Source organism: Pyrgilauda ruficollis, unplaced genomic scaffold, assembly GCF_017590135.1.
Source record: "Pyrgilauda ruficollis isolate IOZ18807 unplaced genomic scaffold, ASM1759013v1 scaffold10, whole genome shotgun sequence".
NCBI lineage: Eukaryota > Metazoa > Chordata > Aves > Passeriformes > Passeridae > Pyrgilauda > Pyrgilauda ruficollis.
The window spans coordinates 14,903,375-14,964,322 of NW_024508101.1; the positions used below are offsets into that span (position 1 = coordinate 14,903,375).

Genomic DNA, 60,948 nt, shown 5'->3' on the forward strand with positions numbered 1-60,948 from the left:
ATCTGCAAGCCGGAACGCCCTGGCAGAGCGCGATCCCATGGCAGCCAGCGCACCCCACGCACCGCGTGCGGCGGGACGGGGATGCGCTGCCGGGGATGCTGCGGGGAGGATAAAACCGAGCTCTGCTGCCATCTCATTGCTATTTAAATCGGGCTCTGTGTGGTTCCCAGCACTGTGCCATCCTGCCTCCATAAAAGCTCATGGTTTCCCCTGGTGCCGCTCTCTTAAATATTTAATGACAGGAGGAAGAGCTGTTTTAAGAAACACTTCAGTGCTTCCACCCAAACAGAAGGTTGTTTCAGGTGGCCAGAGCAGGCAAGAAAAAACCTTTAGCTGTTAATTTTTCAGGATTCTGCAGCAATTGAAGGGGTGGCAGCATGATGACGCAGACTAGGGGGGAAAAGAGAGAACTTCTACGTGTCTGGAGAGAGTAAGGACTCCTGAGGTCTGTCCTGCATCCTCTTCCTGACTACATGTCAGTGTGGCTTGATGTCTTATCCTAAAACACTTGAACGAGGCTACAGTTTTGGAGCTCTAGTGAAAAATACTGGAAGTTCACCTGCCTCCAGATCTTAGACAGGCACTCTGCCCTCCCCATTCCCTCTGGATGTATCAGATTTGCTGAGTGCCAAGGATATTTGAAGGTGTCCACCTGCCAGAGACTTCCTAAGGATTTATTTGGTTTCATGAAGTGTTTGAAAAGCCTGAGTAAAACTGCTCTGGAAGGAAATGTGTTTTAATGCAAGCCAAATCATAAATCAGGCCATCCCTAAGACAAGTGATGTGAGGCTGATATGAGAGGGGAGGGCTGTGCTTTCTCCTTCTCCTGTGTCCCAGTGCATCACCCCTGTGTGGACCAGCTCAGTTATTCTGGTACTCAGCTGTCAGGGGGTAGGACAGCAGCAGGGCTAATGGAAGTGTTGCCACAGCCCATACTATTTTCCTTATAAAGCCCATTTTGTCATAGGAATGCTGGTAGCAGGCTGAAATCAGTGCCCCTGAGCACCATCTCCAGAACAGGTTGGGCACAATCACTCTTTAAAGCAGTCAGGTGTCCCAGGCACAGCCCCTGTGGTGGCTGCACCTCACTGTTCCTTGGTGGGAACAGAAAACTCTGCACCAAACCTGTTTGCCAGTCCCAGTCCCTTCCCCTGCAGCCGTGGTGCAATTAGGTTTTCATTTGAATTATGTAAAAAGGATGGTGTCAGTCATTTCTCTGCACTGATTTTGTGGAAGGGTAGTTCAGTAATTTATGTCTTTAATATCCAAGGACAGGGTTTGTGGAACCTTCTGTTGCTGCCACCTAGAATGAGAAGCAGCCTTCCAAGAGAGACAGGGTGGCTGCAGTGGGCTCAAAAAGGCGCAGGGAGCACACCAACAGGTGTTTGCATTAGTGGTTTCAGTGGGGACAGGATTTCTTAATTAGCAAGACCTTCTGAAAAGATCCTGGTACAGAACCACGGCTAAAATCAATCAGCAGATAAAGCCAAGTGGATTTCTGCATATCTAAAGGCAGGAAAAGAAATAGCACAAGATCCTCTCAGTGCTGCAGAGAGGAGGATTTTACTGCTGCCTGTGTGGAGCATCTCAGCATCCCGGGAAAGGTGGGATGACCCAGTGGCTGGAGCAGGTAATGCATCCAAAAGAAAGCGGGCAGGGCTGGGAAAGGGCAGCCCTAGTTTTGTGGAGGGTCATTAATTCCCTCCCAACGAAGGACTTTGAGATGTGCTACAAGAGTGATGAGGATTACAGGTTTGTGTCTCTTGCCACCAGGTCCCTGGGTTAGAGAGGCAGGAACTGAAGGCAAGGCTGGGAGCCCCATGCTCTGCATCCAGCCCTGCCTCTGCAGCACGGCAAGCCTTTCCCTAAAGGTTTGGAAAGGGATTGTGTGCAAGTTTTTTCCAAAACCCCCAAATCAGACTCTAGCCAGAGTTTTAACCCTGCTCAGAGGGCAGAACACACAGAACCTGGCAGGATCAGGCCCCGCTTGTCTCTTTATCCCTCCCCAGGTCTGCTTGAGCAATAACCTGCTTTTTTTTTTTTGCTTTGCAGAAAGAACATCTTGGATTAGGTTGCTGCAAATGAGAGGTTTCAGTCATGGTATCGGATGAACTGCAGGTAAGCAGTGGGTTTAATGTCAGCTTTCTTGGCAGCTTCTTTATTCTCTCTCCACTTTGCACAAACAAACCATCTCTGTGAGGAAGTTCATTTTCCTTTTTAGCCACAGCATTTGTCAACATGGCTTCCCAATAATCCTCCCTGTGCAGATAAAGGCAAGCTGGCAGCCACACTGGAGCCCTCACCTCAAGCCTGCTGCCCATTCTGGTTCATTAAGGGATTTTCCCTCCTCTTGCAGGGCAGAAGCTGTGCCCATGACGGATCCTAAATCCCAGCATGACACTCAGCTACCCTTAACTCCATCCTAATCAGCCCTGTGCAATTAAGGTGCCAGGGAATGAAATCCCAGGTCCCAGAGGGTGTGGGATGTAGGGCCCTTCTGCCCTCATTAGGCAATCTGGGGCATCATCCACCAGAATCCAGTCCAGGGTATAGGGAAGGAAAGAGAAACTTCAAATCACTTGTCTTTTCTCTGTCCTTTCCACGTTCATTCTTTTTGGCCTTGAAAGGCTCTCGGACAAAAGTCTCACTTTATATTAAAAACAAGTACCACAAAACCCTTCAGATCAAAGCCTGACATGGGCCAGGCTGCACACCCTGTGGGTTGCCAGCACAGGACCCTGCCCAGGATTCACACTGCCCCAGTTTGACCAGTGAAGGCAGGAGAAGGAGCTGATTGTACCAGGGAAGCAGCACCTACTTTCCCAGCCCCACGCCCAACTGTTCCCCTTCATTGCCTGCTGGTTTGGAAGACTTTAACTTGCAGCCTCCTTAACTGCTTCATTTCTGCTATTTTGCACTATCCCACTCCCAGCAACATCACCAAACTCTCCAGCAGTGTGAAGGCGGGTGGGCTGAGATGCCCCTGCTGCCAAGCTAAACAGCATCAGGGCTCATTTTACTGCTTAGAAATCTGTAAAGAATCAAGCAGGTCGCTGAATAATCCAGTTTAAAAATCATAACAGAGGGGCTGGGTAACTGTATACAACACTGGCCTAAATTCATACATCAAGTGACAAAGTGTAATGAAAAATTAAAGGGTTGCTACAAGTTGGGTGCTGTATGATTTGAATCCTGGGAAGCTTCACAAGAAGCAGCTCTGCCCGTGTCCCTTGTGCCTGCGCAGAAATGGTGCAGGGGTTCACACAACCTGCACAGGCATCAATTTTTTCCCCCCCAGCTTGTGGCTGTTCAAGCTCAGCAGTGCTAAAACGTGACGTGGGCTCGCAGAGGACACGTGCAGCCCGTGGAGTGAACTGCAACCTGAACAGCTCTCCCAGCAGCTGGGGCTCCGAGTCCTTCTAGCAATAAATTCCTCCTGGACAGTGGTTCAGGATATTGCTAGGATTTGAGGAGAGAGGAGGCTGGCTGGAAGCAAGACAGGCTCCAGGTTTATCCTTGGAAGCCCCTGCGCTGCAGAGCCTGGGGCTGCCTTTGGCAGCCTGCCTGCAGGAAGATGTCAGTGGAGGCTGAAGGCTGCCTCCTGCTGTGTGAACCCACCAATCCCCTCCTCGGCCAGCTAAGCTGGAGATAAATCTCCCTATTAGCAATGCATAAAGCAGGCCAAAATTCGAACAGCTTCTTAAGCAGGAGGTGAATCAAAAGCTCAAAATAACTTAAAATAAGTCCTTTCTATGCTCCGGGCTAGAAAGTGGTTGTTTTGGAGCTTTCCCATAGTGTGCCTGGCCTGCCTGCCGGGAGAGAGGGGTGCTGAGCAAGACAGCAAAATCAGGTAAAAAATAACCCCATCCCCAACGTCAGCAGCAGAGCTGAGAGGAACCAGAAGTCCTGAGCTGCTTCGAAGTTGTGTTAAATAATAAAGCAGGGAAATGAATAAATTAGCTGAGCATCTATTTAGGTCAGCCCTCTCCGTTTCTCCCAGCCGCCTCCGTGCGCCTCCTCCCCGCAGCGATCAGCTGCTCGGTGCGCGCTGTGCCTGCGGCTCCGCTCCCTCCCTGCCAACAGCCGGGCTCTCGGCAACTGCGGGTTCAGCAGGTGTCACGTCGCCTGCACACGTTCACCCCAGCCTTCGGAAGCGGCAGGCGAGCTTCCCTTTCCGTTACTGGGGCAGAAAGTGTTCTGGAAAATCCCGTTAAAGCACCAGGCGTGGGCTGCGCGCACACGGCTGCTCCCCGCCTGGCGCTGTCCCCGCTCGGAGCTGCAGGTCCTGCTCCTCGCCATGCAGCTGCCCAGGAGCTGCGTGTCCCTGCTCCGTGCTGCCAGCCTGGTCATCACCCAGCTGCTTCCCGTTCCCAGCTTCCAACCACGGCAGCACGTCCACCTTTGCAGGCCATCGTTCCCCACCTTGCAGGTGCCCCAGGCTCGGTTATGTGATTGCAGTTGTCATCTTTTGATTTGGGGACATCCAGCCAGATGGACCAGGCTGATTGACACAGATGGAGATTCAGCTTTTAAACCCCTAAGCTCCCCTCAAATCATTCAAATGCTTCCAGAAAACTGGAACGACTGTGCAGTCCTGTATATATGTCCTAATTTACGTTTCCCAAGCATGAAAAGCCAGAACATCTCGTGGGTTTCAGCTATAAGCAAGCTGGATAAACACTGACCAAGATGAAATTGTCTACATCAAGGGCTGCTCCATCTCAGCCCAACTCCTGCTGGTCCTCCCAAACCCCACAGGTAGCTGGAGAAGGTCTCCAGATGAACCCAGCCAGAAGCAGCATCCAGGGTGTAGGCAATGGAAAATGAGATGTTTCTAAGTTTGGCTGGGCTTAGCTGGCTCCTCGCAGGTCCCAGCCTGTGAGTCACCGTACGTGGGCCACCAGCACGGCCTCCCCTCTGGAGGAAGGAGTGGAGGTGGAAAAATAACAAGAGGAAACCAGTTGTTAGTAGTGCCAGCTCCAGGGAGAGTGGGAGGAGGTGGCAGTCCTGGAGGGAAAGGTCAGGGCTGCACTGCAGGCTGCTGCCTGATTTTAAATCCTGCCCTCTTGATAGGAAGCTGCTTACAGGAACACGCTTGTGCAATATCTATGGAGGGTCTGGGCTGATCTGAGGGGAGAATGAAAGCCTCCAACAGCAGCCAGGGGTGATGGAGGATTTGTTTCTGGTCCCTGCTCACTCATCTCCTTTGATTTCTACTGAGCTGAGCCTGAGTACTCTGTAAAAAGCAAATTTTGGCCCCTTGCAAACATTGTAAAAGAAAATTCACTTTTCAGACCTATTGGGAACAGATACATCCAATAATAAAATAAAAGAATGCAGGTGTCCAGCCTCTTCTGGTGCCTCAGCTCTCCTAACTGGTGCTGACTGGAATGCACCAGTGGGGGACACAAACCTCAGCTACTGTTCCCTTGTCCCTGCCATCAGTCCAGGAACACTTGGCAAGGCTGTGCTGTGACACCTCCCCTTCCCACAGGGATATCTGCAGCTGTGGATCAGCACTTCTGCTCTCCATTGCCTTGCAAGAATTCCTTTTTTCCTGAACCCTCCCATCTGACAATTGCCACCAGTTGCCAGTGATTTTTCTCACCTCCTATCCCAAATGCTCAGAGCCAGCTGTCTCTCTGCTGGTAGACTGGCACTTTCCATCAATGAAACCATTTCTTTATGCCCACAAGGAAATTATAACAGCTGTCAGGAGGAAAAAAAAAGGTACAGCCAGGTAGGATGCCAGGTCAACGTGGAAACTGCTGTGTGAGACTTGCTGTGACTCGCTGGTGATGCCCCTTCGCCCCAAGCGGGACTAATTCTTCCTCTCGGAGCCGGAGCGGGATCTGTTATGCTCAGGCTCCCTCTAGTGCCTCCGAGCCCCCTTGTTCCTGCCTTCCCTGGATGTATCGGCCATTCCTCCCCGGCGACTGCCCATGGCCCCGCTCCCCTCCGGCATCGCTCGGCTTCAGCACAGCCAAGCCCTGTTTGCTCACAGGCTGGGAACAGCCCTAACATCGCCCCAAAGCCACCGGCACCTGCCAGGGCAGGCATCTCTTGGGGAGACAGCCCAGTCCTGGCTCTGCTTGCTGGGCTGAGGGAGGCTGTGAGCGTGGCCGTATCCCACAGGTGCTCCCACTGACAAGGCACAGCCCTGCACGCTGCAGCCGCACTCCGGTGGTGTCTGCAGAGCGACTGGGAATGGGTGGGGATGGGTGAAGTGCCCGAGCAGCCTTGGGAGCAGCCCAGGGTGGGAATCCTCCGTGTGAGCCATCAGGATAGCCAGAAGCATCCCTGCACTCTCCCCACTGCTCAATACCTCCCCACGAGGCAGCAGTTTGTAGAGTCTGTGCCAAGCAAAGTCAGCCTGATCAACACTGAAAGTGCTCACCGCTGGTTTTGTGCTCACTGGGGAGCTGTGCTGTCACACTGTGCCCAGCATCCTCCATGAACATGGCCTTTCCTTGTCTTCCTTCTATGGAAATGGGGAGGAAATTTCTCCATGTCTTGGGAAATGACCAGAGGCAGCCTCTGCTGAAGCCCCTGTAAACCCCAGCCTGGCTCGGCTCTGGCACTGGCACCATGCTGGACAATGGACAGTCCCTGGCACTGCTGAATGGGGGCAGCCCCAGCAATTCCTTACCCCAGGGCAAAGTCACCTCACAGGGAGGGAGGAGGCAAGCTGGGGGAGGCTGCTGAAGTGGGGTGTCAGCATGAAAACCGTGACAGACCTGACAGAGATCGAACAGCAGGAGTGTGCATGATGCAAGGACAGTGGCCAACATACAGCTGTCAAAGGCACTGTGGGATTTTTATGTTATGATTTTTTCATAATTGTTTTGCAGCTGGAGTAATTACCATCCTATTTAATGAGCACAGCGCCTTTAATAGAGGACACTTGGGCTAACGTGCACTAATTAAGTCTGTAATCACTAGAAGCATGACTAAAGGTTTTGAACTGGCCAATCGTTCTCAGTACCACCATAATTAGAGGCACAGCAGCTCATCAGGGCACGGGACAAATTCAAGGGGGCTTGATCACCCAGCAGTGCACACAGGCCCTGGCCCTGCCTTGGATCATCCTCTTCACCTCGTTCTCTGCTTTGGTTTGCAGTGATTTATAAACTGCCCTGCATATGTGACACTCAGCCCCATGAATATTCTTCCACAGTTTTATTTTATTAATTTGGCTTATGGATCTTGTCATCACCTGGGCATTAAGCACAGCTTCTCTAATCCCCACTTGTCTGGCTGCCCATCTGAGTGGCCCCAGCAGCAGCTGGGAACGACTCCCAGAGAGATCCAACAGCAATAATTGCAGTGAGACCCTGAAAAAACTTGGAAAAGGTGGATGGAACCCTAAAGTAAACCCTTCTGTTTCTTCCTATGGAGGAAGGCTCAGAAATCAGTTAAAAAGATCAAGAGTCTTCATAATCTGATGGCCAAGCTCAGGGGGCTGGCAGCCTTTTGAAATGCAGTGGAACACCTCTGGGATTCAGTTCTGTTTTCCACTGAGTTTGGCTCTCTGTTATCAGGAAAGGTTTCTCCCTACTGTTGCCTGCAATTAGCTGACCACAGTGATGTACAAATATTTTAAGACTGGAGCTCACTACAGTGGAAAGAATTTTAAAAAACAACAGTTTAAAAAATCAGATGTTTGCATATCAAGGAGGATTTTGAGCAGACCTTCATATTCCAGCTGCAAAATGCCAGTAAAAGAATATTGCTATTTTCATCTATTTTTACAAAACAACGGCCCAGAATGGGGGTGGGGCTGGGAAATGAAGCCAAATACATTTTGCATCTTAGGTCTTGCTTGAAATAAGAGAAATACTGAAATTGAATTGCATTATCTTTCTTTTTCCTGCCTATATTCATTTCACTCTCATCAGCGTTACCCAGCTACCAAGGACAATCTATTTCCCCCTGTTTTTATAATAGGAAGAGCTTGTTTATAGCTATCTGAACTTGAGGCAGAGTAGCAATTGCTCTGCAAGCAATCAGCCACTGAAACAATGTCCAGTTCCCTCTCTGCACTGGCCGTGGGTGCTTGGTCTCTGGGCAATTTTTTTCAGTCTGGGTTACTTTAAGCAATTCACTTGTGCCTCTCACTGTAAAATAAAGGCAACGCCATCAAAAGGTGGCAGTCTGTTCCCACGCCACAGAAGAGCCTGGGCCTTTTCTGCTCGTTTTTCAGAGGTTTCATTTGAAATCACAGCAGCCTTGGCCAGAAATGCCGCAATTGGCCAAGAGATACAACGCCAGGGGCTTGGGCAAGCTTGGCCTTCAGTTCCCCTCATTCCTGTGCCACTTCCCCACGGGAAATGCCCCAATCCATGACCACAAATCTTTCCTTGCACACCTCCAGGGACGGTGGCTCCACCACACGCTGGGCAAACCACTGCAATGTCTATCCTTTCCATGAAGAAATTTCCCATCATAGTCGCCATTTCAGTCTTTCACATACTGAAATAGCAAACTTCAGTCCTTGTCTTCTGCACGAGTGGAACTTTAACCTCGCAGCACGGCCAGAACACGGCACAAACCCCTGCACTGTGCCACGTCTTTGCTGGGCATGGGGGTTTTTGGGGTCACCGAGGTGGCACAGCTTTGTGTCTGAAAGCAAACAGAGCTGCTCGGGCCGCTGGTGCTTCACACAAACATTGAGTGAACGCGCCCTGAGGAGCGCTGTCTGTGCGTGACTGCATTGCCCGGGCGCGGTGAACGCGCAGACAAACCGAGCCCGGACTCGGACGGGGCCGAGGGCCCCAGGCTCCCGCGGGGATCGGCAGGGCCGGGCCCAGGGCGGCCTCGGATCCCGGCTCGCTCGCCCCGGCCGGCGGACGCCATGGTCGGGGGCACTTAGTGCGGGGACCGCGTTGCTGGGGGAACAGCGTAGCTGAGGGACCGGGTCCGCCACGTCGCTGGGTGTTGCTGTCTCGCCGCGGCGGGGCCTTCCCGGGGCGGGAGCGGCCTCAGGTCCCTCAGGAAGCGGGAGCGGCGGCGGGGGGAGCCGGGGCGGTGCGGGCAAAGAGCAGCGGTGCGGGAAAGCAACGGGGAAACTGCCGGGCGGAACTACAGGACACGGGGTTCCGGCCCGACCCTGATTCCCGGCAGCCCCCGCGGTGCTCCCTCTCTTCCGGTCCGGCGGCGGCGGCGAGCGCGGCTCCGGTGAGGGCGGCCCCGGCACCATCCGCGCCCATCCGGCACCATCCGCGCCCATCCGGCACCATCCGCGGGCCGGGCGGAGGGGCTGGCTCGGGGCTGGCGGAGCGGGGCCATAGCCGGGGCTCGGGGCCGGGCGCGCTCTCTGCGGGAGCCGGGCGCCCCTCGGCAGCCCGGCCCGGCTGAGCCGTGTGTGTTTCTCCCGCAGGTGCGACCATGGCCAAGTCCAAGAACCACACCACGCACAACCAGTGTGAGCGGGGCGGGGATCCCGGCGGGGGTAGCCGCGCTGGGGCCGGTGCAGCTGCGGTGGTGGCAGCACGGCCTGCCCGGGGGTTTGTGGCGAGATGAGGCGGTGCTGCGCGGAGATCGAATGGGGGTTTGAGGGAGTGTGATGAGAGTCGGGGCTTGTTTGGGCTCAACGTAGAATTAATACGTAGGTAACAAAATAGGAGCTTTTACCTTGGAAAACTGGGGTCGGCCTGTTGTCCCAGGTAACCAGCAGTGGGATGACAGGATGCAGGCTCAAGCTGTGCCAGGGGAGGTTTGGGTTGGGCTTTAGGAAGAATTTCTTCACAGGGAGGGTGCTTGGACATTGGAATGGGCTGCCGGGAGGGGTGGTGGTGTCACCGTACCTGCAGGTGTTCAGGGCAAGGCTGAACGTGGCCCGGTGCCCTGGGCTGGCCAGGTGGTGGTGGGCTCCAAGGTCTCGGAGGCCTTTTCCAACCTGAGTGATTCCATGGTGGTCACCACCAGCCGAGCAGGCAGAGGGACCTTTCACAAGAGCAGGCAGTGGCAGGACACAGGGGAATGGCTTCACACTGGCAGAGCAGGCTTAGATTGGATATTAGAAAGAAATGCTTCCCTGTGAGGATGGCACAAGTTGCCCAGAGAAGCTGTGGCTGCTCCATCCCTGGAAGTGTCCAAGGACAGGTTGGATGGGGCTTGGAGCAGCCTGGTCTGGTGAGAGAGGTCCTTGCTCTTGGCAGGGGGTGGAATAGGATGGTCTTTAAAGTTATTTCCAGCCCAAGCCATCCTGTCATTCTGTGGTGTTCCTGAAAAGCTTCCTCCCTGGGATCCTGTGCAATCCAGAGATGGCCACAGCGATGGAATAGTTCATGTTTGGGGTCTTTCATTAGTGCTGTGATAAGCAGAGGTCATGGGTAGGCTCTGCTTGGTCCTGCACAGTGAGTGAGGTGCCCTCTGACCACAAGGGCTTCCATTTATTAGTGAGTGAGGCCTTTGACTCTGCTGCTGGTGCTGTCAGGGTGTCACTAGTTAATGAGCTGCTCGAAATCTTTGGATTGGAAGCCCATGCAAAGGGATGAGCACAGAGATGTGTTTTTAATTGAACTCTAGTTTGGATAGGAAGGGTTTGAAAATTGTTCCACATAATTTTGATAGTCAAGTACACTTTAAAAAGAAACTAATGCAGCTGCTAAATAATAGCAGAAACTGGAATTTCAGTAATTGTCTTGTTTCTCACATAGCCCGTAAGTGGCACAGAAATGGCATCAAGAAGCCCAAAACCCATAGATATGAATCTCTCAAAGGGGTGAGTATTTCTGCTGGTATTCCCAGGTTGAACTGAGGCTTAACTGTGATTAAAAAAAAGAAAAAAACCAAAATCAGAATTTGTGTTATTCTGACTGACACATTTTTTGCAGACAGAGGCCTGTGTTCCAGAGGCTCAGAACCAATGTGGGGTTCAGTTCTTTTACTTTCCTGACATACAGCTGGGATATTTCTAACCCACATGAAATCTGCTCTTGTATGTCTGTGAAACTGAATTTCAGTCAGTGGCCAGTTTTGTCCTTGTCCTGTTCTGGTGGCTGTCACTGGGTGCTGTTGCCAGTAAAACACTTGCCAGTAAAATGGTTCCTTTCCCTTTTGAGTCCTGCTGGGTCTCCTCCTCTCCTCATCCTCTGCTCTCATTACATTCAGTGATGTTTTACTGTCTATACTAATCCAGATAATTTCACTTACAGGAAATTTTTTAAAAATAAGAGGAATTAGCATTTCTGGGCAAAACACATGAAAGTGACAGCATATTGCTTTTTCTGAGATTATCCAAATGGTACAACAAGACATTTTTCCACACTAGAAAGTGAAAACAGTAAATCCTATTCTTTATGGTTATTGTTGGGGTTTGGGATTTTTTGTTTGTTTATGGTGGTTAAGGAGAACAGCTGTTAAAGCCTGGTTGCAGATGACTAAAATAATCTTATTGAAAAATCAGAAAAGAAGTCTGAACTAGTCACAGTCTGCATTTGGGAGTAATTGGAACAATATGGAGCTGTAAATGTTTTTATAGATGTCTTCTTCTGCAACATGGCTTATTTTTCCTTTATTTTTATAGGTTGATCCCAAGTTTCTGAGGAACATGAGATTTGCAAAGAAACACAACAAGAAGGGGCTGAAGAAGATGCAGGCCAACAATGCCAAGCAGGCAGCTCAGCAGGCTGCTCAGCAGAAAAAGGACTGATGTGCTTTAACAAGAGGACCCAGTTTTCTTACTGGCATGTGTGTTACAGCATTTTTTTAAAATAAAATTGTATGTAACAAAGCCTTCACCTCCTGAATTTGAGGAGAGCCCTCCAGAGGCCTTGTTTGAGTTGTGTTTTAGCTGCCAGCTGTGCATCAAGCCTGTGAATAGTGATCCAGGGGAGCCTGACTGTAGTTCCCTTCTGGATCCCTCCTTGTGCTTTTGAAAACTGGGGTGACATTTTCTTTCTCAGGTACCATGACTTTAGTGATAATTCTTGGTGCTGTTACAGCAGGGTGACATTTCTAAGGGCTGTTACATGTCTGCTGCGTTGCTGTGTGGTTCCCTGCAGCTGTGGGAATCCAGGGAAATAGGAGGGGAAGGAGTGCTGGCTGTGGTGCTGAGGACCACAGGAGTTTGTGCTGGAGTTGGTGTGTGTTGTACCCTGAGATACTTGTAGATATTGAAGCATTAATGGAGCTACCCATGGGAATGTGTAAGGGTTTAGGAATACACAAAATGCACATTTTTAATAGTGACTGATTTTAGGGAATGTATTTCACTCCAGTAACAAAAGCACTGTCTAATGAAACATGCTGGCATGGGGAGATGAGGGGAATAACGTGCAAAATCCCGGGAGGAGCTGAGCCCGGGTTTTGCTCCTGCTGTTTTGTGCATCCAGGAGAAGGCTTCACTCTCCAGGGCCCCCCCGAAGCTGACTTGCCGTGCTTTCCACTCCTGGTGTGAGGCGCCTGTTGGAATGCAGCCGGCTGCTCTGAAATTGCAGTTCCGGCGCTTGTCCACCCGGTGGGGTAAATCAGCAGAGCACGCCAGGGCTGGAAGTTTGCACAGACCTGACTGCAGTAGAGCAGAAAAACACTTGTGGGATGAAAAACAATTTTAACTGGAACATGTAGTTTGTTTTTTGAATAGTTTAGCCAATTACCAAAATTATCTGTGTCACTTTGAACTCTTTCCAGCTTAAATTCAAAAATCTTTTCCCAGTTCCCACTTTTTAATTGGTTTTGACTGATTAGGAAAACCCACCCATCCCTAAACAAAGCAATATAAAGAAATGTACTAATTTGAAACTCACAAGTCAAGGGAATTGTAAAGTCAGGGATGTCTGTAGCTCTCAGCTGTTTGATTCCTGCTGTGTGCATATCCTGGGCTTTTGTGGAGGTTGGTTTTGTCAGCCTGTTACAAACAAGTGTTTGAGGAACTTAAAGGATCACCAGCAAAGGTATCAGTAAAAACCAGATTTAATATTAAGCAACAGCATGACAGTTCATTGGGAAGGTTCACTCCACTGCTTGCTAGATGATTAAAGCACACAGCGTGGCGTTGTTGCTGGTATTGATGGAGACGGGAGTGGCTGGTCCAGCGAGGGTCAGTGTGGTCGTTCTGGTGTAGATGTGTGTTAAAAGAGTGAAAGGAAAAAACCTCTGAGCAGAGCACTTGGTGTTTGTCAGTCTACACCTTTACCTGTGTGTCTGCAGATTTTCTACCCAGTGTAAGTTCTGCATTTTAAATCTCTAGCAATAAAACTCCATAAGAAAAAGGTAAGAAGGGAGATTTCACCTCAACTCCTTTGATGTCTTCCCCAGAGTGCTTGTGTTGTGAGAGTAGCTCACCCACAAGATGCAGTCTGAGGGAAAAGAAGGCAAGGCTCAGGCTGAGAAGAGGATGTTGGAATGTTAAGGAGAAGCAGAGGGCAAGATTTGGGCTTCCTGTGGCTCCAGGCAGCTCCCCCAGGCCTGCCTTCAGAAGCAGCCTTTTCATCTCGCTGCCCTTCATGCTGCCCTTCAGTGGGACAGCTTCCCAAATAAGGCCTTGCTGACTTTCTGACCAAAATAGCGGCTGCGTGACAAAATGCAGCCCAGAGGAACGTAACCTTAATCCAGGCATCATTGTGTAGCAAGAGACAGGAATTTTGTGAGCTTCCACAGGTGTCAGGTTTGTTGTGTGCTCCCTGCACACATGGTGGTTCTGCAGGACACTGCCTGCAGTGACATCAGTGACCACCTACTGCATCTGCTAACCCTGTGACACCTGTGTTCACAGCTTTCCTCTGTACAGTTGTCCCAGCCCTGAAGGGGAAGCTGTGGAGGGGAGTTTGTGCTGACTCTGCCTCCGGGTGGGTCTCCATCCTCTTTCTCTGGCCTTGTGAAATCATGTGAGTTCTGTTGGTGAAGTGAGGCTGGAGATCCTTTTTGGGGGCATTATGTATACAGAGCCCAGGAGGGGGGGACCAGCAGCTGTGGCCCACTTGAAACTATTCCTACTACACAGAGCTCTCTCATCTTTGATATTTCAAAATTGCAAAACTCTCGTGATGAAGTGTTTGGTATCCTGCAGGAAGACAAAGAGCTCAAAAGCATCTCAATGCTTAACAACTGCTGTACATCAGCTTATACATCTCCTGCTTGCTGCTGCTCTACGTCATACTTGCTGCAGATTATTTCTCCCCTTTGCAATTAAGAGGACTCAATATCAAGTTCCCATTTGGCTCCTTTCTCTGCTTTGACTTAAAAAAGAAAAAAGGCAAAGGGCGTGTAACCAAATACCAAATCAACTCATTTGGCAAAGGTGAGCCATTGCTCTGAAAGCCAAGAGCACAGAACAGGGAGGGGGGAATCAAAGTCCTGCAAAATGCTCTGATGGGGCAAGGTGTTTACTGGGGACATTGATGTTCACAGTGACGATAAAAAGTAGGGCTGGACACATGTAACTGTGTCCCCCTTTACTGCCTTTCAATAGTGTGGTCAAAAAGAGGCTGCAACAGAAGATGAGTTCTGCTTCGCCCAGGTTCTAAGGCTGTTGCAGGTGTTTGTACACCACAGGGGCTTTGGCTTGGTGAAGTGTTTATCTGATGTACCTTAGCTCACGTTACACTGCCACTGCCCTGCTGGCAGATTTAGGTAGAGGTTTTATTAGGGCAGTGAGTACAAAATTTCATCTGAACTTCCTGCAGTCACTTGGTTCACACAGCAAAGTTTTATTGAGGGCTGAGGAGAGGCCTCAGATATGCTGATAAAGCTGCATACCAGGGCAGGAGTTTAAATCTACAGCAAAGGCAAGCAGATAAATGGCCTGAGAGCTGTGGCAGTGTCTGGTGGCATGGGCTGCTGTCACCTGCCTGCTGGGGAGGTAAGAGCACACGGATCTAGGGGCTGGTTTAAACACTGGTAAATTACTTTTTTGCCTCATTAAAAAAAAAAAAAAGAAGTTAATTGCTTTTTCTTCCCCAGACAATGTGCACTTGTGTCACATTCCTTAAATGCTTTTGGGCACCAGAGGTTCACTACACGTGCACTAAAAACTGCAAACTGGTTTGGAGTTGCACAGATCCGTGGATTCCTCAGGGTGGTTTTCATTCATTGTTAGCACATCCCCTGTGTGGGGGCTCAGCCAGGCTGCTCCTCCAGGGGGGACTGTTTTTTCAGCCTGCTCACCCACTCACTGGCCTGTCATGTCGTGTTACATTCCTTGTGCAGTTGTTCCTGTGTTTTAGCCAACAGTGAAATACACCCACAGCTCCTCACCCTGCAGCATTTGCTGTCTGACTGGGAGGACAGGCAGTGTGTTGAGGCAGGCCAGCCTGGCAGCAGTTTTCCTGGCTTCCCAGCCTCTTGTTCTATGGATGGGAAAAGCCTAAATAGTCCCAGTATATCTGCTTTTCTAGTGACAAGTTTTGGCTGCTGCAAGACCTTTGTCTTCTCTCTCCAGCCACCACTTTCCCTGCTTTACTCTTGGAAAAGGTGGGCAGCAGGTGAGGCTGTTGCTTTCTGCTGCCAGTGCCATTGAGCCAAGGGGGAAGAGCCAAGACACAGGGCCAGGTGGCTCTTCCCAGCCATCCTTTTCCCTGGGTCACAGCACAGCCCAGGCCACCAGGCTGACTGAAGGGAAGGGGTTATCTTATTTTCTCTCTTGTTCACCCTCCAGGGAGCCAAAGCCTATCAGTAAGCAGTAGAGAATATCTTGGAGAAGTCCTATTTGGATGCTGGGATTTGGCCAGGACAGAGGAGGATAAGGGGCTGTCAGTGACGCCAGATGTGATGTGACTGCAGGTGTGGGGTGGCCATGGGTGTGGGGACAGCTGGCATCACCTCAGCTCCTGGCTGAACCCCAGCTATTTGCAACTCTGGAGGTTCCCAGGCCTGGGGTAAAGCATGAGGACATGCTATGTCTTCACAGGTGGGAAACAACTGCTCCTGCTACACTGTGGAGGTGGAAAATGTTTCTTTTTAATCTGTAGGCTAGAGATTAGTTGGAAACATAATCTCTTAACACCTGGGAGCATTTCCTGTCACAGGGTTCTTAGACCCATATTTCCATTGCCTTCTGGTGCACCTGTAGTCTTGCTGAATCTGCAGTAGCTGTGGCATCAAGGGCTTGGAACCCTTGGGGAGACACCTTTGACTGGGTCAAACAGATGTTTGCATTAGAGCTGTTTCCAAAACCCTAGGTTTCTAGCTGACAGGTTCATTTTCTTAGTTTTTCTGTTGTTATAAGCCTTGGTTGAGCAAAATATTTAGTGCTGCCTGTCCAGAGGAAAGACACAGCCATGTCCCTGCAAACTATCAACCGCCTCTCTCATCCCTGTTTTCCCTGAACTGCAATATTTCATCATTACTATAAATGAGATTGTGTCACAGCTGCTTTAGGATGTTATTTCCACAGAAGTGGGGGGGAAAAAAAATCTGCTTTGTGGAGGAAAGGCAGAAGGACAACCTGCAGAGCTGGGACACTGGCCCAGCAGCGTGGCCCTGCAGGGCTGAGGGCAGCATCGCCGGGGCTTGCACCAACTCAGCCCCGTGCTTGCCCTGCCAATGTTTGTTTTGCTTGGGTAAACGATTGACTTTAGCAACACGACTGCAATGTGTGAGTGTGCTGGGGCTGTCATTCGATGGGAGGAGGCAGCTATGTGCAGGGAGAGCTGCTAATGCCACAGGAATGCTGCGCTTCCTTGGGACGGGAGGAGACGGTGCTGGGGACAGCGCTGCTCCTTGGCCCTGCTGTCACCCTGTGCCTGGGAGCTGAGACCCACAGTGGGCTTGTGCATTTCCCAGTGGCCCAAATCGATGTGATTTGCCAGGGAAAATTGGGTGTCTCATTTTTTTGTAGTAGGCTCCCACCCAGGGCTGCAGGAGGACTATGAGGGGCCAGCACCTGCCTCCCACCAGGCTGAGAGGGACGGAAGGAGCATCCAGTCCAGCTCAGGAATGGCTTTTATGCATGTTTCCAAAGCAAACTGAGGTCTTCTTTGGGCATTACAGGGTGCCAATCAGGCTGGCAGGGAGGAGGAGGAGGTGTATCCTCAGGATAGCCAGGGTGAGAGTAGGGAGGGGAGGGACTGTTCCTGGCACATGGATTTTAGTGATGGCTGAAGGGGGTTTTAATTCATATTTCATTGCTAAAATGCTGCCGATGCTCCAGTTCAACCAGCAGGCACCAGTGCCAGCTCCCAAGCCTGCTCTCCGTGGCGGGGTGAGGAGATGGAACATGGCAGCTCCCTGCTGAGCCCCCATGACCCTGTTGGATGGACTTTGCCATTGGGCTGGCAGCAGAACACCTCTTGGAGGCTTGAAGCTCCAGCTGTGATGTCACCTTGCCAGAAGTAGCCCTCGGCAGTGGTTTCATTAATCCTGAGCATACAACGGGGGTGAAGCTGTCACTGAACCTCCAAGGAATGACCAGCTGAGGCACTGGGTATTAACAGGTTTTATTTCCCCCTGGCCACCCTTCTCAGCACTCAGTCTTCATGCTGGTAGCCGGGGGACTTAGTCAAGGAGACGAGATGCAGAGCTGGAGGGTTTAGGAGATTCAAGCTGTCCATCTGGCCTCAGATTTATTCAACCCCCTTCATAAACTCCAGGAACTCTGCCAAGGGGAAGACATTGGAGACAAGAGGTGTGAGGTGAGACTGAAGTGCCCTCACAGCTGCCAAGTGTGCTCTTGGCAGCTTTTCCCAGCCCTGTCTCCCTTTCCACCCTCACGATATGCGAGAGGCCGAGGGGGGGATGGCTACTGCTGCTCTGACTGTGGCGAGGACTCCTTGTGACTCCTGCTGGAAATGTCACTGGAGCCCAGCGTCACCCTCAGCTGCCACCACACGGCCTGGATATAATTTTGTCAGCACCACATTCAAAGATACAGCCCCTCAGAAATGTGCTGGTGTTAAGGGGGCAGGAGGGGACTGGTGAAAAGCGGCAGTGCTTCAGTGCAGCAAGGGGACAGGTGAGGCAGCCCCAGGTCCTTGCTCCCATTTCACAGGAGTAAGAACCCCCCATCCCTGTGCACACATGCTCCTGTCAGATGTATTGCCCAGCACTGCCTGCACGAGCTCATCCAAGAAAGCAGCCAAGACCAAGGGAGCTGCCCAGGGGCATGACCAAGAGCTTGTGACCAAACCACATGCAAGGAAGTCCTACCATCATAGTCAATCCTGCCATCGTTGTTTTTATCCCCATCTTTCATCAGTTCCTCTATGTCATCCTCAGTGATGGTCTCTCCTGTTGCCTGCAGCATGATCTTCAGCTCCTCGAGGTCGATGTAGCCATCAGCATTTCTGTGCCAGGACAGAAGAGCTCAGGAGCAGACAGAGCTGCTGGGGAGGGGGGCCAGGCTGGCTGCACCCCTCCCACCACCCCACTTCACTGTGCTCATGGCTCTTACTTATCAAACATCCTGAAGAGGTCTGAGAGCTCCTCTTCGGTTTTTCCTTTGCTGTCATCTTTCATACACCGGACCATCATAACCAGGAACTCATCGAAGTCCACAGTGCCACTGCCTGAGGGAAGAATGGGCATTCTGGGGCCAGCTGGTCAGCACTGGGACCCTGACTGAGCTCCACACTTCTCCGTGAGCTGCTCCACCCAGCTTCCCTGCACAGCCACATGAATTCAGAACCCCAAAACCTTAAGTGGTGATGTTAAACCCGTTATTGTAACCAAGACTGCCATCAGACAGTGTCTCTACAAGTCAAACTGGAAGAATGTACAAGGTCTGATGCCTCAGTCTCTTCCCATACTGGGTTTGAGGAATGCAGGAAAGGGGAGCCCAGCTGGAGCCATCACCTGGAGCTACAGGGGGTGGACGGGCAATGCCAATGAGGGATCACCCTTCCCTTCAGCATCTAAGGGCCAAAACTCAGGAGAGCAGCCCTGCAGCAAGAGTCAGCTCTCAGGATGCTGGGAAAACTGACTGAGGCCCTTCTCTGACCTTGTAAGTGAATTTTTACCTTTCACAGTCATTTTGCGTTGGCAAAAGTCCTTCTAGAAGCACCAAAGGATGGAAATTCCTGCTATGGAGATACCTGTCCATCTCATTTAGATATTAATATTGAAAGCTCCAGAGGCAGGTATTCATGCATTGTGGTTTTGCACCTGCACTATAGCAGTGTTGTTTTCAGTGACTCAGATGCTTTCCTTTTTTGCCTGATTTTTAACTGCTTCTTTATTTTCCAGTTACTTTGTGTGGTATTTCTGCCCAAATGCCCACAGTGGATTTTGTTATGTGTGATCATCAGTACACTGATTTAATCAGTATTGACAGTTAGTTATGTGGGGGTGTGTACACTTGAGCAGTGAAAGACTTTCCTGATCGAATCCTCTAAGTGACATTTCTAAAATGGCAGTTCCTACATTCAGCCTATATTTTGTTTTTTAAAAGGATCTGTACAATTTCACCGTACCCCCAAAATCAGTTCAAGCAGTCTGATCGCTGTAGAAATAAAGATTTCTATAGTTTCTCTTCTCCTGGAAATTCCATAAAGGAACCATGCTGAGGTCTGGTGGGTGTTTAGTGTCCTTTGAATTCACAGCAGGTTGCACCCTACAGCTGTGACTGTCCCCAGCACGGATCCTGCAGCACTGCACAGATGGCCCCCACGCCCCCAGATGTGGGGATGGTGCTTGGGAGAGTGGAAGAAACCCAAACTTCTCACCATCTTCATCCACCTCATCTATCATCTCCTGCAGCTCCTCAGGGGTGGGGTTCTGCCCCAGCATCCTCATCACCTTCCCCAGCTCCTTGGTGCTGATGCAGCCATCCTCCGCCCCCAGCACGAAGATGTCAAAGGCAGCCTTGAACTCTGCAGAGAGAGGGAGAGGAGAGGAGAGGTGAGGGGGTCCTGCCCTGCAGGCAGGGGCTCATCCCAGGCACAGCCTCCCCTGACTGTGCGCCCCAGCAGTGCCCAGGCACGGCCCCGTGGGACACAGGCACAGCACAGAAACTGCCTTGCTAGGAATGCTGGTGGATCAAAACCCTGGGTCATGCCCTGCCTTGGCCAAAGCATTTTCCAGAGCATTCTTGCTGAGGCAGGCAGGGCTGCTGCCTGGGAGCTCCACTTCAGGCTGTGATGTCAGGTTGAAGGTGCACCTACCATTTTTTTGCTCTTCTGTCAGCTGCTCAACCTGTAAGGAAAACACAGACAACAAGTCATTTTAATTTTGTCAGCATCACAAATTGCTGAAAGGACATGTTGTTTGTTCAACAGCCTTTGCCAGGGTCAACCAAACCTCACAAGAGGCAACCTCATGGACCAGGGAATGCACAGCCACAGGGGTTTTGACACAGCAAGATTTTGTAGTCTAAGAGATTCTTCCTTTAAAAAAATATTCACATCTGCTTTGAAGCAAACATAACTTCTCTAGAGTAGTAGATGCTAATACATGGCAGAAATAGCCTTTGTACAGGCAGGGAAAAGCCCACTGGGAAAAGAATATGCCTCTACCAACAATTTGGGGATAATTTCTTGTTGTGGCAGGTTTCACTGCAGGATGGCTGCACTGCTGAGGGCTGCTCACATGTGGGCCAATGCCAGATCAGAGCTGAGACATGCTTGAGATTCCCTGGGGAGGGAGAGGTACACAAGACTATCCCTGGTAGTTGCTTTTCAGGCCTAGATTCAGGAAACTGCTGCCCTATCCAGAGCTTAACTGCTCCGCTTCCATCTCAGCCAGTGTTATTACAAAGGTGTCTGGCTCTGAAGGGAGCTGCTATTATTCCCCTCAGTCTGTTTTGGGAATCTCTCTGAAGGAATGGCCTGTGGAGCCAACAGGCATTAGCTGACATGGACTGGCAGACTGTTCCCAAACTCTGCCCTAATTCAATCCCCACAGACTATCAGTGGGAGCTTATTAGATAGCATGAATTAATGAAGATAATCAAAAAGGAGAGCAAAGGGGAATCAATCAGCTCTGTGCCATACCTGTTTAAGTGCCTTTCTCTCTATGGCTTCATTCCAGGTACAGCTTAGCTGAACTTGCTGCCCTCACCACCATGTCCAACTGCCCCTTTGAAAGCATCCATGAAAACATCAACTTTTCCTTCCTATGCTGGTCCACAGCCTCTCTAGATCCAGCCAGGTAGGGCCCCGTGCCTGCCCTGTCTGACCCCACTAAAGTCTCCTTGCTGCCAACCCCATGCAAGTGGCCCCAGCACCCATCCCTGCCATGTCTTGTTTGGGGCAGGACCCCACAACCCAGGGTTGTGTCTTTGAGTGAAAGCTGATTCTTTTGCCCCCAAAGGGCTGTGGTTTTGCAAAAGCCAGCTGGTTCTTCCTGCTTGCAGCAAGAAGCAGAGAAAGTACTTTTCCCTAGCAGGACAGAGCCTGTGGGAGCAGGCAGAGCCTTTTATCCCACCCCCTGTGCTCCAGGAGGTGAGGACTTGGCAGAAAGCACTAAGGACGGTGGCAGGATTTTTCTCCACTGCTGGAGGAGACCCAAGCCCAGTGTGTTTCTGGTGCTGCTGAAGGCAGGCAGGCAGCTGCTGGCCCTCTGCAGACATTTTTTGGGCAGAGCAAGAGCAGCCACCATCACGATGGCCACAGCCAGTCCCGCTCTGTAACACGACACGCCTGGCGCAGTCGCTATTTATAAGCCTGAGTGAGAGAGGTGCTGGAGATAAAGATGAGCTCCCCAATTGTTCCCAGGCTTTGGTATTTATCCTTGCAGCCCTTTATCTAGACACTTGTCTCTGGCACTGTTCTAGGCACCGCTTAACAGAGCCTAAAAATATTCCCAAAATAGCTTTGTGTTTGCACACCCTTATCTAGGCATGAGTGGGTAAGATGAAAATCCATTGGGTTCTCTGGCTGCACGTAGGGGATTTGGCATAAATGTAATATTAATATATGCTATCAGCATGCAGAAAATGTACAGCTATCCACTTTTGAAGTCTCCTTGAGTACTGAAGTGATAGATGTGGTGTATATAAATTAAATGCATTGTTGCTACAGAGTGACATTTTTGTCACAGAAATCTATCTTGAGCTGTCCGTAGTTCACTCTGGACATGGGTGCTGTTTGCTGCCTTATTCCTCTTTTCCCTCCATATCACTGCAGGAACAGGTTTTTCTGACTGCAGTGTGGGAAGGCAAGCTCTGAGCTCACAGTACTGCAGCAGTTGTGGCAATGCCAAAAGCAAAATGGTATTTTGCTTTTATCAGCTCCTCTCTCCATCCCATGGTTCCGTTTGAAGTCAGACAGAGGAAACTGAAGTTCTTAATTTTTTTTTCACAGGTAAATATTTTCTGTCTAAATTGTGGTAAACAGATCCACAAAAGAGCTGTCTGTCTCAGCCGTGCCTGGCTTGGACTTGTTTTGCCTCTGTAAAGGTGTTGGGAGTTAATGCCCAGGACTCAAACCCTACATTTACCTAATTAATGGCCATGTGGTCCCTGTGCCTTGAGTCACAGAGAGCTTATTTAATTAAAAACCTTAATTAGAAAGGCCTGGATTTCCTTTGATTTTACAAGTTCCATTTTTCTCCATTTTGAAGGTGTTGGTTGGGGGACTCAGCCTTTCCTGAACCTTTTCACACTATCAGGATCACTGCAGGGGTTCCATTTCCAAGATTCAAGGCTGACCAAAGGACAGGGGATGTGTGAGCTTTGAGGCTTTTTTTCCTTCAGTTAGATACCAAGTACTATATTCCTTCCCTCTAAAAACCTTGGCATAATATTAAGACTGGTATGATGCTTTTTTTTTTTTTTTTTGTGCTCTTGCTTAAAATCAAACTTGATCAGCTGTATATTTAAGGAGGGGGGAAAGCATCAAAAAGCTCTTACTGTAAATCTAGTTATGGATGCAATAGCAATCTACACAATCCAGAATCTATTTTCATCCTTATTCCACTAGCACATCTCTGTCTGACTATGTTACAGAATAATGCAGAGTTCTTATTACAGACCAAATAGTTTGGGTTTGCACAGTAAGCGCAGTGTGCAGCTGTGGAAGTTAAAATAGCCAAAGGATGCTCCACGTTCCCCAGGGCATAGCTCACATTCTGGATTCTGCACAGCACAGAGCAGGAGCAGCAAAGCAGAGCAGGAGGTTTGGAAATAACTGAGAAAAAACTAAGGGTTTTTTAAAAACCCCATGAAAAATACTCAGCAAAGGGGTGGGGGGAACATAGCGATGACAGAGTTGTAAAGCACCAGAAAGAAGAGGGTGAGTTTAACCCATACAAATAATGTTTATTTTCTAGGAAATCCTCCTCTGCTTTGTCTGGACTAAAACCAAGAGTCATCTCTTATGCCATGCAGGTTTTATTGAGATTTATATCTTCACGTAGGAGCCATCTCCCTGCTTTACAGTGGGGAACCAGGGGGTCATTGTAAATAATTTAACAGCACGTTGAGTGTTTTCCACTTGTAAGAGGAGTGCAAAACTTCCAGAGCCAGGAGAGGAAAGGGTCAGTGTCCTGGATGAGGATGTTGACTGAAAGCTGCTGCCCTGTAATTATTTCTCATTTCCATTTCTCCACTGAATTATTGCTATCGCAGCTACGGGGAGCCTACAACAAAAATCCTAAGATCCATTTCAGCCCCCGCTCCGCATCCCACAGCCCCAGGGGCACACTCACCGCTGCCTTGTAGATGTCATCCATGGCTGGCGAGGGCGGCCGCGGTGCCTGTGCGGCGCTGCCCGCGGGCTGGGCTCATATAGGGCTGGAGCAGCCCGGGCAGCCCGGCCCCCCAGGAATGCCTGCCCCGCGTGCCTTGGGACGGGGACACGGCCGAGCCCGGCGCTGGCACGTCCGGGGCCAGCCCCAGCCCCAGCCCCGGCCCCGCTCGGGGCAGCTGGAGCTTCCCTCGTGACTTTGTTGTGGGATCAAGGCACCGCTTTTCAGCAAGACCTGCCGAAATTGCTGATCTGTTGCGGCTCTCGGCTGTCCTGGCTGGAGCCGTGCCATCGTGTCACCCCCACCTCCACAGTGTTCCCCCTGGGAGCGGCGTTCGAAAGTTTGGACTGTGCCAAATAGGATTGGGTATTACAGGAAAGGCACATGTCCCAAAATATCCCTGTCCAGTAGCGAATGTCCCACGGGGCAGTGGGAACAGGGGGTGTCAGGGCCCCTCGTCCCCTCTGCTGTGTGTCCCCAAATCCATGGGGACATGCGTGTGCAGGCAGACAGGGAGTGGGGGGAATGTGCGGCCCCGGTGCCACAGAGAAAAGTGTGGAGAGCTTTGCCCCAGTCTCCTGTTTTCAACTAAGGCTGCAAAATGTGGGGATCAGCTATCAAAATGGGGGTGTCAGCTCGGTTTGATTCCAGGGGTAATTGCCAGTCCTTTGGGAAATCATGACTCGCCTCACCCAGCCAGCTCACTGACCTGTCCCCTCTGCAAACGGCTAAAATCCACACTCCTGGATCGACTGTGGATTTACCACGGGTTTACCCTGCCACGGTGGAGAGCAAAGCACACCAAAGGCGTACAAGTGATGAGCAGTTCTCTCACTGCAGTGAGAAGTGTTTCACTCCACAGCAGGGGAAGACAAACCTCTCTTTCCAACGATTCAGGACTCCCTCTTGTGTCCAGAGGGGCTACAGATGGCTCTGGCACCACAGGGTGGCAAAGACTCACCTCCAGCTGGCTCATGTCAAAATTAGTTTGCAAAACTAAAAATGCAATTAATGCAACTGTTAGTTTTCATCTTTTCTACAAATCCACCTTTAAGAGGACTCATGGTGCATGGAAAAACCTGCAGTCCCTATGGAATGCCCAAGCCAAAGCAGCACTAACCAGGGAGCCAGGTGGTGTCAGCACAAAGTGGGGATGCAGGTGAGCACAAAGCCATGCCCACATCACATCCTCCCAGGTTCTGAGTCCTGAAGGATTAACTCACTGAGGAGGCTGATAGGAACTGTGGTCCTGTGGGCATCTGCTGCCCTTGATTTGCCCAGGCTTCAGCCCTGCCCTGCCTCTGCTCAGCATAGAGGTAGCAGATGGAATGAAAAGGAAAATTGTTACATTTAAGGAATTGGTTTTTGAAGCAGTTAGTCTTCCTAATTTGAATGTATTTAATATTTTTGTTGCCTTTATCACAGGAAAGTCAGAAAAAGTAGCAGAGGGAAGTAGTTATTTTGTTAAAGGTCATTGGAGCCTGTTCTTAGATGAGGGCACAGGCTGGGATGGGAGACCTGCTGTTCCCCAGAACCAACCACCACCCAAACCTCCTGGCCAACCCCAGAGAGACCTTCCCAAAGAAGTGCTGCCCCGAGGCAAACCCCAGCCCCTGGCTGCTTCTCTGGTCTTGGGATTCTCTGCAGAGACAGTGGGGTGGCAGGTGCCAGCTCTGGCACTACCAGGTGCCGGGACAGGGGCTGAGGAATCACTCCTGGCCCTGTTCCTCCATCCCTTGGGAGTCACTGAGGAGACAGTGGGGTGCCAGCTCTGGCACTACCAGGCGCCGGGACAGGGGCTGAGGAATCACTCCTGGCCCTGTTCCTCCATCCTGGGAAGTGACGGCTCTGAGTCACCCTGAAAACAGCCCTGGGATGCGTCAGGATGTATTTAGGGTCAATGTAGCTCAGGAGGAGCAGCTCCAACATTGCCTTTAAAAGGTCTGGAGAGAGCTGGGGTGAAGTTCAGGCTGGGATGTGGAGGAAGGGTCTCTGTGTGCTTAGAGAGGGGAGATCTGGGCCACTGCCACCCTACACACTGGCATGGGAAAGCTGCACATCTGCTGCAGGCAGGGACTTACAAAACAGAGCTGAGCCCAGAGGAGAGGATGAAATCCCATCTGGCAGCGGGAGGAAGGTGATGTTCCTCCCGGGAAGGAGGCGCAGGCGAGTGGCACTGTGCCAACCCCTGCCTCCCTGCCGGCTGCCTGGAGACAAAGCTTCCAGCATCCCCTGGCTCTCCTGAGCTGCTTGATACAAAAGAACTGGGAATTGGGGTTTGGTGGGGAAACCTAGAGCCATGCACAGGACAGGGAGGGGCTACTGCAGGCACGGGGTGTTCTGGGGGAGAGCCAGGCTCTCCTGCTGCTCCCTGTGCCTCCCGCGTGAGCCCCATGGCACAGAGGAGTGTGGCTCTCCATAGCCCGGGCAGCGCCGCCAGCACCAGTGCCTCCAGTCTGGGCACGGCTCTCACGGGGGTCAGGTACAGCCTGGCAGCTCCAGCTGCATCCTGACATCCTGCTGTCCCACTTGTCAGCCCCTCCAAGATGCCAGGACAACTGGGAAGCTTTACTGAGCTTTTTTCCTCCAAAGCTTCGTTTCAGGTTCTCACTTCCAAGCAGCTGCAACCCACTGCAAAGCTAGCAGAGGCATTCGTGACGTCAAATGCAAGGAAATAAAAGGCAGAAGCACAACTAAGCTGTGATTTTATTTGAGATTAGGGATGTTTGCAGGGCTCCTTTGGCTGTGTCATGGCTCCAAACTGCAGCAAAATGCTCCAGCATCCCCCTTCCCTCCTTGGGCACCTGGCCCTGAGAGAGAGCCCAGACCCAGCAACAGCAAAATTCTTTAATTTACTGCTCCCTAAAGCCTACTCAGAATATTTTAACTGAAGGAGCCCCCATTTTCCCCCCTTCCCAGGCACATTGCTCCTCTTTGTGAGCCAGGACAGGGCTGTCACAGCCATGAGCTGTGCCTGCAGGCAGGAACTGCTTTAGGAGGAGGAGACAGGCACTGATCAAACCCGACAGCCGCGCCAGGGCTGCAAATTTTTATTTAATTAAGGAGATGGGACATTCAGAGGAAGCTTAATTAAAGTTGCTCTTCAAACCCACTTATTATCTCATGAAGAGGCTGAGCTCAGTGCAGTTCTGATGCTGGGACAGCAACAGAAAATCCCTGTTGGGCTGCCTGGGCTCTCTGTGTTTTGTCCTTGTACACATCATCCTTTGGCTACACCCTGACCAAGGAAAAACATTTTTCAGTGAACGAAAAAAAAAAAATCCCAAAAAGGGTTTTCCCATTTCTGTTTGCAGAGGTGTGTTTGCTTATCTGCCACTGCAGCCCTGGTGGCATCTGAGAGACACCAGCATTGCCCCTGCAGCTCCACACATCCAGCCAGGGAATTTGCTCTTCTGTTGTAATTCATGACACCAAACTGAGCTAATTGCATCCTCTCTTAGGTAGCATAAGGAAGGGCAGACAGATGTTGCTTTCATTTTGCTGGAAGGTACTTTTTAACAAAATCTCCTTGATTTGACAGTCCAAAACATAATCCTTCTGTGTGTAATGTAGCGCAGAGTATATTTCAAAGCCTTGATGGATGCTTGATGGATCCCTCTGCCAAAACATAATCTTTCTAGATAACCTCTCAATTTTAATACACTCAGATACTCCTAAAGAAACTAATTATATCCTCTCTCCTGCAATTTTCTGTTCCTGGGGTGCACACTGAGCCTGTCAGAAAGGTTGCCATAGTATGACTTCCCCTCAGGGCAACTCAGGTTCAGGGGAAAAGGCTGAGGAGGGCTTGCTTGCCATCTTTTAGATTCTGCACTTCTGTTACAAATTCCTGGCAAGATCCTTTAGTGTGTACAGGCTTGAAACACTTCCCCATGCTCAGTGGGACAGTGACAGTAAAGTCCAAGCTGTCAGTAAATCACTGCAAACAACACCCCGAGTTCACTCTGGGCTCGTTCCTGAGTGAATCAGCCCAGCTCCTCAGCTCTGTTGTTGGGGTGGCACCAGGCAGCTCAGTCACAGAACCACTGAGGTGGCACCTCGGCCCGGTGTGACAGTGTCCAAGCCTCCAGCAGCCCTTGGTGCCACAGATGTGCACCATGGGCTGCCAGCAGCTGGGACAGTCACAGCCACAGCGCTGGGAGGGGGCTCAGCCCTCGGCAGCTCGGGCTGGGTTCCATTCATTGGATTGTACTGGATTGCATTGCATTGGACTGGATTCCATTGGATTAGATTCTATTCCATTGGATTGCATTGGATTGGAATCTATTCCATTGCATGGCATTGGATTGCATTGCATTGGATTCTATTCCACTGGATTGCATTGGACTGGATTGGACTGCATTCCATTGGACTGGATTCTGTTCCATTGGATTGAGTTGGACTGGACTGGATTCTATTCCATTGGATTCCATTGGACTGGATTCTATTCCATTGGATTGGATTCTATTCCATTGGATTTTGTTGGACTGAATTCTATTCCATTGGATTGGATTGGATTCCATTGGATTGCGTTGGACTGAATTCTATTCCATTGGATCGCACTGCACCGCACTGCGCGACGCCCCCCACGCACAGCTAGTACGCATGCGCGTCCGGATAGGCTAGACCCCGCCTCCGAGAGCCATAGCCCCGCCCCGACTGCCCCAAGCCCCGCCCCTGTAGCGGGCACCTCCCTCCTTTCGCTCAAGCCCCCCGCCCCCTCGCGCCGGGCCCCGCCCCCTATGCCCATAAAGGGGCTCGGGCGGAGCGCGCCGCGCCCTGAGGGGGTCGAGCCAAGATGGCGGCGGCGGCAGTGCGGGCCGGGCGGGCGGCGGGTGCGGGCGGCGGCGGCGGCCGCGGGGGAGCCGTGACGGCCTGAGCGGCTGCGCCCCGGCGCTTCTCCCGGCGACATGGAGGCGGCGGCGGGAGGCGAGGACGGCGAGGAGCCCCCGCGGGAGGCCCGAGTCCTGGGCTCTGAGCTGGTGGAGACGTACACGGTGCGCAGCGGGGAGGCCGTGCGGGACGTGCGGGCAGCGGGGCAGCGCGCCCGCCGCCTCAGCGGTGCCGGGGGCGCGGGGGAGGCCGGGCTCGGGGCCGGGCTGCCTCCGGCACCTGTGCCCGGCCGGAGCCGTGCCCACGCTGACGACGGAGCTAGACATTTGGCACAAGTTTCCGAGGGGCTTCGGGGAAAGGAGCCGCGTGGGAGCGGGGCTCCGCCGGGAGAGGCGGCCCCGAGCTCCGCGTAGCCGCGGTCCTTTGGGAGAGGCGGAGGCTCCGTGGGCAAGTGTCGTGTTCTTGCCCGTGTATATCTATGTGTATGTGCGTATGTTTATGGAAGATCGCTATCGAGTAAACAGAGCTTTCAAAGCTGGACTAAACAGAGCAGAAAATCTTTCCTTCGCGTGGAAGTATCATAAAAAACCCTCTCTGATCTTATTTCCACAGGCAGTCAGATGATTTAGGATAGACAGTTTTATTTTTACCCCACCAAAAAAAAAAAAAAAAAAAAATTGCCAGCAGTGTTTTAATTTGGGGAAGGAATGAAGCTTTTGATATATAACTTGTTTTTCATCTGGTCGCATTCTACCAAGAGTTAATTGGTCTGTTTTTCAGGAAGAAGCTCATCCTAAAGCAAACCTCAGTATAATTGCAGATAGAAAATGCCTCGAGCACACCACCCTTTAGTTATATAACTAAAACATGTTTTCTCCTTCTGCCTTATTTTAGTGTGATTTGAAAGACCTTTTTTCGGTAGAATGCTCACGAATGACAGGCTTCCTGCTGTGGGAAAGAAAAAGGAAAGAGGAGCAATGGTTTAGAAAGAGAGTATTTGGAAAGTTGTGTGATGGATACAATACCTCATGCTTCTGCCTCTGTAAATGTATCCAGGGAAAACAGAGCAACAGGAGAGTGGTTTCTGAGTTGTTAATAGGACAGAGCTTTACACAGGTGTGGCACATGAAGAGCCTAACTCCTTCCCAGGTGATGACTATTGGAACATGATTGTGGAAATGACTTTCAGGTGTTTCAGAATTGCCATATTTACAGACAAAAATGTGTGGAGCATTTGGTGAAGGAGTTGACTGCAAGCTTGAAATGACTTTTTGAGAAGTGCCTGAGCTCATTCTCTTAGTTGCATGATGTGTACTCTCAGAATTGGGACCACTGGTGTTGAGGTGTTACTGGGGCTGTGTTAGGATGTGGTTCAACCCTCAGTCAGCTGAGAGGCACAGTGAGACCTGTGGCTGGGGGACTGGAAACTTCCATGCCAGGTGTGAACCAAGACTCTGCAGTGCTGGTGTTGAGAATTTCCATCAGTATTATGCAATACCAGTAAATGAGAAAATCAAGTGCATTCAGTTCACAAAATGCCAGTGTCATCTTCCCCCTTAGCCCTCTGGAAGTTATGGTGCAGGAGGTGAAAGGAGCTCCTTTGCTGCTTCAGCCTGCAAACAAGTGCTGTGGTAACACCCTTGGGTAACACCATTAATGCTCTGGATTGGGCTGGAGTTCAGGTGTGTAACTCTGCAGGTGGTGTTCATCTGATCAGCTGATGGTTGAGGATAACATTTTAAGCTGCTGCAGCTAAGCCCAAGGAAGTTTATTTTTTCAAGACCAGATTTCTTTCTTTAGTGGTTATGGAAGTACCATTCTACTTTAATGCCGTTCTTCTTGGGAGCTTTAAAAGTACAGTGTATGAAAGACAGGATTTACCAGCATTTGGTCCTACTTTGATTCTCTTGCTGCATTTTTGAAGGCATGTTTGCACTAAGCTTGCCTGTGTGTAAACCTCCTGAAGCTGTTAGCAGGACTCCAAGGCTGCTTGTCAGCTTTTATGAGACAGGCCCAAGCCATTAGAAATGTGGGAATAGATCTTTGAATGAAAGCAGAAATTTTACAAAATTTGTCACAGACTGAAAAGTTTTTGAAAAAAAATAGCATAGTTTAGTGTTCATAATTAGTTGAGTGGTGCCTAAGGACGTGATAAAGACCTGCACCAGGACAGAGATTGTTAAATGGTGGTAAAGTCAGTCAAATTTGGTATAGGTAAGAAAGGAAATACAGCTGTAGGAACCTGCATCTTTCCATTACCATGTGGTCAGGTGGCAGTGATCCTATTTACTCTTTGTTTTTAAAAGAGTTGGTTTTTCTTGTGGCATATGAGCTTCCTGTAGCACTCTGTATTTCAGAGCTGAGTGTCAATAGAAGGGGACTGTCATGACATGTGTTTGACAGTTGTGGTATCAGATCCTGTGGAATATATCAGGGAGCCCCACAGTTCTGTATAATGCTGAAGGTGCTTTCAAAAACTTGATTCTTGTAGCATGAAAGGCAAGGTATGGGTGAATCCATCAGGAAAAAATGCTGCACTGGTTGATGTGTTTTCTGTGAGTTAGTAAGGTGTGAGCATTTCTACAGGGTTTCTCCTGGGTCTGCTGGTCCAGCTGATGCTGACTGAAGACTGGTTTTAAGTAGAAGGCCTCAAGGCTGTCAGTGCTTCATTTGTTTCCTGCTATGCATTTGTTTGGCCTAAAATTGCCTTCCTGCTTTTCCTGGTTTTTGCAGCTGTTTTTAACATAAATACTAACTTTGATATTTAAGGAAATACTGTTGCTTCCTTGAATGGGTGTAAACTGACTACATGATGAGGCAGCAGGAGGAGATGTGGCTGCATCACTGCTCTGGAATTTGGGACCTACTGGCTGTGTCCCGGGCTTCCTGTGGAGAGCTCTGTCATTTAAGTGTTGGGTTGTTATTTGGGCTTTTTATTGTACTGAAGCATGTGCAGTGGAATGAGACACAATGTAGAAATGCCAGTTCTCCATGTAAAGCAAGGTAGGCAGGTTTTTGTACTGTGTATAGGAAGTGAACAAAAAGCAGTCTGGAATCACTGTTGTTCATTTAATATCTGCTTTTAAAATGTTTAGTAGGTCTTTCAGCCCTCAGTATTTAAGATGAAGGGATGCTGTTTGGTGATGTTTAACTGCAAAGAACTTGTAGAGGCTTGCTAGAAAACAAAATCTATAGCATTGCAAATATGTCAAACACTTTACAAAGTAGAATGTACCCAAAAGAACTGATTTATAGAAAGATCACAAAACTTTGTATACAGAAAGGTTTGGTAGAGACAGGTGGAGAAGGAAATCCTGTGAACATAAAGGGCTTTATGTTTAACTCGATAGAAGTGCAGTTTGTGGCACTTCTAAGGATGGGTGGGGATTTCACATGGTGTATTTATTTATGTCTGCAAGAAAGTGCAGAGTGAGGATGTCATCATCTGTCCGTGTATTCCTTTAGCCCTTGGTGTGACAGGCAGCCCTTGGAGAACCTTAACTTCAGCTGTCAGCCTTGTCATATTAGTGCACTCAAAATTTGTTGGTGATGAAGCTCCTAAAGCAGTGAAATAGCTAAGGGGATTTTTTGCTTTAAAATTATTTATTTCTATATTAAGACAAGTCTTAATATGCACATCAGCATATTGAATTTATATATTTATTCTTCAAGATAATGGCAGCTTGTGGATTGATGTGAAATCAGGTGCTGTCTCTGCAGGCTGATGCTGTTTGGGGGGTGGACGTGTACTGCCTGCTCTGGCTGCCTTCTCGATGGGAAATGCTACAGCTTTTTAAAGACTTAAGGAATTGTATCAGTGCATGCAACACTCACTTTAACAGGTACTTTCCCAACCAGGCTGTCCATTTCACTAAGTGCTGTGTTTCTAGATGTGGTCAGTGCTTGCCATTTCAGCAAAAGGATATTAAACCTTTATTACAAATTTACTCTGTGTTTTATACAGGGAGGAGGGTGAGGTTGCTCACCTGGTGAGTTGTCAGTTGGGACATGTGAAGTTACTGAGTTTCCAGTGTCTAATCTTTGGTTTCATGCCTTGTGTACTCAGCGTGCATTGCATTTAGATGTGCTGCTTGCTCTGCCATAGTTCAGCACAGTCACCTTTCCAAAAGAAGTGATAGTTTTGTTATGGCTTATAAATGTAGTGCATCTTTACTTCTAAGTTTTGTTTCTTGGAGTTTCTCCTTGCTTTCTTCAGGGTTATGAGGTGCTTTTGAATGCTGGTGTTATTTCTGTTCTGGTTTGTCACCAGCACAGTGATTAATCCTGATCTGCTGTTTCCCAACACAACATGACAGGAAAACAGGCGCAGGCCTTAACTGAGTCCATAATTCTGTGTGGGCATTCTTCTGTGTTTTCAGTGCTCATCCCAGCACTGATGTGTCACTCACTGCGTGCGCTAGTCAGACATCTTGCTTTGGTTCTCTGTGGGGCTTGGGGTTTGTTCAGTGAGCCAGTGTCAGATGCTTACAAAAATAAAACTGGCATGAACTACAGTTCATCTTCTGAAATGCAGGTGGTATTCTATTTAAGTTTGACATTGTGCTGCTCTGTACGTGCAGTAAGTGAAAACTGGTCCTTTATGTAACAGATTGAATCTGTTACTGATTTTTGTTTTTTCATGTGGGTTTAGCAACTAGATGTGTATCATCCTCATAGCAGCTATGAGTCAGCTCTGGGTGATCCGTGGTAGTAAGCAAGTTCTTAACTGTATTAAATGCTTTCAAGATTTGATTACATGTTGGTGTTTTCCCCAAAGAGTATAGTTGGACTGGATAATACAGTTTATTTAATTTGCTGCATTCAAGTAGCTGTGGAACTGGTTTTGCAGAGCCTTGTTTGTTTTCAGCTTGTGTTTTAAAACACAAGTTTGTACCTTTAAAATGTTTTTGGGATGGCTTGTTTCTGGCATATCTAAAGGTAGGCTGAGTTTCCTGCAAAACCAGTACTGTTTGATCCAGAAAGTCACCTAGAATGAAAATCTTTGTTTGGTACATGCATGGCTAAAAATACTTATTTTTGTATTAGGCGATGTTGGATTGCTTTACAGTAACTCTTCAGGAAGATGTCTTGTATGCTTTACCCCAAAAAGAATAAAATAGCATCCACCCAACCAAAGGATTTGTTCCGTTTTCTCAAGGGTTAAACTCCAGATTTCTGCTTAACTGAAGTGACAGCTTGATGCTTGCCAAGTTCCTCTGCCCATTGTGGAATTTGGTAGATGGAAGAAGGGATGCTGCTGTCTCAGGCTTGTGCGTAGCTATGAGAACCAACTTCAGTTACAGAAACTTTTGGAAAAAGAAGTGGCTTGGAGCCCTTGGTCATTAACCTTTGGGTTGCAAAAAAATAAAGCCATTGCTTTATGCTGAGGCATCTGCTTGTTCTTGCTCGAGCACCCTCGTGACTGGGATCAGGCATCCCCCATCAGCAAAGCCCCCTCAGACCTGGGGTTAGCATTTCCTTAGCTCTGATTCTTGCAGAATATATACCCACCTTACAGTGCTCCATCAATCAGCAGGTCTCACAGGCAGCTTCTCTTTAAATGTTTTGCAGCGTCCTTACTTGAATTTCGTCCTTTCAGGTGTACATTATTCAGGTCAGTGTTGGCAATCATCAGTGGACAGTCAAACATCGTTACAGTGATTTCCATGACCTGCATGAAAAGGTAAGAATGTTGAAACTGTGACCATGGTATCTTACAAAATTTTGTGCAGTTCTTGTAGTTCTGTTTTACATAATTTCTTTCTTCAATAAAGAGAGAGAATATCTGCCAGATGCCATCTGAACCGCAGTCTAAGTCCTTTTTGTGAGAACATTGTTACTTGCCCCTGTTACGCTCCCCTTTTGAACTGGGGGAGGTTGACCAGGACAACTTCAGTCCTGAGTGGAAGCTGTGTCAGAGAGGAGAGTTCAGGCTGGAGTCACTGAACTTTTTGCTAAGAAGGGTGTTTATGATCAGCTGATTTGGTGACCAAAGTCTCATCACGGTGGATGATAAAAATGTCCTTAAAGTAGCATGGGATATTTACCAACCAGTGCTGATAAAAAACACAAATAAGGAAAAGTCTGCTTTATTCAAGAGTGTTCTACTTTCTCAGAAATGCACTGGTTATTTTGTTGTTTTATCACATTTGTTGCATTCTGTCCTGGTGTACTGAGAGTGATTCTTTGAGCAGACACTGTTATTACACCCTGATCATTCCATGACAAAATGTTCTTTCTGAAAATACCTAATACTTTGAAGGCAGTAGCTAAATTTACTGAAGTAATTTTATTTTTGGATCTTCCCAGCATTAGGCAACATGCGCTTAATGTGTTCCATTGCATCTTTTGTGCAAGTTCAGACCACATATCAGGTATTAGCTCTGGTCTTTATCTTTCAGCTTGTTTCAGAGAAGAAAATAGATAAAAATCTGTTACCTCCAAAGAAGATAATTGGAAAAAATTCCAAAAGCCTTGTGGAGAAAAGACAAAAGGAACTGGAGATCTACCTGCAAACTCTGCTGCTCAAGTTCCCTGTTACTGCGCCAAAAGTTTTGTCACACTTCCTACACTTTCATTTATATGTAAGTTATGTTTTTAGTGTCTGAATAGGGGCCTGAGTCTCTTTCCCTAATTCTCTGACTTGGAGAGAATTCTGTGGAATCTTCATGAGTTTGCTGAAATAGTTCTTTTTCAACATTTTGCACAATGTAACAAAGCATATTTTTAAGATTTTTGCCACCACTTTTTATTGCAGTAGACACTGTGCTGGGAAGTAGTGTGGGCAGGGACTCTAAGAAGAAAAAACAAATGCTGGCAGGAGAGTTGGAAGCTGTGAATAAATGTGAGGCTGAATTGGTTAGGCTGAAGTCAAAAGTGCTGGCTCTGAAATGAACATTGCATAATGGATCCACACCCCCCTACTTAGTGGCTAATGGCTGGAGATGTGGTTCTCACTGAAACAGTTTGCAGTAGCCCAAATGAAGAAAAATTGATGCTTCTCTGTGGAAGCACAATGATGGAGTGGCCTTTGGAGAAATAGCTCCAGCAGACAGAATGTTACGGTAAGGATACTTAAAGCAAGAAGCAATTACTTGATTTCATGTTCAGATAGCAATTTGTTCATCTCTTGTGTATAGTTAGGCTTTTTTTGCAATATGGCATCATGTTGTAAGGGGGAGAAGGAATTTCATCAGGAGGAAAAAGCACTGGAGAGCTGAGTGGAAAGAAGGAGCAGTAACTGCTTTGGGCTGGGATGTTTTGAGAAGGCCCTTCAGGGTTCTGTAGAAAAGCTTCAGAAATTAGTCACAAGTGATCTATTAGTGTTAATTAAGTTTTAGCAACAAAGGAAAGCCTGGTTTAGTTATGTTACATGAACATAATTACCCTGGTGAGACTTCAGAGTTTCTTAGATAAAAATAGTAGGTTTATTCCGCAGTGTTGCTATTGCCTTGCAGACTTGAGAGAGAAACACAGATTTGTTACTATCAAGCCCTCTGAAATGGATTTGAGGTTTTAAATTCATTCAAAATGTCTGACAATGTAGGGAGAATTCTGTTCAAATAGACCAAAATTCCAGCAATCACCAGCAAATTACATAATTTTTCTGTTCTGTGCTCTATCTTGTAAATGACGTCTGTTTCATTAAAATTTCAGTGTTGTAACTTCCACATGGTTTTTATGCAAGCAGAAGTTCTTCCTTGCCCCTGACTTATTTCTCAGGACTATTTTTTTCCACTTTTAATCTTTTTTTACTTTTCCAAAGAGCTAGCAGTATTTGGATATGAATGCTTCCCTGTTTCTAAACTGCTCTTGGATATTAAGAGCAAAGATGTTGCTCAACCTGCATTTCTTTGCTTTAGGGGGATTTGACTTAGTTGTAAACTCTAATGTTTTTTGCTTGGAACTTTAGAATCATTTTAAATATTTACCAAAAATGTGTTAATTATTCAGGAGAAAAGCTAAATATTTACCTCAGTAATTCTACTGGAAAAAATTACTTTTCCACTAGAACTTTGATCTTTTAAAATATCTTCATTACCAGACAGCCCATGTACATATTGGAGCCATTATAATCCCTGATATTGCCTCATTAATTTATGTAGGAAGGCTACAATTTTTTGTCTATTCTTTTTTGCAGTATTTCCAGTAAGGATTATTTAATTTCATTTCCCAGGTAATAGAAATAAATGGAGTTGAAATACCAGCCATTGATACATTAAACTCACTTTGAAGCCTTTAGTTGTTCTTGGATGCGGCCTAGCAAAGAGAAACAGTTGCATGTGACAGCAATGTAGAACTTTATTGTTACTTTGACATTGAAATGGATTTCTGCAGTGATATGGGGTTGCTTATTTTGTTGCACGGTCTTTGTCATCTTAGAAGATTGGGTTTGCTAACTTACATATAGAAGGTTTTGCAGGAAAAGCATTGAGTACCCACAAACTGCTGTTCAGAGACACCTGCAAACAGTGGACTTCTGTGGGTGTGATGCATTTAAGTAGTTACAGCTAAGACAGAAGTCTCTTGTAGATCTGACAGAGGAATAGAGTTCCTTTTTTTTGCCTGCTAGTCACTGAACAGTCTAAGTCATAATCTTGTTCCAATTATAAATGTAGAAAAAAAATTTTGGCTCTGTCCCAGATGACAAAAGAGATACAGAGTAGAGTTTTCAATTCAGTCTGTGCTTGCCAGATGAGTGTAACTGGCTTATTCAAATGCGAATCAGAATTGTTTAATTTTGTTTGGAATACAGCTTTGAGCTTGTTGTTCTCAAAACTATGGCGTGGAGACTTTGTTCGTCCTCAGTGAATGGGGTTTCAGTTGCAATAAGAATGTGATGTTCTAAAATCCTTGCCTCATCAAATGAACTGAGCTGTCTGCTGCAGATGTCCTGTGGACGTATTCCCTTGTTATGAATCATGAGGTATTTGTCAGCAAAGTAAACTCATGAAATATTCATGTGGCAATGATCCATAATATCTGTTTATACTTTGCAGCTACCTTAAAATGAGATGTTTGTCTAGGGGAAGCTTTACCCTTACACACAGTTCTACAAACATTTTGTGGGCCTTTGAAAGGGAGCTGTTGCAAGTGCTCAGAACTATTTCTGGACTTGCACAGAGCATTTGCTTTTTGTGGAGAGAGGTGTGCCCAGGTGGGAAATACTTGTACTGATGTTTCTGCACCTGCAGATTCACAAGGTACAAATCCCTGCACTGAGAGTTTTCAGCCTTTCATGCTGGAGCCATCAGTGCCAGGAATGGAGGTTGAGCACCTGGGTGAGTTCAGGAGGGGGAAGAGGATGATGAGAAGGGGTTTGCATTACTTTGCAGCAAATATAGTAGAGTTGAAGTCCAGAAGACTACTTACTTTTTATATCTCTTTTTTTCTGTAGACCTGTTAATCTAAAGCATTCTCTGGTTAGTGATATTCTGAGGAAATGTTGAGTGTTTGAGGCATTAGAATAATGTTCAAATTTGGAGAACACTACATTTGTAATATTTTCTTCAAAACAGAACTGTCTTCCAAGTTGGGCTAATGATGGCTAGTAATAACTTGTTCCTGCTGCCCTTTTATTAATGTGTGCAGAATGGGATTGATTAAGTAGTTCACTGTCTTTCATCTTGGAAGTGAAAATCATATGAAATAAAACAATGTCAAATAATTTTTATGAAGCATTTTCAAATTACAAACAAATCTATAAAACAGTCACCCCTGATTTCAGTTAAAAAAAATCACAAAACAGTCCTCTACCACAGCAAAAAAAGGATACTTCGCTAAAGGTCCAAATTAAAAAATTGGAACCATAAGTATGCAAATAACACTTATTGCAATGGCTTGTTGTTTGCAGGAGATCAATGGGATCACTGCTGCATTGGCTGAAGAGCTCTTTCACAAAGGTAAGGAGCTTGCAGTATTTATCCAGGAATGTTTTCCTCTCTGTTCATGTGTTCACATATCTTTCATATTTTACCTCCAGACAATGGGAGATCTGGTCTTCCTTATTCAACTGATACTTTTTCTCCCCCTTCTTTCTTTTTGTCTTTTTCTTGCTGCTTGCACTTTAATTCAAGCTGCGTTGTGAGGAGCTGCAACAGTCTTGCAGCCACTGTTGGAAAAAGATATTGGTGAATATGGTATGGTTGCAAAGGGCCTCCTAGTCTGTGTCCTTAAGAGACAGGATGTGGCAGTGGTGATCAGGAGCTTTTGCTAAGCTGTCTGTCTCAGTGTGTTTTAGTGTAACCTGTAAGGAAGCTTGGTCTGTGTCAGTGAGTCCTGACAGTCTGTGTATTAAATGCAGGAGATCACTTTACATATCTAAATATTATTCTTCCAGAATTCAGGAAACAGGAGACCTTCTGGTCAGTTAATTTAAGGGTGTGCTTTTTTGAGGCTGGCAGATGAAAATTAAATGCTCTTACTGTAACTACAACAGCTCTGTCTGCTCCATTAAAAGCAGGAGGCATGTGAAAGGATTAATCCCTGCTATTTTTGTTTTGAAGGACATGCAAGATGCTACTTTATAATTCCAGTTGGCTGAGGCGTGGTAGGCATGAGAGGTGAAGCAGGTTTCAGGATGTATTCCAGATTTTCTGGCAGAAAGTTACCTTTAGGTGAAGCCACCTCAGAGAGTCCATGCAGCGAATTTTGGAATATCTTAAGGAAGCTTGTGAAGAAATCTTTGCTGGCTTTCTAGTGCCTGCAGTCTCACTGATACCAGAATTTATGTGTCCCTGACTGCTCTGTATTGGTGGAATCTTCAGTAATGTATGTGCAGCTGGACTCTTGGACTTGCTCCCACTGAAGATGAAGGGAATTTTACTCCTCAGAGCATTTCTGAGAACTCTGCTCATCACAAAAGCTGATACTTTCTTGTCCATGAAGTCAAGCTGGTGTCCCTAAAAGGAAGAAAGATATTAATTCCATGTGTGTGTTCCAGCTGCTGTAGCCTACAGCGAGCTAATGGTTGCCTTCAGAGAGGCTTTTATATGCTGCTTCCTGCTGTTCCTACTGTTAAATTGGATTGTAAAATTATAATTAGATAAGGCATTTTCTGTTCTGGGTATTTGCTTTGGTACTAGCATGCAGAAAATCCCCGTACTTTCCAGAAAACCCACGTTTACTACAATTCTGTATTTAGGCAGCATAGCAAAAGATCTGAGGTCTGTATTTTAGATAGCAGGTGCTGTGTTTTCTTAATAGAAAAAAAAATCTAACTGCTGTAAACTTAGATATATCGCAGAAAGAGTTTCATAGCACTTACATTATGTAAAGGAACTTTGACTCCAGTCTTGTTAAGACCGAGGGAAATTTGCCATTAATTGCATTAGGAACTTTGGGCCAGTATCATGAGTGCCCACTTGAATACATGAATTATTTTGGTGTTAAAAAATATTTTGCTACCTCAATTTTCGTCTTAGAGTATAAATGACAAACATGTATCGTTACATTTCCCATGTACCATTTAGTCCTGTGTAAGCCTTGCAGCACTGTGTTTGATCCTAAGCTACTCTGTTTTTCAGGAGAGCAGCTCTTAATGGCTGGAGAAGTCTTCACCATCAGGCCCTTGCAGTTGTATGCTGTCACTCAGCAGCTGCTGCAGGGCAAACCTACCTGTGCTAATGGAGATGCCAAAACAGATCTAGGGCATATTCTGGATTTCACTTGTAGACTCAAGTATCTAAAGGTGAGGTCAATGTTAAATAGGTGTTTATGCTGCCAGCTTTCAATCCATGCTGTCCTCTAGCCAAGGTGTTTGCTGTGTGATGTGGTCTCTTCAGCAGTGCCCTCTGTATAGATGCAGCCACAGAATCTCGCTGGGTGCCAGTAGGGATGGGTAAAGAAATAAATATTGACCTCTGCAACCTTACTTTCTTTTTAAGCACTATGGGTAGGCCCTGTATGTGATTGCATGTGCATATGTGCATCTATATAAATCTTGCCCCCTTTCTCACTGACTGACTGCATCTGACAGTTAAAAATAAAACCCTAAAAAGCTCCTCAGTTTCATAGATGGCCCTGAATTTTTAGCTAAAATGCCATTTCAGAATAAATGTAAAATGGCCTCAGAACAGATAGTTTTTGTCAGGAGACAATTTGACTTTTTTTTTTCTACCAAATAAATGAATTAGACTTTCCCTAAAGTAATTTTTAACACTGCTTGCTATGACTCAAAAACTCATTTTAGCCCCTTTATTGCATGAGGAGCTGCCTTTTAACTGTGTCATGTAGTCAAAGCTGAAATCAAATGGTGGATCAGGGAAGCAAAACCACAGTTGTGCTGGTGTTCCTGGGGCTCCTCAGTTGCCTTTGTAATACTCTGTATAGAATCCTCCAGAGGGAGGATTTTCTGGCTGGAGAAGAGCTTATTGTTTAGAAAAAATCGGCATCTGCAGAATTTCTAGCCCTTCTGAATGCTTTTGAGTGGGCACATTCAGAACTTGTAAGATACATAAAACCAGAGAAAACCCTTTGAATTTTCTCTCAAAATTCTATTCACAGAAACATAAATGAAACCACCTGCTTTTTATGCTGCTGACGTGCTCTGAGGCCAGAATCCTATGATGATATGGAAATACCAGATGCATTTTTATTGTTGTATCAGTGTAATGCTTGTTTTCTTCAAACCCATGTTGTCAGTGCCTTGAACTTCATCCCTTGTAGTGGAAATAAAGACAGTGCTAACTTGGAGGGTTCACAGGTTTCAAGGAAGTTGTTTTCAGTGAATGTAAATCTGATTTTCAGCTAAGAATGGAGCCTTGGTCAGCCTTGCTTATGATATTGCTTTTTGCATGCCCCATGTGCTACAGAATGCAAGCACAAGGTGGCACTTCAAGTTCAGTGCACTTAGCTGGAGCAACTAGTGTTTGTTTTCCTGAAGAGTTAACCTGCAAGTGTCATGAATCATTTCATATTTGAAAAATTGCTTGGAACTTTGGCTGTCTTTCCAAGCCACTGCCCTTGGGCCATTGCCTGTGTGAGACGGGAATGGGAACAAGTTGGATTGTGTGCACTAACTCAGTTCTTTAATGTCTTAAATGCCAGGTCACTGGAACAGGGGGACCTTTTGGAACCAGTAACATTCAGGAGCATCTCTTGCCTTTTGATCTGTCTATTTTCAAATCACTTCATCAAATAGAGGTAGGGCTGAAATACTGCTCATAAATGCATAGGTGCTCTGCAAATGCCAGGCCTGCTTCCTATATCTCAGAATTGGTGATTCTCTGCTTTGATTTGCTGCTGGAATTGGGAACGCAGAGTTTAAGAGAACTGTTTCATTTGTGAAACAATGTTTTTTCACAAGTTTTGGAAATAAGGACATGACGTTTAAATTAGAAGACCTTGCACTGTTTGTTTCCAAAAAACACAGTTTCCAGTTTTCACACAACACCTATACCTGAGTGCCTTTCCACTGCCTTAAAGAACTAACAAGTGGTTATGGTAGGATCCCCTATTACAAAGTGCTTTTTATTTGGAAAAAAAAAATACATTAAGTATTTGTGAAAGTGCCCTGGCATTAAATTTGTTTGTGAAAGTGCCCTTTTGGGTGTAGCACTGCTTGCTTGATAATTTGCAGATGTTTTTCATTGCTCTGCTTGCAATATAAATACCAGGGTTTCTAGCAGTTTTCAATGAGTATTTTTTGAAATACCTTCTTGACCACTTCAGGTGTTTCCAGAGAGAGACAGACTATCCAATGTTGTCACACAGTCTGTGCTCTCTGCACTTTTGGTGGACTTTTGCTGTACTTTTTCTAGTACACGAATGCTATTGTCTCGTTGATATGAGACAGTTGTTGGTTGAGAACTGAAGTGTATTTCTGATGTCAGTGATTTATTGTCATTCTCATACGGGAAAGAAACTACAATAGAGTGAGAGAGTCTAACACAGCAGAGAGGATATTGCAGAGTTGTATCAATTTTCCCCAATTCTGTAAGCGTGAATGTGAGGAAAAAAGATTTGAGATCTTGAAGACTTTTGAAATGGTATGTTCATGAAAGGTTTTGGATTGACTGACACTAGATGAACACTTTCATCCCAAAGTAAGCGCTGTCCAAAAAGTAACAGTGGTGATCTGGGAAGAATTTTTTCAAGAATGAAAGAGATTTTTCAATCTCTGTCAGTTCATTGTGGTGTTCCTGGTACACCAGCAAATGTGCCAGCTCTCATAGTTGCACAATGTGTGTGACTGTCTCAGAGAAGGACCTGGACAGATGCTGTAGCAGATATTCAGTAATGTTGTTTCAAATTAAGCTACAGAAAAAGAGACTTTGTAATCGTAAACTTAGTCTGTATAATTAGCTGACTACAGGTCATTAGATTAGTGTCCTCACATTCTAGGCATTTATTTTTTCTTATGATAAAAAGGACATCTGATACCCAAATGAATGTGTCTGCAGGTACAGTCATAGCTTGAAATAGATCTCTTTTTGGTAACAGTAAAAATGCTGTGACCTGTTAAATCACCTCGGTAATTTCACCTTGAATATGGGGACAGGTGGAAAGTCAATATATGTTTGAATTTCACTTTTCTCTAGTTATGTCTCAAATTTCTTGCTTTAGCTTTGCCAAGTGTCAGTGGTTCTGACCTGATAATCTCATGAGATTTTAAGGAAGTGCTGTAACTACTTTGCAGATTGCTGTAGAATCTGCTGTTGAAGCTTTCCGCTACCTCTTTTGTGTCTCATTTGTCTGTCCTAACATTTCTGACTTTGTAATGTGATGTTTTTTTAATAGATCAGTCATTGTGGGGGAAAGCTTATCAAAGGGCTGACTTCATCAAAACATGCTCTGGCCACTCTGAGTGTTCGATTTTCAGCAACATCAATGAAGGTAAGAGCAAGTTCCTACTTCTGGTGAGTGTTCAAAGCATGTGCAAAACCAACATGCACAATGGGGAAATATCCATTTAGAGTCCATGGAGTTTTCTGTACTGCCTATTGCAGATTCTATTTTCAAAACCATGGAACTCTAAGGGTTTTCTAACCTTACAGAATCTCAGGTTTCAGTGAGGGAAGTGTTTGGATGTGTCCCTTCCCAGGGACACCTTTGATGCTTGCTTACGTGGGTTTGTTGGCATAGTTTCCAAAACCATTAGTTCTCCCTGAAGATGTAAGCCAAATGTTGGTGTCCTCTTAAACAGGAAATCCTGGTGCCTGAGGCCTCTGAGTTTGATCAGTGGGAGCCAGAGGATGCACTGGATTCAAGTTGTCCAGTGACAGCAATTATCCCAACCTGGAGAACTTTAACAACTTTGGATATGAGTCACAATAGCATCTCTGAAATTGATGACTCAGTGGTAAGAAGTATTTTTAATTTGTGGGAAAAAAAGTATGACTTATCTGTAGTACACATACACAGCAAGGATTTTGGATTTGTTCTACTGCTTTTTCTAGAGAATTTTCAGTTGCACTTTGTTGGTTATCTACCCAAGTTAATGCTTAGGAGATTTGTTCTGTAAGAACTTTATTTCCTTTGCTAAAGGAGAATACGGAATTTTGTGTTCTGTAGGAAACATTTCCATGAATTCTCACTTTTTGAAACAGGCTTTTACTGTTTGCCTTGGCTGTAGAGCCAATAGAATTCATTTTTAAAATTTTATTTAAAAGAAAAAACACCTCATGGCTCAACTTTGGAGTAGTTATCAAGGCTGAAGCTTCCTGTATATTTAAAAACTTATGACTTGCTGGCAGCTTTCTTGACATCAAAATAATAAGAAAAGCCTGAAAACAAAATTTAGAGTATTTTGCCAGTATTTTAGAATTTTGTTTTGTAAATCAGATATTAGAAAAAAATTAACATTCATCACAAGAGCATGGTAAAATATGGACATAGCTTTTTACTTGAGCTACTCTTGTGAAGCAGGAAATAGTTACATGTGTAGTTCAACCAGACATCATAGACTTGGAGCATAATTATCTTGTTCATGATTTTTTGTGATGTAGATTTATGATGCTTCAGGTCCGTGTGCAGGTCTTAACTGGCCTGTCAATGCAAATCAATTCTGAGATTACAACCAAAATAAAGCAGATGCAAAACACTGATGTCAGAATTCAACATCAAGTTCAAGGTTTGAGACCTCCAAAAGTAAAAGGATTTCTGAGTTAAAATGCATTTTCTACAAGTTTATGTGACCTTGTAGTTCTTGACTGGTGTAATCAGTAATGGTCTTACTCTGGATTTTGGTACTACTGTCTTTATCCAGATTTGTGTGTAGCATAAATCCCCTGGTTTATCTGTTTCATGAGACCAAAGCAGCATTAGCGAGTTTGATCTATAATTAGTGGGAATAAACTAGGAGAAATTATTTGTCTTCAGTAAGAAGGATTAAAACTGAATGATGCCCCTCAGAGTAACCTGGTTTTCTTAAGAGAAGGAGTCAACTCTTTTATGCCCCAAGTCACACAGAATGCTTTCTTAATGCCAGAAGCTGGGAAGAGAGACTGCATTGGATAACACCTTTCCATTGCTTTTGCTGGTCAGCAGATACTGAAGGAAGTGTGGCCTGACTTAAAACTAAAGTGCATTTAACACGTTTGGTTTTTTTTTCCCCTTCTAGAAATTAATCCCAAAGATTGAGTTCCTGGATTTGAGTCACAATGGGGTGTCTCTGGTGGAAAATTTGCAGGTAAGTGATGCATTTGAAGGTGAATTTTTTACCCAGCTGCCTGAGACCTTAGAACACAGATTTTCATGCTTCAGAATTTTGTTGCTTATCTTTATGGAGAGTAATTTCAGCCCAAATAGCTGCTTCTTTGTAACATGAAGTACTCTTTTAGTGATGCATTTCTTAACTGCTCCTGGATATTTTAATTTCTTTGCCAGTATTGACATACATTTAGTTCTTAACTAAATTCATTCACTGCTAGCTGTATGCCTGGGTTGGTAAAAATGCAGTGGAGGAAGTTAAATTTCTACAAGCTTTAACCTTTGTAATGAACAGTTTCATGTCATGTCTTTCATGCTAAGTGTTTTCATGTCCAGCATGAAAACACTGTTGCACGATAAAATGAGCCAGCCATAAGATGGCATGTTTGTTCAGTTTTAATTGGTGTATGACATGAATTTTCTGTGCTGTTGCAGCATCTCTACAACCTTGTTCACCTGGACTTGTCCTACAACAAACTTACATCACTAGAAGGTGTTCACACAAAACTGGGAAACATCAAAACTCTGAATTTAGCAGGAAATCAGCTGGAAAGGCTGTGTGGTCTTAACAAACTGTACTCATTAGTCAACTTGGATCTGAGCAACAACAAAATAGAACAGGTAACTGTTGACTTTTGGTGTCAAAATGTGTGTTAGATCAGAAGCCATTTCTTTTAGTGGATCAAACTGCAAATAAATAAAAGTGGCGGTAGTGATTTTTCCTGGTTGTTGTATGTATGTAATCTATGCAAGAAATGCTCAGCCTGTGTGCTCATTTTCATTTTGCCAGTCTTCATTCATGCTTTTATTCTCAAATACTTTCAGATTGATGAAGTAAAAAATATTGGCAACCTGCCATGCTTGGAAAAGGTGATGTTATCCAGCAACCCGCTGAGCATCATCCCCGATTACCGCACCAAAGTCCTCGCTCAGTTTGGGGACAGGGCCTCAGAGGTGAGCCCCAGAGCTGCTCTTCTCACCCTCTGTTCTGCCTGGGGAGGGAAGTGGTACAAATGTTCTGAAAACCTGATGAGTTTTTAGTGTGCATTGGAGAAAGTGTTTAGAGAGTGAAACCTTACTAATGTTACTCGGCTGTGCTCCTGGATGTAAATGAGATTTTACTCTGCCCTCACTGGGTAACAGACTGCTAATATTGAAACACTGTTCTGCTGGAATGGTGTTAAACTTACCAAACGTTGCTGAGTTTGCATTAAAGTGATGTTAGCTCAAGGTCTAATGTGGTAATTTCTTCTTTATAATGGTCACAAAGATGCACATGGTTTGCATTGAGCTATGGTAATTTATTCCATTAATAAAAATTGGAGAATGCCTCAGTTTCAATGCTTTAAATATTTTAACTTATTTTTTAGGTTTGTTTGGATAACATTGTTACCACAGAAAAGGAACTAGACACAGTAGAAGTGCTAAAAGCTATTCAAAAAGCAAAGGAGGTGAAATACAAACTCAGCAACTCTGATAAAAAGGTGAGTCTGGTGCTGTGAGAGAAGTATAATGTGCAGCTTACAAAAGCTTACAAAATTACTTCTACAAGTTAGATTTACACAGAATGCGCTAAATTTTCCTTAGCATTAGAATTTGTATGCCTTGTGTTTTAATGTGGTATGAACTTTTAATGTTGCCTCTTTTACCTATTTAGTTTTCAATGCATTTTTGGTTGTTATTTGACCTTCTATTTGTGGGCTGGCTTGGGAGAGAGGAAGTGGGAGGAAAAGATAAAATGACTTAATAGTGTACACAGTGACTTCACAGTTGACCTTAACAGCCATATTTTGTGTCTTACACAAGTATTGCAGAGCTGTGATTTTACTGCTTGCATTGCAGAGTACATTGCAGAGAAATTACTTCCCCAAACTTTCTTCCTCTGGGTATTCAGCAGTGAGAGAGAATCAGAAATCTGAATTCTCCTTGCCTTCCCTCATACCTGGCTGTGTGCTGTGTAGTTGGTTAGTCTTGGTTTGGAAATCAGCGTAGGGACAGAAGAGGTTCTGTCCCTACAATGTAGAAATCCTGGTGTCATTCTTTTGACTTGTGACACTGCCAATACAGTGATTAGACAGTGATCAGAATAACTTCTCTAAAAGAACTCTTAGTGGAATTCCACCTAGTGTGAAAATTGAGAGTCTTAGAGGAGGTGACCACCCCCACCACTCCCCACCAAAAAAAAAAAAAAAAAAAAGAGAGAGGAAAACAAAAAAGCTGGCACTAACTTTCCTTTTACTGAAATTGAGAAAGCTTGTGTGGACTTATTTTAGTTCAGGATCTCATGTGTCCTGTTTATTTAGTTTTTTTTCTTTAATTGCTGCGTACTTTCTTTATTAGATCAGTGAGGACTCCAGGCTCACTGCTGCCAGCTCCAAATCAAACTGTTCTTCTCTTACTGTTCGTCCTTCCTCTCCCTCTCTGCCTCGTCCTGTCAGCTCCAGCCAAGGTAATCATGTATGTATCGTGCTGCTGGGCTGAGCCTCTTGGTTCTGCTTTTCTAAGCTGCATTGATATACATGAATATTATGTGCATGGATTTAGGGCTTTCAAGACAAGCACAAAGACATGGTAGAATTGGCTTTGAAAGTGAAAGTTGTACGGAATGTGATTCAGCAAAACTGGCCTGTAGTTTCCAGTAGTGGTTAAATACCTGGAGTCAGAGTTTGGGTACAGGACTTTTTACTGCATCATCCTGCAGAGGACTAGATATTATTTCCAGGTTTAGAGTCATGCCTTAATGGAAAACTGTGGCATAGAGAGAAATATTTTAAAATTGCTTCATTACCCATTCTTGGTCTGCAAAATGTGAGCTCAAACAGCATATGTTCCATTAGAGCTTTTTGCAAGAGCTGCACTTCTGTCACACCAGGGGGAAGATAGAGAAAGGAGATGAGTAAAAGACACCTGTGGGATTAGTGTTCTGGCTGAGCTGGTGATTTCAGCACATCTGTTGTGCTCTATAGTACCTGCTGATCTCACCTTAAGTCTTTTTACTCTATGTTTCAAATGAATGTGCCTGCTGCATTAGGAACTTAGAAGAATGACTTGACTTTCCTCTTTAGCCCACAGGGCTGACTTATGTGAATATTCAATTGTGACTGAGAAAAAGAGATAAAAATACTTCTGGTTTTGGCTTTTGTCTGATTGAAAAGTGCAGTAGAATGTGCACAGTGAGAGAATACTTGATACACAGCTAAAAGAGCAGGGTTTGTCTTCTCAGTTTCTTGGGGTGGCACAGCTTCCTCTTACCATTAATCAGTGGATTGGTGGATGGGGGAGAGAAGTATCCCTGAGGAGCTTGATCTTTGGAAAAAGTCCATTGCTGTGACTTCTGCAGAATCAGCAGAGGTTTCTTAGTTCACTCTAGAAAAATGAAACTGTTTTGACAGCATTTGATTAAGGGACAGACACCTTGATACAGATTCAGTTGCTATTTATGTACTTTGCCTTTGTAGCCCTTCTAGATAATTTTTCATCTGCAGAAAAAAATGCCAGTTTTTCCAAAATTAAGTAAATGCTTGCTTTAAAATATTAAGCACTTGACAAACTGTCTCAGTCCTGTAACTATGTAACAACCTGCAGTTTTATACAGGGCTTGCTGTAAAAATGTATGTCAGCAACCCCTGGGACTGTTTAAATTATTTATCAATCAATTTTTTATACTACAATAAATGTTTGGGAGGAGCCAAATCTTGGGAGAAGAGAAAATGTAGATCTTTCTAAAGGATTTAGGAGTTCTATAGAGTGGTATAAGAGTCAAGGTTTATTTCCTGTAGTCCTTTTCCATAAGATTCCTTCAGTAGAATTTTGGGGAAGGCTTTTATAAATAATGGGAAAATGAGGACTGTCCAGGCTGTTTCTCAGCTTCAACAATAAAAATTTATTATTTGCTACATATGTAACTATGAAAGGTTGTTTTCAAAATACCAGTTTTGAGAAATCTCTTTTAAAGAAAATGGAAATATGCTAAGCAATTTGTTTGACTGTTAGACCTGAAGTCATAAATAATGGAATTAATTTCCTGATACGCTGTTTCTATGAATTGTTTTCTCTGCATTTTCTAGACACCATCTGTTTCCGTAACATATTATTCATACTTAATGTCATTGGGAAATGGCTTATGGAAAAAGATTAAATATTTATGTAGGAAACAGAAAATCAAAAATAATGCTGTCATGTTCTGGTTTTCCTGTCAATTTGAGTTTCCTTCTTGCTAACACAGTATTTTGTTCAAGTAATAAATACCTTTTGTGTTTCCTCTGACCATGAGATGTCTTGGTGTAATCTGCTGAACTTTACCATCAATCCAGAAAGATACATACAGGCTTTTTATGCTCGAGCCAGAAACATGTTCACACTGTAATTTTGTTGATTATTTTCATATTTAAATACTTGAGCTTGCTGGCTCAGTGGTAATACTAAAAATCTGTTTGATCTGTTGTGTCAGTTCGATGCTGTGAATATCAAAAAGTGTCCCTGAGAATGTTGCCTTGTATTCACTCATGATTAAGTTTTTACTGATGATTCAGCTTTGAACCCTTGAAAAAGGTTCCAAATAAGGTGAGATAATATCTTAAGAGGCGTTTGAGAGATCAGAGCTTCTAAGTCTGGTTGAAGGTTGTAAACAGATATTACAGATACTGTTCAATTGAAGCTTGCAGAAATTTGGGAGTGTGCTGCAAAGTTAATGAGGAGTGCTCTGCCAGCCTAGCAGCTGACTAGTTCTGTTAAAACTGAGCTGTGTCAAGATTTCTTACACCAGAATTTGAGATTCAAATTGATTGTTAGTTTGAGAAAGTAGCTGTAGCAGTCTTTTTTCATTAAACTAATATTCTGCTTTTTGTCCTGGCTATTGTGTGAAGATCCTCTAGCTTTAATGATTTACGATTAGATCTTGTTGATACAGTTTTAATTCCACTCGATTGGCAGATACTATTAGACATTTATTTTTGCTTTACTTCAGTGATTTAAAGAGCTGTTTATATTTGTTCTAGAAATAATTTGTGAAGAAACAGTCCTAGCCAGCAGTTTTTTGCAATCCAGTGGTTCGACTCCTACAGACCATACAGTTCCCCAGAGATGCTTTGAAATACCAGACTCCAGATGTAAAATTCAGGTAATTGCCACACTTCTGTTTATATTATAGTATTTTAAAAAGCTTTTGCAAACTTACTTCTGATGTTAAACTTAGGTTATCATAGTAATCCATAGCAAGGGTTTTTTTGGTTCTCAGAGCAATTTTACTGGAAAAGGAGGGAGCCCCAAATTTGATTCAAGGGTGTTTGGTCCAGCTTACAAATTAAATGCAAAATCCAAATTTACCAGAGAACTGTTGCCACTGTGGCTTAGAGATGTTTACCCAGTACTAGTATAACATAATTTAGTAGCCATTTAAATGCTGAGTGTAAGAATTGTGTCTTATCACATTACAGTATCAGTTTTTGAAAGGTGATTCTCTTGCTGGTAGAGTGGAAGAGTCTTCTCCCTGTCAATAGGGAATGGCCTTAATTTGTCTTCTTCACTCTTCTCCTGTCTGATAACTTCTGGTTTGTGATTTCATTTGTGGTATTGGAAGCACTCTTCATATGCATGGCTTCAAGGAATATGACAGGAAGACTTGATGTCTCTTCCTTTGCTACCAGTGTGGTTGGTCTTTGTCAGGTTCCCTTAGTGTTTGGCTTCATGTTACACTAATTCAGTAAAAGTTTGTAGAGTGCTGAAATGCCAGTGTCACAGGTTGGGTCTGTTCTCAGGTCAGCAGCAGAGTTCATTCTTCTTCTGCCTTAATTGAATGCCCAACCTAAAGCAAACAATACTTTCAGGTCCTCAGAGGATGGCTGTTAAGCTCCCTGTGAAAACAGCAGGACTTGGCCAGCTTTAAAAAGCATGAGCCAGCATTAATTTTGCTTCTCATGTGTGCTGAGCTCTTAAGTAGTTTACAGCTTCCTGATGTTACTTTCCTCTCCTTAGGCACCTGCCTCTTTATTGGCTTCATGCAAAGAGTATGGTGGTGATCATCATGTGTGGTAAGCTACATAAATAAATTCTGGTTTAAATCCTTGTTAGCTTTTGGGTAATAGTAGTGGATACTGTTTCCTTAAACACAGCCTTTAAGGCAAAACAGTCTCTTTCATTGTATTCTGCCTCTGGTCTTTTGAACCAAAAATATGTTTTTAACCTTTGAACCCTGGAATGCAGCTGGTGGTTTCAAAACCAGCAATAGCTGTATTGTCTAGTCCTTTAGCTTGTGAGGTTGTGCTTACTGGGGATGGGAAAGGAAAGAGGAGTTAAACATTTTAATTTTTACTTACTTTTACTTACTTAATTTTTACTTACTTTTACTATAGAATTACACTACCAGCCTTTAAAATCAATGGCTGTGCAGTACAAAGATGTTCTACAAAATTACTCTGATTTAACTGTATTAGCAAGAGCAAATATCAAAGATTTGAGAAGCAGCACCATGAATTGTAGGTAGTCATAACTTTTTTTAAACTCAAGTTTGTACTTACTGTGGCTTCTTCTCTCTTTTGAAGTTTGGAGAGAGAACACTGTGCAGTGCCTGACCCCTGTAACACCATCATCTTGCCTTTTAATTGTATGTCCTACACTGCCACCAACCAAGACTTTGTCCAGCACCTTTCTGCCTCGATAGTGCAGGCTGTGCAGAAATCTTCCCCCTCCCTCCCAGAGAATAAAGGAAGCCCTGGGGGTAATTCCACAACCACAGACAAAGCAGATGGATATTTTGAAATGGGACTTCATGAAGGAGATCAGACTTTTGAGTTCAGCACTACTTTGGATGCTCAATCATCTGACAACATAGCAGTGGAGAGTGTTGACATAGTCAAAATTCTCTGGAGCTTTTCAATTCACATTCATAAAGAACTCAGACAGTTTGCTTCCTGTTTGGTTTTGACTGATGAGATGCTAGCTGTGTTTGAGATTCCTCATCAGGAACTGAGAGGAAATTGCCAGCACCTCCCTTCTGCCTTGAAATTAACGCTGTGTTTTCCCTACACTGATCTTATAGAATTTGGATTTCTCCTGCCAGAAATCTGTTTAACTCTGAAGCTGAAAAACAGTGACCACTGCTTGTTTATTGTTTCAGACTCCCAGAATCTTCAAGACTTTTATTCCTGTTTACAAACGTGTTGCTCTCAACACTACACATCAGTGTTACCAAGCTCCACGTGGTACTGTAGAAAAGCAAATCTCCAAGAATTTCTCTGTCAGCTTATGGAATTGAATTGCATTTCAGCCGAAGATGTTGAAATAAAAGGTTGTTTCCCAACATATCTTGTTTATGGGAATAAAACCAATGTGCAGAAAGTCTTGCATCAACCAGAGTCAGCTGGCAATAACAAGGAATGGTCAAAGAATGTTTTGTGTTCTGCACTTTATTCTTCAGTATATAAATCTTCTGACCAGAGTTCCTGTGTGGTCCATCCATGTTGGATATTTCTAACACCCCAGCATTTGTACATAGTGAAGGTGGATTTCAGTTTGCTGCCAGGTAAATGGGTAGGCACAGAGGAGTTGGGAAGTGTATTTAAGCTGAATAGAATTCCATTGGCATCACTTGTGCTGCATCCAGCTCACAGTGCCACACAGCAGAAGGGTTCATTTTTGGATGGACACGTGCTGGAGTTGCTTGTTGGATACAGATTTGTTACAGCAGTGTTTGTTCTACCTCATGAGAAATTCCACTTTCTAAGAATCTACAGCCTTCTAAGGACACTGCTCCAGGATGTTAAGACTATTATTATTTTCAAAGCTTCAAGCAAATCGGACGCTGTAAGAAATCATGCTGTGGAGGCAAACAGACATGGTCAGGCAGCCAGGTAAGGATTCCTGTGAAAGGTCTCTCTTGATGTGGCCTGACCCTTGTTTTTGCTGCTGTCATTGTGCTTGGGTTTGGACTGTAGTATTGATTAAATACTTCTGCATTGTGCTAGTCTGGTGTAAGTGTGAATGGTTATCCTGGACTGTAGCAGTCCACCTTTTTTTTGTCTGTTTTGTTGCTTCAACGTAAATGTAATTTCTGATGGAAGGAAACTTCCTATTTCATGTGCCTGCAGGCTGAGGTCATAGCAGGTTGACAGCTATGGTCAAGATATAATAATTTAAACTGTTAAACGTGGAAGATACCTGGTTTTAATTTTTGAATAAAATACAGATATTTTTGAAGGGAAAAAGCTGTGTAGATTTTTAAATTTTGGTTATTTGTCTTCTGGATCTTTTCTAGTTTTTGCAAGCCTCATCTGACATTGTCATCCTTATACCCATCTGAGCTTCTTATGCAGAAGATAACAGAAGACAACCAGATTCCTGTTCACCTTCATGTTTCTGTGTCTCTGCAGTATGTGGCTGGGCTGAAGGGAAGAGCCCTGGTTGAATTTTTCCATAGCAACATTGCAGAGGTATCATGTCTATATCAAGTGTACAAAAACATGCTTTGTGACCTTTCTGTGTACTACACAGTATCTATAAAAACTTTCCTGATTGAATTTAGCCACAAGAACTAGGCTCTGGGAAACCTGAAAGCATTTTGATCAAGAATCTGTGTGTTATTCCATTTTGGGATCCCTACTACAGTAACTGGAATCCTGCAAGGCATATTTTACCTTCATGATCTGTGGTGCTGAACAGGAGAGTACACTAGTGTATTATTCACTAGTCTTGAAGATGTGATTGCTCCAAGAACGTTCCTCTATTTTCTTTAAACTGGGAAAAGGAAAGAAAGTAACAGGAATGAAATGATTTTGGGATGGTTCTTAGCTATATCAATAAATAAGTGTTCTGACTTGTTTTTGTAATACTGTGCATGACTCCAGAAACATGAACAGATAAGCCTGATTTCTGAAAAACATTTAAATGTGTCTGGGGAACATCAGATTGAAAAGTAAAAATATTACCCAAAATTTATGATGTGGCTTTTTGAATGATAAATTACTGTGATCTGAGTACAAATGTCAATTGAAAAACTTGAGAAATAGATGCATTTTTCTTATTCCCTTACCTCTCTTGCAAATGTTTTAAGTAAGCACAGTTACAAGCTGTGCTTCTCTTTTTATATCAGGAGAAGCTGATAAAAAAAGCAGGTGACTCATTTAAAGGTTCACAGTAAGCCCATCAAGTTAGAAGCTGGGAAGATGCTGAGTTGGAACAGCAGCTGCAGTGGCAAGCTGTGCTCCTGTCCTCTCTCCAGGGTCTTTGATTCCAAGCCTCAGAACTCCTAAAGGCTCAACAGACTTGAGGCTTGGGAGGCCACTGCTCAGCTGGTGATTAAAGTTTTGCCTGCAGTGTCTGCCCTAAAAAGTCTTCCTTATAAATGAGATGTTTTTCTGTATTTTTTTCTAATTTTGGTCAGAAAAGAAGGAATAATTTGCTTATAACAGAAAAATAATTTTCTTATATAAACACAAGATATTTTCAGTGGCTGCCATTGTGGCCTCATTTAGCAGCTTTGAGGTGAACTACCTCTCTTTGACCAGAGCATGTTCAGGTGCTTAAGGTTTTGAAGTTGTTTCTCTGGGGGTCTGAAGTTGCCTCTAAGGTGATGAAACTGTCTGAAATATCAAAGTTTCTGTGTTTATGAAATAAAATTTACATCTTAGGTGGAAAACGAGGAGCTGAGACACCTCATGTGGTCTTCAGTTCTGTTTTACAAGACTCCCAGTGTGGAAGTGATGGCTTGTGTGCTTCTCTCTACAAAAGCTATTTACTTTCTGTTGGATGATTCTTTCATTCATGCAGATGAGCACCAGTCAGGTAAAATAGTTATTTTGATCCTTTAGTCATGTTACCAGTTTAATCTCTCTCTGTGTTTGTCCTCAGTCTAAGAACCAATTTTGGTCAGTATTCTTAATTAGACCTCCTAGTTGAAGGGGTCAGTATTTGCATAAGGCTTTTATGTTCAAAAAAACCAGGGTCTTGAGTCATGTCTGCTTCTCAGACCCTTTTAGCTGCCATGGGATCCATGCTTTTCTCTGTTATTTCATAGTCCCTCTCATAGTGAAAATGGAAAATGAAAGGTAATGAACCTCATGGTGGTTATTCAGTTAGTTTGTTATTAGTCTGGTGTGTGACAAGTGTTCATAAAAATGCTCCTAATAAAAATTGCTTGTATTTTGCTCCAGAAATTTTTAGCCACTGTACCCAGTTTTTTCCTAATTTCTTTCTTCAAGTGTGAGATAAGTGTTAGATTGTAATATAAAAATTCTGCTTATGGACAGAACAATCTTTTTCTTTCTACCTTTTTATCATGTATATTTCTTTAACAGATTTTTGGAACAAAGAAAACTCAGATTGTGAAAACAGTACTTTCCACCTCTCTTGCTGCTTTGTGCTAAAACTTAATGACCTGCAGTCAGTAAATGTTGGCCTGTTTGACCAATACTTCCGAATTACTGGTGAGTACATCTTGTGCTTTAAGCTTTTCCAGTTCTACTTTGTTCTAGTCTTCTTTAGATGGATCCCTGTCTTATTAGTGAGATAGAAGAGAGGTTTTCTGCTGCTTCTTTTTCTTGAGTTCCTAAGATTTGAATCATAAGTATACATTGTATTTTAAATGAAGAGCAGTTATGCATTTTTTGAGGGATTTTTAAGGATTCCATTGTCGTTTTCAAGAATTTGAAAGATTTCTGAATAGTGATGCATATTTTCAGGAGAAATAATCCTTTAAAAAAAATCTTTTCTGATGACAGTTGCATGTTGATTCAAGAATGGTAATGCCACAGTGAGTGAATTATGTTCGGTGTTCTCCTCAGGACATTCTGCAGGTCACATTGTCACCTGCCTGACAAGAGACAGTTACAACACTCACACCTTCATACAGCAGCTTATGGCAGTCCTGTCGCTGCTTGCACGCACTCCTTCACCTGAACCAGTAGATAAGGACTTCTACTCTGAATTTGGGAGTAAAAACACAGGTGAGTGGTCTTTTCTACATGTCATGACTTATTTAGGCATCATACTTAAGGCTTCACCTAAACTGTACTGATTAAAAACTCTTCTGAGGAACATTTATGCAGCAGTCATTTCCTATTTGATACTTCAACTAAACTCCCTGACTTTAATTATCTTAGATGTGCCTTATGTGAGCAGGATTGTTAAATGTATGTAAGAGTTTTGCACAAGTGAAGTTAGTGATGGCTTCTTGCTTTCACCCTGAACTGACATGGTTAGAAATTTGCAGAGAAGTGTGTTGGTAATGCAAGAAGGGCTCCAGCAGAGACCTGCAATCCAAATAAAATTATTCCAATGTTGTTTATAAGCAAAAGCATGTATCAATAGATACAAAACTTAAATTCTTCCAGCTACAGCCAGCTGTCAAGGGTTGTTGTTTATCCTAGTACATTAAGAAAGTATTGTATAGCACTAAATAGAGATATAACAATATATGTTTCTTGCAGGAAAAATGGAGAATTATGAACTGATTCACTCTAGCAGAGTAAAATTTATTTATCCAAATGAAGAGGAAATTGGGGACCTTGCTTTTCTAGTGGCAGAGAAGATGGATGGTTTGACCAATCTTCCATCCCTCAACATCCTTCTGTATGTGTTGGCATTTCAAGTAAATCACTTCGAAGGATCTGCTCAGAACACTAGTTCACTTCAACCTAAGACACTGATACTGACCAGCTCTGATTTGTTCCTCTTTGATGAAGATTATATCAGTTACCCACTACCTGAATTTGCTAAGGAGCCACCAAAGAGAGACAAGTACCAGCTTGCAGATGGAAGACGAATCCGGGATTTAGATAGAGTGCTCATGGGCTATCAGACATATCCACAGGCCCTTACATTTGTGTTTGATGATGTTCAGAATCAGGACCTGATGCAGAATTTAACACTGGATCACTTTGGAGAAACTGATAGTGTCCCAAAAGGAAATTCCAAACAAGAGGGCAGCAGGAACAGAGAGATCCAGTGGTACATTTTTATCCCAAGTGCAGAAAGCAGGGAGAAATTAATTTCATTGCTTGCAAGACAGTGGGAGATCCTGTGTGGTAGGGAATTGCCTTTGGAACTCACTGGGTAGTTACTGCACAGCCAAGTGATTTCAGTGTGTGTTACAAGGTGAAGCACAGTGAGTAAGTAGATAGCACCTGTCAAGTTCTCTTTGTTTTCATGAGGAGCTGGCCTGGACTCCTTTGCTCCCTGGTGCAGTGAACATTTAATAGTACACAGAAATATTCTGAAGTGTTAACTGGGGACTGACCTTCTTGTACAGTCTATTTTTATGCAATAGTATATAGTGAAAAAAACCACATGAGACATCCTGGGAAACTGTATGGAAAATTTAAGGAGTCAACACTAGATATTCTGTCGTCTGGGGCTGTTAAGGTTTCCACTATTTTTCTGTATATATCAGTCTTGCTGTTCTATACAAATTCTAATGTGTAAATAAGGGTAAATGCTTGTGTATGTTCAAGTGCAATGTTCTTTGTACAAGAAGTATTTTGGGTATGCTGCTAATGCTTATTATTTAATGATCTTACAATTTTACATATGTTTTTCTTTGAGGCCAAGTGTAATTATTTGCTGCCAATCATTAACTTAACAGTAAAGTTTGAGCCACAAACAGGTAACAAATTTTCACATGAAACTATTTTCACAGGCATTCATTTTCCTTATCCAAGGATAAAAGAATTGCTTGGTAAAGATCCCCTCAGTATTGTCTTGAAAGTGGAAGTACCCAATGTGGTATATCAGCATTTTGTCAGCAAATAATGGATTTGTATCTCTGAACACAAAGTCTTTCTTTTGCCTATCTTGTCAATACAAATAAAGTGTAATTTGACAGTTTTCTTTTGGCCTTGTCTTTATTCAAGTTTATATCTTGTGTTTCCAGGATACCATATGGCAGTTCAGCAGCACACATTCTGTTCCTAGAGTGCATTGTAAAGTATGAAATGTGCAGCAAGATGAAAGAAGAAAATAGTTCATTCTACTACAAGACTGTTAGTCCAGAAGTACAGCTGAGTCATGGAAACTGAGGATCTGCAGCCTCTAAACACAATTTGAGGATTTATTTCAAGTACTTTTGTTTGTCTTTTAGATATTAGGGATTTTCTTTCTAAGCTGTTGTGTTTAACTTGATGGTTACTGTGCCAACAAGTTTTAACATCCCCCATGACAGTAAAATCCCTACTCACTATTATGAAGACAAATATTGACACTGAAAAAGAATGTTCTATATCCAGTGGGATTAAGAAGGGAAGAACAGTTTTGATACTTATGTGGCAGCTGATGCTGCTTGAAACTGGTGCCCCTTAAACACATTGAGAAATCTGGGTTGGAAGAGATCTCAGGACATCCAACAGTCAAGTTTTAAACAGGGCAGTCTTCAAACAGGTTGCTCAGGGCCTGGTCTAAACAAGTTATGGGTTTTCTCCAAGAATGGCGAGTCCACAGTGGTGTTAGGAATTTGGTGGTTTCACTGAGTGTTTTTCCATGCTGTTGCAGAGCTTGGCTGTGCTTTTTGGATTTCAGAAGCCAGGAATATTGCAGTCAGTGCAAGGATGACAAAGACAGAGGCAGCCAAAGTCAAATTGTATTGCAGAATGCAGTGGAGTTCCCTAAGCAGAGATGAGGAGCATAACTGGAGTGCAGCTGTGCTCCAGTTTGACAGAGGCAGTCTAACTCCTTAAGCTTAGACTGAACTGAACAGTTAAGGTAGGTACTGCAGGCTCTTGGAGAAACCTAAATTTTCCTGTACTTTAGAGCTCTTTTATTCTCTGAAATCTCAAGGTTGCTTATGTTCATTTAAGCTGAATTATCATTGGGTAGAAAAAGTTAATTTCTTAATTAAACATCCTAGGAATAAAGTAATTAAAAGAAATCTTAGGTCTTCACTAGTTCTTTCTGAAGTAGCTCTGTTAATCACTTACTAATAACTGTCCAAGGTAACACTTGAGGAGCCTGTGGCAACTTAAACAGTCTGATTTTCAAAAGCATTTGAGAACTTACCAGATGAATGGATAATTTACAAGGGAATTTATAAGTGAATACAAAGGGAGTCTGTAAGGAGTCCTCTGGAACTGCCTGGAATTTGAGCCAACATGGACATAGGATCTGTCTCTCCTATGAGGATTATACTTGTCATTGCTTCTGGATAAGTCAGCCCTGCTTCCATCTTATAAATAAGGGCTGTCCTGGGGGGTGCCCTGTGCTTGAGATAGACATGAGTTCTGTTTTTAGCATCTTCTGTAAACACCACTGTTTAAAGATATTTTAATTCAGTAGTGTGTATCAGAGGATCTTATGTTAGAGTAAGCAGGGATAACCCCCTGCTTGTCACATACTTTGAGCAGGTAAGGCCTCCTTTTCATATTGTATTGTAGAAAAAAACACATCTCTGGTTAAACTTGAAATTCTTTTTAGGTTCACAGCTGTTTAAAACATAGAATCTGTGCCTTTGCAACAGATTATTAGTCCAGGAAATAGCTGCAATTCCTCCTTTATATCTTAATGAGCATTGATCACATTTCAAGATTAATGAAATGTTCAGTACATACTGCAGTATGTTTTGATTCTTCCATTAACTATCTTACCTGTGATGCTATCAGAATTGTTTATTTTCAGGGCATTTTTTCAATAAATCATCTTTTATTCTCTGCTAAGTAGAGAATGGGCTATACAAAGCTTTTTCCTTGATACTTCACCTCTTTTTCCATTTTTTCCCGGAAAAAAAAAAATTAGAAACGACAGCCCAACCAAATCCCAAACAAGAAATCCCCCTCTCCTGCTACCAGATATCTGATCCCTTGCTGCTTTCATAGAATCACAGAATGGTTTGTGTTGCAATGGACTTTCAAGATCATCTCATTCCAACCCCCCTTCCATGGGCAGGGATGCCACCCACTTGATCGATTTTCCAAGGGCCTCATCCATCCTGGCCTTGGACACTTCAGGGATGGGGCATCCACAGCATCTCTGGGCCAACTGTGCCAGGGCCTCTGAGTAAAGAATTTCCTCCTTACATCTAACCTAAATCTCTTCAATTAAAAAGCATTCCCTGTGGTTGTACCATTGTCTGCTGTGGTAAAAAGTCCCTCATTAAAAAAAAAACTTTAAATACTGATATGGCTGCAGTGAGGTCTCCCTAGACCTGCTTTTTTTTCCAGCCTGAACAGCTCAAACTCTCCCAGCCAGTCTCCAGAGGAGAAATGCTCTGTGTTGGAACGTGCTGGAGTCAGTGTTTTGTGGGTGTGCATTTCTAGTCACTTAAGTGCAATATTAAGATGAAAAATTTAATAAACTGTCATTCTTCAGTGCCAACCTGCTGTCTTTGTCTAATTTTATTGTAGTCTTTTCTTCTTAAATACAGGAACTTAAGTGATATTTTCTTGAAAATGTACAATTTATCTTGAAATGAAACTTATTTCTTCAGTTCATAAAGATTTCCCAGAACTTTCCACATGTAGTTTCTACAGAAAGCTCTGCAGAATGAACTCACTGTAACAGCTGAGGTCACAAAGAATAGTCTTGATTTCTGCCTCTCTTTTTGCAAGAGCACTACAAAGCCCTGCAGGCATAGTCCTCTTTAGTAACTCTTTGTCCCCAAATTCTTTCCAGCTTCCAACCCTTGTTCAACATTAAGACAACATCTGAGTAGCTGAAGTTATGACCAGGAACACACAGAGGCAGGTGGAGGGTCCTTTGTCAGGAAAGTATCTCCTGAACTCTCAGACTTCTGTGTCCTGGCTTTGCAGCTGATGTAGATTTTTGCCACCTGAGGAAGACCCAGACAATTATTTTTGTTCAGTGTCATCTGCCAAGGATCTGCCTAAAGGTTTTAAAACTTCCCTTGTATTACAATTAAAAAATTGTAAGTGAATCTCGTTAGGAAGGAAAGTAAATGAGGTGCTGACCTGGGCTACACTGTTC

General features: G+C 44.8%; 3 protein-coding genes across 7 annotated transcripts; 2 read left to right on the top strand and 1 right to left on the bottom strand.

Annotated features, from left to right (window-relative positions):
• Positions 1 to 9,038: 9,038 nt before the first annotated feature.
• RPL29 (ribosomal protein L29) lies at positions 9,039 to 11,737 on the top strand. Its single transcript, XM_041465847.1, has 4 exons — positions 9,039 to 9,177; positions 9,380 to 9,424; positions 10,662 to 10,726; positions 11,531 to 11,737. Exons 2-4 carry the CDS (start codon positions 9,388 to 9,390, stop codon positions 11,654 to 11,656), a joined length of 228 nt encoding a protein of 75 aa, XP_041321781.1. The 5' UTR covers positions 9,039 to 9,177; positions 9,380 to 9,387; the 3' UTR covers positions 11,657 to 11,737.
• A 5,625-nt stretch (positions 11,738 to 17,362) lies between these two features.
• Positions 17,363 to 23,658, bottom strand: TNNC1 (troponin C1, slow skeletal and cardiac type). Its single transcript, XM_041463414.1, has 6 exons — positions 23,527 to 23,658; positions 20,043 to 20,073; positions 19,605 to 19,751; positions 18,335 to 18,449; positions 18,091 to 18,227; positions 17,363 to 17,539 (listed from the first exon to the last, which is right to left on the bottom strand). Exons 1-6 carry the CDS (start codon positions 23,548 to 23,550, stop codon positions 17,508 to 17,510), a joined length of 486 nt encoding a protein of 161 aa, XP_041319348.1. The 5' UTR covers positions 23,551 to 23,658; the 3' UTR covers positions 17,363 to 17,507.
• A 4,649-nt stretch (positions 23,659 to 28,307) lies between these two features.
• On the top strand, positions 28,308 to 57,864 carry NISCH (nischarin). Of its 5 annotated transcripts, XM_041459996.1 has the most exons (21): positions 28,312 to 28,562; positions 33,998 to 34,081; positions 34,800 to 34,982; positions 38,252 to 38,300; positions 39,924 to 40,087; positions 41,446 to 41,541; positions 43,138 to 43,233; positions 43,544 to 43,699; positions 44,960 to 45,028; positions 45,484 to 45,669; positions 45,874 to 46,002; positions 46,419 to 46,532; positions 47,389 to 47,497; positions 50,046 to 50,167; positions 51,022 to 51,077; positions 51,588 to 52,895; positions 53,300 to 53,474; positions 54,672 to 54,825; positions 55,338 to 55,466; positions 55,824 to 55,985; positions 56,469 to 57,864. In XM_041459996.1, exons 1-21 carry the CDS (start codon positions 28,476 to 28,478, stop codon positions 57,095 to 57,097), a joined length of 4,257 nt encoding a protein of 1,418 aa, XP_041315930.1. In that variant the 5' UTR covers positions 28,312 to 28,475; the 3' UTR covers positions 57,098 to 57,864. The 5 variants fall into 5 exon arrangements, 3 of the variants coding, with proteins under 3 accessions (XP_041315945.1, XP_041315930.1, XP_041315936.1); XM_041460002.1 differs by lacking the exons at positions 28,312 to 28,562; positions 33,998 to 34,081; positions 34,800 to 34,982 and adding an exon at positions 35,205 to 35,462; XM_041460011.1 differs by lacking the exons at positions 53,300 to 53,474; positions 54,672 to 54,825; positions 55,338 to 55,466; positions 55,824 to 55,985; positions 56,469 to 57,864 and having other exon boundaries at positions 28,308 to 28,562; positions 52,163 to 52,299.
• Positions 57,865 to 60,948: the final 3,084 nt, after the last annotated feature.

What these genes read in the sequence shown, in the direction of transcription:
- RPL29 (XM_041465847.1), top strand. Translation starts at nt 9,388, where the DNA reads ATGGCCAAGTCCAAGAACCACACCACGCACAACCAGT. An exon ending in CCACACCACGCACAACCAGT is followed by an intron (nt 9,425 to 10,661) that starts GTGAGCGGGGCG and finishes TTTCTCACATAG; the next exon opens with CCCGTAAGTGGCACAGAAAT. An exon ending in GATATGAATCTCTCAAAGGG is followed by an intron (nt 10,727 to 11,530) that starts GTGAGTATTTCT and finishes TTATTTTTATAG; the next exon opens with GTTGATCCCAAGTTTCTGAG.
- TNNC1 (XM_041463414.1), bottom strand. Translation starts at nt 23,550, where the DNA reads ATGGATGACATCTACAAGGCAGCG. An exon ending in ATGACATCTACAAGGCAGCG is followed by an intron (nt 20,074 to 23,526) that starts GTGAGTGTGCCC and finishes TTTTCCTTACAG; the next exon opens with GTTGAGCAGCTGACAGAAGA. An exon ending in TGGCAGGATTGACTATGATG is followed by an intron (nt 17,540 to 18,090) that starts GTAGGACTTCCT and finishes TCCCCTTGGCAG; the next exon opens with AGTTCCTGGAGTTTATGAAG.
- NISCH (XM_041459996.1), top strand. Translation starts at nt 28,476, where the DNA reads ATGGAGGCGGCGGCGGGAGGCGAGGACGGCGAGGAGCCCCCGCGGGAG. An exon ending in GCAACAACAAAATAGAACAG is followed by an intron (nt 45,670 to 45,873) that starts GTAACTGTTGAC and finishes AAATACTTTCAG; the next exon opens with ATTGATGAAGTAAAAAATAT. An exon ending in TCCTGTCAGCTCCAGCCAAG is followed by an intron (nt 47,498 to 50,045) that starts GTAATCATGTAT and finishes TATTTGTTCTAG; the next exon opens with AAATAATTTGTGAAGAAACA.